Consider the following 72,089-nt stretch of genomic DNA (forward strand, 5'->3'; position numbering starts at 1 on the left):
ACCATATCATAGCTCAGAAAAGAAAATACACACTGTCATCTGAAGCTGTCAAACCAAACAAATGTGTCCCTTATTAGTTGGTTAGTAGATAACTGCCTATAACAGCTAATTTTACAATGGTGATGTGTAATGTCGTTCTTATGGCGTCAGGTTATAATTACACAATGACTTTTCAATCAAATTATCGTTTAAACAATTTCAAAGACAACCAAAATGATGTTCAGGTATCCTTACACTCTGTCTCTGTTGTTTGGAGGCAAATCGTGTTTGTAATATATTGACTAAACTGGTTTGGTGTGGGGACAGAAGGGCTAAAAGTTACGAAAACAATAATTACTACAAAATCAAAATTGTACATAATTTAATTGGTATATTAAAAGACTGTATCTGATTAGCACATTACGTATTAGGCGTCGGATTTTGTAAGGTTGAGTTATCTCGAAATTTGCTGCTACATCCTTATTTCTGTTTTAGTTAATTAATAATGACTAAAACATCTTCATTTAGATTAATCAGATCACTTCCATCACGGCATTTTGACCTCACAGTTTGATCAATCTATCTCATATGCTTAAAAACTATATTTAACAAAAGTACCAAAAAGCAAAGTGAAACACACTTTCGTATCAGAGTTAGTGGGATTAGTCCATAGAAGCCATCCTCCACACACACAATGTTACTGTGGGTGGTTCTGATTTCCACTAAGTGTTAGTAATTCTGATGATAGTTTCTAAATAAGAAAACTTAAATTACAAAGTGAAAGCTGATAAAGTAAATATAAGTGAAAAGATTTATATGAAAAGACACAATAACTTGATAGCATTTTTATGTTGTATTAGGGACTGTTTCTTATGCTATGAGTGACTGAAATCAGGAAGTACCACAGTGTGTGACTGGCATTTGCATGAAATCAAACTGTGACATGATGTCTTTCTCCCACAGTGTAATGTGCTCTTTGTCTTGACTACCACATTTATGAAAGCGCTGCTAAAGATTCGATCATAACTAAATATTTATGACAAAACGTTCAAATATGTGTGAAATCTTATGGGACTCAACTGCTAACATCATCAGTCCCTAAGCTTACACACTACTTAACTTAAATTATCCTAAGGACAAACACACACACCCATGCCCGAGGGAGGACTCGAACCTCCGCCGGGATCAGCCGCACAGTCCATGACTGCAGCGCCTTAGACCGCTCGGCCAATCCCAAGCAGCATTTATGACAAGCAAAACTATAAATATGGTTCTGCTCATTTCATTTGCACCAATTTAAGCTGTGCTCTTTGGTTTGTGTATAACCACACTCTCAAAAATCGTGGCTTATTTCAAAGAAACCACAAAGTATTGGTAACAAGCAAGACTATACATGTGATTGCTGCTCGTTTCACTCGCAGTAACTTAAGCTTTACTTGTAGGTTCCCATCTAACCACACCCTCAGGAATCATGACATATTAAAAAAAGGTCAAGTATTTGTGATAAGAAAAAATATAAATTTCATATGATGTAAATGTCTTTACTGCTTGTTTCACTAGCAGCAGTTTCATCGTTCATTTTTTAAGCTTGAAGCCATGAAAGAGAAGAAACTCATTTCATGTAAATAACATCGAATATTGTGGGACATGCTTCTAGTACATAAATAAGAAGACCCAGAATGTGTTACAAAAGCAAAGCTGGAGAGAAAAGGTATTAGTGTGTTCTAGGATATTATCCTACTTCTTTCAGTTCTGTAACAATACGTCTCTAACCACAGTGAATGCATTTCATCTTGAAATCTCTTAAGGACTGATGTGTCTAAGAGATATTTAATTATAACAAATCGTGTATAGAGTGATGTGTTTGTGATAAATCTTCTATTTGACGTTGCCTTCAAATTGCATACTGTCAAAAAATCCAAGTTATAACATGGAAACAACGAAATATGATGGATACAATACTATGTCTCAAAATTAGTGAGTGAGGAATGTCACATGACCGATTTCTGATTTCAACCAAACACTAGCCACTAATTTCTGATTTCAGCCAAATGCCAGCCACATAACATAATACTTCCTAATTTTAGTGACTAACGATATGTTATGTCATAACCAGTGATTAGTATGTGAAAATTTATGTTATGATGGTACCACTGTTGTTCCAGCTGGTAAAAATTGAGGAGCATTAAAGCAGTAAAGTTGGGATCATTTCAGTGGAGCCAGTAAGTGGTTCCATCTCACTGAATTTTGTATTAATACTGACAAACTGTAAATATTCTCTTTACCTTATCAATTAAAGAGGATGGCAATAACTGCTTCAGCTAAACTTCTTGACTTCTGTCTTCACATGAAATTAACATGGAAGAATTATACCAAATATATCTCTACTAACTTAGTATGTGTTACATATTTGTTAGGTAAACTAAGGTTATGTGTTAATGATAAGCTATTGCTAAATGCATACTATACCTTTTTCCAAGCACAATTGACATGCCATTGTGTTATTGAGGAATTTCCCTGGAGCAAAAAAAGATCACATTTGGCAAAAATAAGGAGTTCAGATGCATCTGTGGGGCTATAAATAATGAGTCTTGGAAACCCTATTTAAAAAAAAATAAAAATACTAACAGCTACATTCCTCTTCATATTAAGTTGTCTAATACATACAAAAGAAAACTAGCATTATTACAAACTAAAACACTCTACCCATTGATGTTATTTTGGAAATTTGTGGTACGTTCCTATTGGGACAAACTGCTGAGGTCGTGACGTCATTGGTTTACACACTACTTAATCTAAAACTATCTCACGCTAAGGATAACACACCCATCCATGCCCGAGGGAGGATCCGAACCTCTGATGGGGGGGGGGGGGGGGGAGCTGCAGGAACTGTGGCAAGGTGCCTCGACCCCGCGGTGGTGTAGCCACGTGGCCCGTCAATATAATACACACCTAAAACAGAAGACAGACATCACAGTCGCTAGACTTAAGGAATCTCTAGACAGTTACAAATACATGAGGGTAAAACAGTTTAATATGTTGTCACTACAGGTACACAATGTGTCACCAATATGTTTAAAGACATCGCACAGATGTGGCTTTGAGAGAAAAAGCATTTTATACAATAGAAGAGTTCGAAATAGGCTTTAAAAATTATCTCAGACGGTAATATAGTTTCATTACATTAAACTTATGTATGTGATTCTACAGAATACATCATGCGCAGTATGATGGACAATTTAATGTCGAATAGTAATTACGTAAAATATTTTTTAGTCTGTGCTTGTTATTTATGTAATTGTATTGCTATGTCTGTGTACACAAAAGATTATGTTGGTTGCATTTTTAAAGGTGTATAATAAATAAATAAATGAAACATCCTTCATCTGAAGCACTTGATTAGATAGAAAGTGTGTATTTGTAATTGACCTTGATCTTTTTTCCTTTCAGATGATTTTGCAGTTACAGTCATCTCGAATACAGGCTGCTGTGGCAGACTTATATCCATTTATGGAATTTACCAAACTATTCTATTCGTTATGTTCGGCTGACGTAGAGACCCATAAATCTTCCTGTCTATTCCAGAAATTGGGAATCTAGCACTTTCTGCAGTGTTTGCTTATTTTTACATGACATCCATCTTCTCACTGTCGTTTCTTGGGGTGGTAGGTTTCATATTTCCACAATATTATTTTCCAACTAATGAGAACTAATCAAGTAGATATATATGCAAAACAGAACTAACAGCCCCTTGGTTTCCAGAGCTCTTACTTCCATAACATAAGGTGTGCAAAGTAAACGTATCTATAGAAATACCAGTAACTTGATGTTTTTAATTTCTGGATCTGCGTCGTTTACCAGTCATGATTGGACGGTCTGTGTGAAGATTAAATATGCAAGAGTTATTTATCATTTTTCATATATATAAGGAAATATATATGATACACACACTGAAGAGCCAAAGAAACTGGTACACCTGCCTAATATCGGGTAGGGCCCCCACGAGTATGCAGAAGTTTTGCAGCATGACGTGGCATGGACTCAACTAATGTCTAAAGTAGTCATGGAAGGAATGACACCATGAATCCTGCAGTGCTGCCCATAAGTCTGCTAGAGTAGAAGGGGGTCGAATCTGTTCTGAACAGCTTGTTGCAAGGCATCCCAGGTATGCCCAAACATGTTCATGTCTGGAGAGTTTGGAGGCCAGCGGAAGTGCTGGACGTGTGGGGTGTCGGATTGACCTGCTGGATTTTTCCAAGTCCGTCGGAATGCACAATGGACATGAATGGAGGCAGGTAGACATGATGTTTACATATATGTCACCTGTCAGAATCGTATCTAGAAGTATAAGGGGTCCCATTTAATTCCAACTGCACACGTCCCACACCATTACAGAGCCTCCACCAGGTCGAACAGTCGCCTGCTGACATGCAGGGTCCATGAATTCATGAGGTTGTCTCCATACTCATACATGTCCATCCGTTCGATACAATTTGAAAAGAGGCAACATGGTATCAGTCATTGTTGACGGGCCCTGGCGAGGTGTAAATCTTTGTGTTGTGCAGTTGTCAATGATACACAAGTGGGCCTTCGACTGCGAAAGCCCATATTGATGCTGTTTCATTGAATGGTTTGCACACTGATGGCCCAGCATTGAAATCTGCAGCAATTTGCAGAAGGGTTACACTTCTGTCACACTGAATGCTTCTCTTCAGTCGTCGTTTCTCCCATTCTTGTAAGATTTTTTCCAGCTACAGCGATGTCGTAAATTTGATGTTTTACTGGATTTCTTATATTCACCATATGCTCGAGAAATGGTCATATGGGGAAATCACTACTTCATCGCTACCTCAGATCTGCTGTATTCCATCTCTCTTGCACTGACTATAACACCATGTTCAAACTCACTTAAATCTTGATAAGCTGCCATTGTAGCAGTAGGTACCGATCTGATAACTGCTCCAGACACTTCTTGTCTTACATAGGCATTGCCATATTCTGTCTGTTTATATATCTCTGTATTTGAAATCACATGCCTATGCCAGTTTCCTTGGCGCTTCGGTGTGTGTGTGTGTGTGTGTGTGTGTGTGTGTGAGAGAGAGAGAGAGAGAGAGAGAAGATTACTCTTTCATATCTTGTGCAGTTGTCCTTTTGAATGGTCCTGGTGACAGGAACTGCAATTCTGGGGCAATGAGTTGAATATTTTTAAAGCAACCATTGTATCAATGTTCCTTTCATGATTATGCATGTCTTGTCTCGTGCAGATAACACCTTGGTTTTCTTTTACTCTGATGTGGTATAAAAACACGTAATGGATGTAGATTTCATTATTCCTAATTGGGTGAACATAGGCTTGCAGTGCTGCAGTCTTTAGCTTGATGCAAAGATTCTGACTACTTTTTTATGTAAGCACTGCCACATTCTTGCAGCCTTCAGAATATCCCCATAACAGTAGGCCATGATTGATGTGGCTATTAAATATTGCATAATGCACTGTTATAAGGTATGGGTCAGCTAATACACCTGTTCTCCTCAGAAGGTATATTACTGTACACACAAACTAAGTTGACACTCGGCGCGGTGGCTGAAACGAGTGACAGTGGAGGCATCTCCCATTTACAGTCATTCCCATAAGCCACGGCGCCGAGTGTCAACTTACTTTCTGCAGACAGTACATCGGAGAGCTGGGAGCACACATACACTGTTTGTTCATTCATTATTAATTTGCTGTCAACCAGGAATCCCAGCAGTTTGATAGCCACCATATTATCGGGGTATGCAACATTTGTAAGGCTACATGTAAGATTTTGTTGTGTTATTTCTTCATTTGTTTTCATTTTATTGTCGAAGAACCATTGTTTGATGTTTTGTAAGATCACATTTGTTGTTTGCAGAGCTTGTGCAGCAGTTTTTGTTTTCGCAGATACTAACAGTGCACTGGCAAAAAAATAAGTTAAAATCTATGTGAATGATTGGTGCTGTACAAACAAAACACAGAAGGAAACGTATACTGGAGACTGCCCAACCGAATGAACTGCTGGACAAGGAAATATGCATGTGTGGTTGAACATTTAAAAAAGTAAAATTCGTGATGTCCTGTCGGTGGCGAATTCACTGAAGACATGATACATGCACGGATTGGAGAAGGATAGAACTGTCTCTGTTATTTTCCTTGAGTTATTTAGTGAGATTACAGAATGCATAAATCTGGCAAATGAGTCGAGGATTATACACTTCAGAAAAGTTGCAGTAATATTTTCAGTGATCAGATCACCGCTACGATCGCAAGTTCGAATCCTGCCTCGAGCACGGGTGTGTGTGATGTCCTTAGGTTAGTTAGGTTTAAGTAGTTCTAGGGGACTGATGACCTCAGAAGTTAAGTCCCATAGTGCTCAGAGCCTTTTGAACCATTTTTTGAAACTAGTAAAGAGTATAGGAAGGTGTCTTGTACTGAGTGACTAAAACAGTCAAACAACACTTCGAAAATGTGCCTCTGTTTAATGGTTTTGTTCAAATTTAAATAAGAAACTCTCGTGTTACAATTAGCCAATAATAGCAACCAAAGCATTAAGCCGTAAAAATCATATGCAAAATTTACTATAAAGATAGTGACATTTATAATAAGTATCCTTTACTTCCAAAGCAATTCGTATTTTCTCCTTGAATTTCATTCTTCTACACATTTTTCTAACGCACACTGTGGACATTTTGATAAGCGGAGGTAAGTTTCTGGAAATTTCTTGTTTAGTTATTAGTGTAAGATCTACGGTCTCTATTGGAAGTCCCCCTTAAACATCCCAACAACCACCACCACCTCTATTGGATTGGATTGGCTTTGTCAATAATGATTTTTAATTCTGTCATCAAATGCCCCCACTTTCGAAGTCAGTACTTTAATCTAAAAAGCCATGGATTCATGTCAGCAAATAACAACTCTGCTTTTTCCTTCACATTTTAAATTAATCAAATAAACTGGCTTGTTCTAGTGCGTAGTTCCGTTGCTTTGTTGTCTTTGGTTGTCGGTATTATTAAAATCCAACGCTCCGGTATGTCTACATTTATTAAAATACAATCTCTGAAAAGCAGTTTGTTTGGAGGCGTACGAAATCCAGTGCTGTGTTTGTCTAGGTTTGTTATTTTGAGTATGCGTATGGTGTCCATTGTCACGTAATCGTATCGGGTTAAGAAGTTATTTGCGTGTTCGAAGTTTGGTTGCGCGTTGCGCGATTACTTGCTAGTTGCAAGCAGTTATTTTTATCGGTGTACTGCTACAAATTATTCGATTGTTGTAAAAGACGTCTCCAGGGCTATTACGAGTCATAACATATCAAAATTGATGAAAATACGTCCTAAAATAATCTCCCTTCGTTGTCTCATACCATTATTATATATACTGTCTGATGTTTTGGAGCATTAGTAACATCCAGTACTGGTATGTAATTTCACTGATAAAATAAAACCATTACCGTCGCACCCCTCCAGTTCTGTAGGACTACGGTTTTGTTGAATACAGATTTTTTAATATTGAACTGTATTAATCATCCCTTTTATGTGTAATCATGCTTATTTCTAGACCTCGGTATATTTATTTTATTATGCATTGTATCGCAGTCATGTTTTACGTGAAGTTTCATTGCTCACATCGAAATAATTGTGACGCATTGGCATTATTTCACCTAAACCAAGTATGTAAAGATCTGTATTTACGAATACCGGTACATGAAATGTGTAGCTATTGTAATTGGAATTGTGAATAAGTTTTGTTTTAATTGTAGCGTAAATCATTGGTAAGGTCTTGGTAGCGTAACTATGACTGTGTAGCTAATATCTAAACCCCAGAAAGCACCAAGCTGGTATTCTGAAGGGGGTGTGGAATCTGAGAAACAACCAGTATTCAAGAATATTGCTACCAAAAAGATGTTTTTGGGAGTTAATTTGACAAACTTAACCATGATAGCGTCATGATACTTATTCAAGAAACTGGACTAAGCAATAAATGCTTGTGTGTGAAAAAATAAACGTGTTTGGAGTCCAGTGAACAACATGAGCCATAGGTAGCCTATATGAACTGTGATGTCATATGGCATCTATGATATTTTGTTTGTTTCAGTGAAATATTTTGAGTGTGTGTTTTGATCATAATATGAAGTTTATTTTTTGTGGCTGGTAGCTTAGACTGTATTGTTTGCTAGGTGTACTTTAAGTCTAGGCCTACTGGAGATGGTGTTCGACTGGGGGAATGCTTGTGGCATACAAGATGTATATATGTGTTCATTTACATTGACAGGCTGATCTGTAGACTAGTGTAAACATATATCTAGGATAGGTTGGGTTGGTAGGTCATTCCACAGATACATTTAAGGTAGGTCATTCCATAGATACATTTAAGTACCTATGTGAGGCTCCATTTTCGAATTGTGGTCTGGTATTTTCAAGTTTTTAATATATTTGAAGGACTAATAGAAAGAATATCATGGGCCCAAAACTACCTTTTCTTACAGAGATCCTGTTAGTCTCTAGCATTTTATTTCGCTAATGTTTTCGTGTTATTAGTTATGTGAGCAGTTGATCAGTTCTGTGTCTTATATCTCCACCACGTTAAGGGTGTTGTCGTTCATAAGCTTGGTATCACATTTTTAACTAATCCTGTTGTTGGCATTTCAAAGATTGATTTGGACACAACAGTTCATAACCAGTTCTTTGTCTTGCCTTTCTCCAACCAGTCAGTTATAGAGAGGTCTGTGGTTTAACATGAACTCTAAAAACAGTGCAGTTTTTATATTAACAGATTGTTGCCAGAGGTTAAAGAGTGATAAATGACAGAAGAAAGGGGTTGTGACATTTTGAAAACTTAAAGTAAGTGCAATTTTAGGGTATGCCTTCTTAGTCACTGTCCACGTTCTCAGACTAACATGTAAAAATCTTTTTATGTACCGTGATATCATGTCTTAGAGTTGAAGTTTGCTGTCTAGATAACAATAGGGGGAACAATCTTACACGTGAGGTGACATCAGTGCAAGAATCCAAATATTAAACAATGAAGTTATTAAGGAATTGTTTTATAAAGAAACAGTATGGCTGGTCACTACTGATAGTCAAGGAAGCAAGATCCCAGGAGGACCAACTGCTGATTAACACTTTTAAAAGTGAAACACTAATCTTATTTTTCAGAACTATTCATTCTTGTCCTCACATCCTGTCTGTCTGCGTGAGGTAGGAACTAAGTTAAGGGGCCATTGGAAGTGTTCTATTCCACCTGTCTCCTTTGACCCATGAGATAATGGTGTTGTGTGTATGTTTTTGAATTGGTTTGTGTTTGTTGAGTTTAACATGTGATATTGGGTTCATTATCACTATGATAACATGGGTTTATTTGAGTCTGGGTAGCCAGTGCTGCAATGTGGATTTGGAAATCTTCATTTTTCAGTGATGGTTATTTATGTGTGTGGCATTTTGTTAGGTTTGATTAGTTTTGTGTGTGTGTGTGTGTGTGTGTGTGTGTGTGTGTGTGTGTGTGTGTGACTGGTAGCGGCGGTCAACCTAGGTGATTTTGTTGCATGCTTTTGTTGGTAATAAACTTTTATTTTTGTTTTAATCTGTAGTAATTCTGATGTTCTGTCTGTTTTACATTTATCGTACTTTGGTTGGTTTTAATTGATCTGGTGTATATACAAGTTTTTGCGTTTTCGAGTTGTTGAAGGTTTTCGTTTTTGTGGTGTTTTTTGAGTTATGTTGGTGTGTGAAGTTTACATTGTTTTCATTTTTATTATTATTATTATTATTGCTGGTAGGTATTGAGAGCTGCATTTGAGCTACATAGGTCAAGGGAAATGTCTGATTCCACTCTTCGGGTTGTAGCTATTGGTTCCTTGGTATCTGGGCTTCCTTTCAGCTGTATTGGTTCCTTGCTATCTGGGCTTCCTTTCAGCTGTATAGGTCAAGGGAAACATCTGATTCTGCTTTTCGTGGCACTTATGCAGTCTAGGGAGTACATGCGCTGATCACGAGAAAAGTACCTATTTTTGAAGGAAACACGTGTTTCTGAAGATATAAGCATATATATGCGCTGAATACCAAAAATTTTTTTATTTCAAAACTTGAGTGTTACAGTCATATCTGACGCGCTCTTCACCAAAAAAGTACTTATTTTTCATTTGGATGCAAAAAAAAAATCAGTTAACTGTCTCAAAATTTTTTTTTGTATCAAAAATGACATATTGCATATGTATGCACGGAATTTAATTTTTTTTTTTTCCTCTCTCTCTCTCTCTTCAAGAAAGGTGGAATTAATAACAAAATTGTGGAATGGATTTTCCCAAAACATTGACGCCAGAGAAATTCCGCCAGGTAGTTATTCAGCATAGCACAGTGAGTTCTGAAAGGCCTTATAGGATTTTTTTCTTTTGCTTTTTGCCAGACTGACTTCATGTGATTTGTGGTTGCGTTTGTAAAGGGATCGAGAAAATAAAGCGAATGATTAACAGCCAGATTATTGTAGCCCAAGTTACCTATGGTGTTGTAAGTTGCCACAAATCAGAAACTGCTGTGGTTCCAGTAGCAAAACATACTGTTGCAAAATTGGCAGCAAATGGGTAGCATCACGTTGTGGCACAGCAACCATAAAGCTTTGCTTTGTCTCAACGTCATAAGCACCAAAGACCCATTGCTCTCGCACCTATGACTTTGATGATGCTGACGAAGCAGCTCTCGTCTATTTCAACAGTATGGCCAGGGCTGCCCAAAACTATTGGCTCAATTAAGAAATATTCATGGCAGATATCTCTACAAAATTGGCACCAATCGACCACAGTGTGCTCACTGCCAATTTTGAGCTCCCTCATTAAAAACTTTTGCCTATTGAGTTCGAAAACCCACATGTAAGACAGTTGCAAAATTTTAGAAATGTCTAAATGACTGCCAGCAAAAAATGACATTTTCCTGATTGAACATTTCTTTCTACAGTCCCTGCCAATGGAGCAGCTCCAAATTTCGCCATCTTTCCCTGTAGTTTTCTCCAGCTTCATCTCGTTGTATCCAACACAATACCCATTTTCACACACCATATTGTTCTTCATAAGATCTTGTTGCCTAGCCCATTGTATTGAGCTTCGGGTGTTCTCCATAACATGGTATAAATCTTCCATTACAAAGTCGCTCAAATCTGGAAAATTTCTCGCCATTTTGGCACACGCAGTAATATACGATACTTCAAAACAGACAGCCTCAACAGAAAAATATAGGTTGTTGGGCGCACTGATCAAGATGCATAACTGTGAGCAACAGGGACATATATCATATGCAACAATATGCAAAGCCAACAATAGCTATCATAGTTAGGATGTATGAAACTGTAAGCATTACCTATGGCTAAAGAACTCTGTGAAGAAATATATTAAAGTGTCTGCAGCATATTGGCATAGCAACATGAATAAGCTGGTGAAAGCAGACAGTTAATTAATCTTTTTTTTCCCCCACCTCCATATGAAAATAAGTACTTTTTTGGTATTCCGCGCATATATATGCTTATATCTTCAGAAATATGTTTGCTTCAAAAATAGGTATTTTTCTCATGATCAGCGCATGTATCCCCTAAACTGCGTAAGTGCCATTTTCGTTATTGCAGATGTTGGTTTTTTGGTATTGTGGGCTTGGTTTGAGCTATATAGGTCGAGTGAACTGTATGATTCCTGCTGGCTTTGTGGCTGTAGCATTATGTCGTAGGTTGAGACTTTTTTAGGGGTGATGTGATGTGATGTTTTGTATTGTTAAAATTAGGTTGTCCTTGCCCTAGACCCCCTATTTCCCGCGGTTGTTCTGTAGTTTCATTTTATCATTGAAGTAAGATTACTTTCACTGTTTCTGTTTTCCTGCAGGTTTGTTGGCATGTGTACATAGTGACAATATTGACGACATTTTGTATACTCTGGACGTGGGCGTTTCTGTCATATGGATGACGTCATGGGTCAAAGCAGATGGATTAAATCGGATGCTTCCCTAATGCCGAGTTCCGAAGGTTTGATTGGATCTACTGACACTGCCTTTGCCTGGTAGCATGCTACTGATGATGTGGTGTGTGTGATATCCATGCACAAAACTTCCACACAAACACATGGGTCGTTTCACAATGCCGTAATTAGTTTCAACCAGTCAGTGGTAGTCTTCAGACGAAAGGCATATGCTGAAGCTGACGGTAGACAGAGATTAGTTTCTGTTGTGTTCAATGTTGTTGAGAACAGAATGGAAACCAGTATGTGCCTTTACCCTAAAGGCGCTAGCTGGCTTGTCAAAATTGGATACAGCGTTGTGAAATGCTTGTGAGATTATGTCAAAAAATATATAAAAGAATTTTAGATCCCTTATCTCTAAAACAGTATGTCATTTTTTTCCATATTTATATTGCTTCTGCATTATTTTTAAATGCAAGTTGGGGAGCCTATGATTGTTTCGTTATGAGAATAGATAAAATTGTCGTTGCAGTGTGTGGCTGATTTTGATGAGTGATTTATGTCCAGCATTTTGATTATGTGATAGGTGAAAGCAGACGGTTGGTATTGATAAAAATCAAAATTTCTGTTATGTAAGCTAGGACTAGTGGGCCAGGGAAAAAACTAACTAGTCGCTCGGTCATTTCAGAAAAAAATTGATATTTGCTGGATGAATTCCCGAATGTTTAATGGGTTTAAAGACATTTTTAAAAAATTTTATTCTCAACATTTAGAAACAGTGGCTATTTTTTGCTTTTACAGGCATCTGTTTTTCTTTTTTTTTTTTCCTTTTCTTTTTTTTTTTTTAAATTATTCAGTACTGAGTTGAAGAATCATTAACTGGACTATAAATTAAAAACCATGATAACCATGCTGAATGTATTCCTTAATATAGGCCCTACTTTTAATGGCTCAAACTTGTTGATTGCAAGCTAAAAAAGCATATTCTTTAAACTATTTAATTGGATAGATAAAAATTCTACTCATCAAGCAGTGGCAGAACACATACATAAAAGACAGCTGTAATTGGCAAGCTTTTGGAGCCAGTGGCTCCTTCTTCAGGCAGAAGGGTGGAAGGGGAAGTAATCGAGTGAAGGAGAAAGACTGGAGAGGTCTAGGAAAAGGGGTAGATATTGGTTAAGTCACCCAGAACCGCGGGTCAGAGGAGACTTACCGTACGGGATGAGAAGGAAAGACATTACTTACGGTAAGTCTCCTCTGAGCCGCTGTTCTGGGTGACTTTCCCGATATCTACCAATTTTCCTAGACCTCTCCAGTTCTCTTCCTTCACCCCTCTTCCGTCTTTTATGTGCGAGTTCTGCTGCCACTTGGTGAGTAGATTTTTTATCAATCCTAATTGTATTTTTCCAAAGTAAGAGTAATTTCTCAGCCTTAATATTTATTGTGCTATTACACTATACAGTATAACTACTTCTTATAGTGAGAAGCTTACACAAAATGTACACTATTTTAAAAAATTGATTTTTTGAATTTTTTCGTTCTTTGACCTACAATATCTTTGTAAGGAGAGCAGATAAAAGTCTGAAAATTACACACTTAATAGATCTTCATGATATCAAACTTAAATTGGAAGTAACAAACAGAAAATATTGTGGGGAAGGCTAACCAAAGACTGCAATTTATTGGCAGTACTAAGGAGATTGCCTACACTACGCTTGTCCGTCCTCTTTTAGAATTCTGTTGCGCGGTGTGGGATCCTTGCCACATAGGACTGACAGAAGTACATTGAAAAAGTTCAAAGAAGGGCAGCACATTTTGTATTATTGCGAAATATGAGAGAGTGTCACAGAAATGATAATGGATTTGGGCTGGACATCATTAAAAGGAAGGCATTTTTTGTTGCAACAGAATCTTCTCATAAAATTCCAATCACCAACTTTCTCCTCTGAATGTGAAAATATTTTGTTGACACTGACCTACATAGGGAGAAACGATCACCACAATAGAATAAGGGAAATCAGAGCTCGAATGGAAAGATATAGGTGTTCCTTCTTTCTGCGCTCTATACGAGATTGGAATAATAGAGAACTGCGAAGGTGGTTCGATGAACCCTCTGCTAGGCACTTAAATGTGATTTGCAGAGTATCCATGTAGATGTAGACAAGCCTGTACAAATCTGTGTGTTGTCATCCCCCTTCCACCAACATCTGTTCACTCACACTTGGTTAATAATGAGCCCTTGAAGTGTGCAGTTGAACAATGGAGTCTCAAAATAACGAGAATAGTTTTTCTAAGTGTTGGTTACTAACCTTGAAAACTCAATAGTGTGTCATTTAATTGCCAAAGTCAGGATAAATTTCTGAAGGGCAAAAGCAAACCTTGGCAGTTGATGAATGTATAGTTCTTGCTGACTTTTCTGAAAACTATTCCTTTGTTGTTCAAGTGAAATACAAGGGCGCCACTGGGTAAACAAACAGGCCACAGTTTGTCCATTTGTGTTCTGTTATAAAGATCCAGATAGACTAGAGTCATAGTTTTTGTGTTGCAAATGATTACTTTGAGCACAAAGCTGCAGCAGTGCATGCTTTTCACCTGCAGTTAACAAACTACGTAAAACAGCACGACAGTTCTGTAAACAAACTGATGAACTTCTCTGATGGTGCTGCAAGCCAATATAAAAGCAAACAAATATTAATATCTCCTTTCTCAAAGAAAAAAGACTGTTGGCTCGGTGCAGAATAGCACTTTTTTGCATCATGTCCTGGGAAGAATGAGTGTGATGGCATAAAGGGTACAACAAAGCGAGCTGTCACAAAAGCTAGTCTGCAACGGACCTATGAGAACCAAATCTGGACACGTCAAGAAATGTTCAAATTCTGTAAAGAATAGGTAAAAGGGATTACGTATGTTTCATTAAATGTGAGGAAATATGAGAACTCTATGCCAATGTCTTGGAGGAAAGATTCAAAACTTGTCAGAAGATTAAAGGCACCCGATCTTTTCATTGTTTTATACCTCAGTCATACAACTTGCTCAACTGTAAGTTCACATCAACATCCTCTGATAGTGAATGTCATCACTGTGGAAAACTTGTACCACTGACACTTCAAAGTAAGGACATAGTGGCTTGTGTCTATGACGAACAGTGGTGGATTGCCAAAGTTGGTAACATTGCTCGTCAAAACCAAGATGTGGATGTTACGTTTTACCAGCACCAAGAACCCCATTAAAAAAATTTGAAAAGGATCAACACGAGAGGCCCGTTAAAAATGCATTAAAGGAGTTGTCTTCTCCCCTGGAATTTATGACTGTGACTAGGCGAACATTTAACTCTGTGCCCAACATGAGTGAAGAAATATCTCTGTTGTTCAATAAACAACGTAGCAAAAACAAACAAGTTGAGAACGGGATAATGTAATGAATTGTCTCATTTTTTAAAGAGTTATCCTAGATATTTTTAAATTATGTAATTTATACACTGTTTCCATCAGCCCAGATATTGCAAACAGTAAGAAACATATTTTTGACTCATATTTGAAATTTTTTTGTCCATGGAATCTCAAGGTTGAAATTTATACAGAAGTTTGATATCATAAAGGTCTATTAAATGCGTAATTTTCAGATTTATATCTGGTCCATTAACAAAGATTTGCAGACCAAAGAATGAAAAAATTCAAAAGATTTGTTTTTAAAGTGTTTCTAAGTATAAGCTTGTCATAATTGTTTCTCTAAAAAAAAAAAAAAAAAAAAAAAAGGTATCTGTACTGAGTATTGTAATACCACAAAATGTATTAAGGCTAAGAAACTACTCTTTGGAAAGATAGTATTAAAAATGGGTTTTTTAAATTTATAACCAACAACTTTGAGACATTAAAAGTGTATTCCCTAATACATTCAGCAGGGTGATCATGGTTTTAATTTATAGTCCAGTGTCTGCTGAAATAAATACCTCTTATATGAAAGGTCTGGGGCAATCCATTACTGAATAATTTAAAAAACCACAGACGCTTATAAAAGTGTAAGAAAGCCTGAAACAAAAATGGCTGCTCTTTCTAAACGATAACCAATAAATGTTTTTAAAAAATATTTTTGAGTCCACCAAACATGAAGGAATTCACCCAACGAATTCTTTCTACGAGAATGCAGTTGTCTCTCTTTGTAATTTTATGGCTTTCTCAAGTATGTTTCCCTTTGGATGCAATTAATTGATAGTTTTATGGTTTGGATGGTGTACGATCTTCCACGGAATGCTTGTATTTACTTAATAGGCACACGTTTAAAAATCCAAATATTAGATCATTATTTCTCTGAAGGAAACATTGTTTCCAGTATAAATCCTAGATGCAGAATTGTATTGTTTACATTGTGACTGCAGCACTATTCTTCTCTCACCTGTTGTATATAAATATTTCTGGAATAATTTTAACATCTGTTTAACAGGACACTAATGACAGCAGCAGAGAAGCTTGCCGCTGTTCCTGATGTGGATATCGACCCAGAAGGAACATTTAAGTATGTTCTAATACGTGTCTTTGGTCCAGAGGGTCCTGATGGCAAAGAACCGAACAAATTAGTGGTCAGTAACTGGTAAACTAATATTTGGTCAACTTTGTGATACATTATTATTTGAGAGACAGTCGTTAGCATCATTTTTCAATTTTCTCAGTTGAATTTTTCTTCTGATGTCGGTGACTTGCAATGGGGAATTGTAGCCTAAGGTTGGTTGTTATCTGCATAACATAGTGTTTCAGTGTTTACTGTTAAATTGGAAGTGAGATGGTGGATGGCGATACAACTGAAAACGCACAAAAGATTTTCACTGAAACACTGTTGAACTACAGTTATGGCCCTGTGCGCTATGGTATCTTTGCCAGATAGTGTTGACAGAGGACATAAAAAAGCATTCAAAGAAGAGCAACGTATGTTGTTTTATAGCTAAGAAGGGGGAGTGCGCCATGGACATGCAGGGTGTATACGACCCGGAAGATCCGGGGAAAAACCCGGGAAATTTTTCATTGTTTTTGTTTTCAGTTAAATTTTTGTAATTTTGATTGGTAAGAACCGATACTCTAACAAAGGATATTACTGTGTCTCAATACTGCAGCAATAAAACATGAACAAGAGAAAAAACGAAAATAAAACTTAAATTTCAAGGGAAATGCACCATATACAGCAACAAAACACTGCTCATACAAGTGTCCGCCAACAGTAAAATGTGTCAAAGGCTTTAGGAAGACTGTGCAATGCTTCGTAACAGCAAATTGCCTCCGCTGAGCGTGACGTCACAACTGTTTACATTAAATTCATTTTAGCAGTTACGAGCTCGATCATGCGCAAGCACAGTTGAGTAGTACCTTCTCCCGCTTCTGGCTACAGAAATTGTTGGCTGTGTAAGCAGTCGCAGCAAGCAGCTAGATGCTACCGGGAAAAATTTTACTGGAGCGCCCAAGCTGCCAGATTTATACATGCGCAGGAGGTCCAAATCTAGAGGGGGGGGGCAAATTCATATTCTTGAGGGGGGGCGGGGGAGGAAACCTTGTTTCACAAAGCGACTCGCATCCAGCGCACGTTAGTTTATCGATTATTCATATTACTTTGAAACTCATCCCTGTCGGTTTTTGAACATTTTTAACACATTCTAAGTTGATTTTGAATGAATCGTAAGTTGATTTGTGAATGCGTGCGTAGTGTACATGTTTCCTCTGTCAGTGGAATCTGACAGAGCTGAGCGAAGTAAGGCTGAACGGATGAATACCAACCGCTGTCTGATTGTGTGGTTGATTGTGTTTGCAAATGATGAGCGTTGTTGTAATTACTAGCGGAATCCATAGATTCAGACTACAGGAGTGGAAATAAACGAATAACACGTAAGAATGATTACGTATTACCTTTGCGGTGTATACAAGAAAATGAAATTTTGACAAAAAATTTTTGGGCAGATCGCTATACTAGTAAGGGCGAGTTGTACAGTCCCCAGCTAGCAGCTACTTTAAGTTCTGTTCTGGAAGAAGCACGGAAAATGTGTTGTACGACCATGTAACAACGCCTAACCGGAGAATAATCACGGGATAGCTAAACCGGTGATTCTGGTAGAGTTAATGAAGTTAACCTGCAAATAAGCTTTGGCATTGGCAGGAATAGTTACAGAATTAGCGATAACAAGACTGTTTGTTAGAATGATGAAGGAGAAGAAATGGGGGCATCACACAAATTATGGAACAATATGACGATTCCAAGTTCGTATAAAAATTTCATACTACTACTTTTCGATCTCGTGCTTGAGGAACTGGAGTGTATGAATGAAGTGTGAAACTATTTCCTAATGTAAAGCTTTTTGCTTGTAGTTGGCCTAATAGGCATTTGATATTGGTACTTTGTGAATTATTTTCTGTCCTTACAAAACAGACCGTTTGTGCCAAAACAGTCTCATTTATTTTGTGTGTATTACAATTGTTGTAGTATTAGAAAGGCCTATTTTGTTTTATCTAGCAGACAGTGACAAAATAGGTGTAATCAGATCGGGAAATAACACCAGTCTTGGTTCCTATTTGTATTAACAGCTTTTTCAATATTAGACGACGACATTTCGACTTTTCGTGTAGCAAAATGTTTGACAAACTTTGATGAGGTAATAGATTCTTTCACAGAAGGAAAGCACTCCATGTAAAGCTGTACCAAGATTATAGAGGGTAAAAAATTCTAGGAGCTAAGGATTGAAGAAACATGTATTGTCTTGCTTGTCTCATGTCTTTACTGGGTTTATATATCCTATATTTAATTTTATGTCACACAAAGCAGCAAGTTGTTAGCTGATAGGGAACAAAGAGTGCACATTTTCTGAAGAGTTCTTTTTTTTAAAAAAGAGGGACAGAATGTCAAACCGGCCAACTGTAAACAGGAGAGGCACCACAGGACATTTTAATTTCCACTGTCCTGAATATGGTTTGATGGCATCCATTACAAAATGTACACATTTCAATTCCACAGAGCGAAGTACAGTGACGTGCGATAGGAGAATACTGTGTGAGGAGATGAGACACTGCACTTTGGCACACTTATGACATGTCTTACATTTCCTCAAACACACATGTTGCATGCATCAGACCCTTCAGAAAGACGTGCACTACAAAATGAACATATTTTTGTATATATATAAAAAAAAACAAAGATGATGTGACTTACTAAATGAAAGTGCTGGCAGGTCGACAGACACACAAACATACACACAAAATTCAAGCTTTCGCAACAAACTGTTGCTTCATCAGGAAAGAGGGAAAGACGAAAGGATGTGGGTTTTAAGGGAGAGGGTAAGGAGTCATTCCAATCCCGGGAGCGGCAAGACTTACCTTAGGGGGAAAAAAGGACGGGTATACACTCGCGCGCACACACACACACACACACACACACACACACACATATCCATCCACACATATACAGACACAAGCAGACACATTACACGTTTTTTCGAAATTTTCCCGAATTTCTCCGTCCTTTAACGTGTTTTAGCGGCAACACAACCACCTAACCTTGATGCACATCGCTGTCTACCAACCCAAGTTCACCACAGGATCAACTTAACCAACACTTTTTCGCCTTTTTTCATACCAGATCTCCAGTTGCTTTCTAGTTCACCTTTATCTCTCCCCATATATTTTTATCTTTCATTTTCATTTCAACCTCATGTTACACTTTCCACCTTCTAATACCATGTCACCCTCACAACACCCCCACAAAATAGGTCTTTAAATATGTCTGCTTGTGTCTGTATATGTGTGGATGGATATGTGTGTGTGTGTGTGTGTGTGCGCGAGTGTATACCCATCCCTTTTTACCCCTAGATCCGGGACTGATGCGCAGAGCAGTCTGAATTACAGTTGGGAAGTGGGTAGTCTACACGTGACCCATTTTTACATTTAGTGTTTTTGCTGTTTCCTCTTCATTTACTGCTCCCACATCAAATGAAGGCAAAACAGATTTCTGTGGCCGGGAGCTATCAAGTGAATTAAAATACATTCACATAATAATGGAAGGCTAAACTGTGTTATTAGTTGCAGATTTTATTTTATTTCCATCTTTCTGACAGTCAAGCGTTAATTGCCTTTTAGAACAATGAAGTTATTTTTGTTGGTTTGCCAAAGAAATTTTCTTTCATTAATCTTTTCCACTAAGGCAGACAATATATTTGAGACAAAGTGTTTAATTCCACACACTGTGTTTGCTGCATTTCAAGTGCACATTTTCAACTTCTAGCACATTTGGCATTACGCCATAATAAAGAACCAAACATGAGACAGGACAGTACTGGTACTCCAAGAAAATTTACATCCCAAAAAGAAAAGCTTAATAACAGGTCGTGGGATTCTGGACATACAAATTTGCACTTTAAATGTGAACATTTTAGTATGGGTCACGAAATTCCGATTCTCTTGGAGTATCCTCTGATGTCTTGTTTCTTACATAATGTAAGATCTTTTAATGTTTCACACGTACGAACATGCAGGCTCCCTACGACATCGTAGCTGCGCTTGCGCGGTGACGCCTGTCATCTGGCACTCTCTGGCAACTGCAGAAACGAACCTATTTCTAACAGGTCGTGGGAAAATATTTCGAATGGTGGGTTGAAAATCGTTACCATCAAAGTACCATTCTAGCAGTTACACCAGAACTATGTGAGATAATGTACGATGAATTTCTTAAATCACAAAGTGTTTGACTCTCATTTAAAAATCAACTCTTTGATGATGAGCCATTTAGATGAATTTTGAGCCTGGAAGATCAGACATTTATGTCGTTATTAAAAATTTTACTGGCACCTTTGTGTGATACATCTTAAATTGTAATACGCGCATGAAAGACCAACATTTTATGAGAAAGCTTAGCTTCTCTTGCAGCGTATTAATCTGATAGACCAATATTATATGTGAAGGCTTTGCGTTTCGTTTAGCAACACTATTTACATTAATTTGAGCCATTAACTTTTTCTGTTTGTGTGTTCGCGCTACTTAACAGTGATGTTGCTGTTGGTTGACTACATCACGTGTCCTAAGCTCTGAATACCTGCTGTGATCGGCTGGCGAAATCGCATGAAATGAGCTATGACTAACTTACAAAAGCGCATCCCAATCTCAATTTCAATGCTTTGGAAAGTAACATGCGGTGTTTGGTGGAATTCGAGTTTATACTTTCCTAATACAAAAATATGCAGCATACATGTTGCTGCACATCAAAGATCTTTCCAAAATGCGTGTTTTTTTTTTCTTAAAGCGCCAGGAAATTCTACGCCCTTGTATAAAACCATAATCAAAGGACTTATAAGTTATACAGTTCCAAGAGAAAATATACCGTCAGTTAACAGGGAAAAAGTATGTTTTCACTTGGGGGAAAGTGTATTTTTGACTGAGAAATCTGGGAATTTTTTTTCCTTGTCCGCATATACCCTGACATGATATACAAGTTGGGGTGACAGTCATTAAAACAAAGGTGTTTTTTGTTATGATGAGATGTTTTCAGGAAATTTCCTCTGAATGGCAAAATATTTTGTTGGCACCCACCTACATAAGGAGAAATTATTATCGTGATAAAGTAAGAGAAATCAGAGCTCCCACAAAAGCTGTTGAAGAGTGGAATGTTACAGAAATAGTCTGAAGGCTTTTCGATGCATCCTCTGCCGAACACTTAAGGATACAGGATACTTATAAATGGTGGAAAAATCAAAATTTTTTAAATGACTTTAATAAATTCTATAGTCTTTCCTGGTTACATTGATATATACACTGTAGGGTTTGAAATGAAAAATGACCTATACATACCAAATTTTAAAGTTACGGTCATGTACGAGGTGCGACAATAAAGTAATGAGACTGATTTTCTTTGCAAGATGTGGCACCCCTGCAGGCTTGCGTAGGCACAATATCTGTGACCTTGGTCTATAAGCCACTTCTAGTTCAAGCGGCATGTTGAAGCAACTGCTCAGTCATTAGTTGTGCTGTAATAAGTTAACACGTGTTAGTGTCTCTCATCACGGGAATGGAACTGCATAATATTGCGCAACAGTATGCCATTTCTTTTTGCGTTAAATTGAGTGAAAACGCGATGACAACTTACGGTAAGCTTAAGAAGGCTTTTGGAGAGGAGGTTATGTCAAAAGCTCAAGTTTTTGATTGGCATAAAATGTTTAGTGAAGGCAGAACAAATGTTGAAGATGAAGACTGCAGTGGACGACTGTCAACCTCACGGACGGATGTCAACTTGGCCAGGGTGCATGAACTCATAAAATCTGATAGAAGGTTATCCATGAAAATGATTGCAGGAGAACTGCACATCAATCGAGGAACGGTTTGTCTAATAATAACATTGCTGATAATTGGATTCTGCATCATGATAATGCACCATCCCATACTGCTCTGTCAGTACAGTAATTTTTTACCTCAAAACAAATTTCGGTACTGCCAGAGCCACGTTATTCACCAAATATTGCTCCGTGCAACTTTTTTCTCTGTCCAAGAATCAAAATGGCGGTCAAGGACACCATTTTCAAACAACGCAAGATGTCCCAAAAGCTGTGACGAAGGTCTTGGAGGATATTACAGAAGATGAGTTCCAGAAATGTTACCATCAATGGCAGAAGTGCTAAAAAAAGTGTGCAATCAGAAGGGAACTTTGAAGGAGACAACACGAAAATTGACTAAAACTGTAAGCAACATTTTTTTTCACATCAGTGTCATTACTTTACATTCGCACCTTGTATACTGCCATGCCCCCTTTATTTCTGTTACAGAAACCAGTATTATTTTGAAAAGAACTGTGCACTTTCTTTCTGTTTCCAGCGATTATATGTATGATACATTGTATATGTTGGTAACAGTGCAGGTTTCTAGCGTCTGTAAATGATTATCTTTGCAAGTATTTACTTTTGTGTTCTGAAGCAGTTTGTTCACATGTTAATAAACGTTTGTTTCCCAAGCGCTACATATATTTGTGAAAATACATATTTTTTAGTGTGCCACACATCAAGAAATTCAATAAAAGGAAATTCTGTGGTAACCAGTTCACAAACAAAACAAGCCACACTGTTGAAAGTAAACTACGTGTCAGTTCTTCAGTGAAGAAATTCGCACATGGCACGCCTCCTGGTGATTCAAATTTTTGTGTTAAAAATGACACTGTTTGTAGTGGATTTGTTGTTGTTGGTGTGGGTATCTTATCTTCTTTGATAAAGGAAGTGGAAAAATGTAAACAATGTGATGGTGTAGGCTGTCTGGAAATAACTGAACAACAAAGTAGCAGGAAGGGTTTAGCGTCAAAATTAGTTGGTCTGTGTAGATCCTGCAATAAATCTACCTCGAAAATGACTTTGAACATTGTGCATAATTCATATGATGTGAATTTGAGGTTAGTGTACGCAATGCGTGCAATAGGGAAAGGAAAAAAAGGCTGCACAAACGTTTTGTCATTTGATTGACCTTCCTCCTCCCAGTAGGTTCAGCAAGTACATAAGAATACTTTTAGATGCCTTGACGGTTGTGTCTAAAGCATCTATGAAATGTGCAGTAGAAAAAACTGTTAATATTAGTGAAACAAGGGACATTGCTGTTGCACTTGATGGGACATGGCAACATCGAGGACATCGTTCCTTGAATGGTGTTTTAAGTGCTACTTCTGTGGAGAATGGAAAAGTTGTTGATGTTGAGTGCTTATCTAATTATTGTCACATCTGACACAGTAACACTGAAGGACATATTGAACATCAGTGTTATAATAATTATGATGGTTACAGTAGAGGTATGGAGTGTGATGGAGCTCTAAAATTATTTCAGAGGTCAGTGCCCGTTTATAACGTTAGATATACAAAGTACCTAGGTGATGGGTACTCTAAAGCTTTCAATAAAATTAATGAGTTCAATGTTTATGGTGATAGCTTCGTAACAAAACTGGAGTGTTGTGGACATGTGCAAAAGAGGATGGGTGCTAGATTGAGGAAGCTAAGAAGTGAAATGAAAGGAAAATTGCTGTCTGATTGAAAATCTCTGTCTGGCTGAGACAGATTGACAGAAACTGAAATAGACCTCCTTCAGAGGTATTAAGGACTGGCCATTAGACAAAATGCACCTCTGAATGATGATACAGCAATGAGGAAAGCTGTATGGGCCACCTACTTTCATAAGTTGTCCACAGATGACCACACTGTTCATGGACTTTGCCCTAAAGGAGCAGATTCTTAGGTGTGGTTACCAAAAAGCAAAGGAAAGTGGTCAAATATACTATCAAAATATCATAAGCATTATCTTCTTGAGCCTGTTATGAATGAAATAAAACCAATTTTTAGAGATCTGAGTGGACCCCGTTTTGCTTAGTACCACATTTACTCGAATCTAAGACGCACCTGAAAAATGAGACTCGAAGTCCAGGAAAAAAAAATTTCCCGAATCTAAGCCGCACCTGAAATTTGAGACTTGAAATTCAAGGGGAGAGAAAAGTTTTAGGCCGCACCTCCAAATCGAAACAAACTTGGTCCATTGTAATATGAGACACAATTTAGGTCAAATGAATGACGATACAGCTACAGTAGTTTGGTTCGAGTCGTAAGCTCAGTAGTTAAGCTTTACCAGGTAGCCATTGCTATGCGTCAGGTGCTCCGTCCGTATTATACGGGTACCCTTCCTCTTTCGCGTACTTCGTTAGCGAAACAATGGCAAGAGACTGCTATTTGCTGTTACCTACACTCCTGCTTTCTTTGAGAATGATCAACAAGAACCAAATAATAGACAGCGTATGATAGAAGATATTCTGAACGGGAGTTTAGCGAAAATTTTTCTCCGTTTGAAAATCTTTGCAGGCACCTCTTTAGTACATTACATTCTGCACTGAAATTAGTCATCTTAGATTTAAAAATCTAGTCAATTGCCGTGCTTCATTTCTGACTGTATCACTATTAGGCATAAGAATAATACAAATATAAACATGGGATGATATCTATATTTTTCCGCGTTTGCTGTTGTCTCACTCTAGTTTCGTAGTTTATTAGGCAGACAGGATTTAACTGAGTTAGCAGCAAACACGAAAGAATACATGGCAAAATGTTTATATTCTAATTATTCTTATGTGAAGAGAATACTGCATGCTATTCATAATTCATAAAAGTTCCTATAAGGAACCATCTCTTCTCACAGTTAGGAAAAAATTCAGAACGTAGAGTTGGCCATATTGACAAACATCCCAAACAGTCTTGCCAGTCGGATTTTCGTAGTGCATTGAAATGCTGCTACATTCAAAGGTGCACAATACGGAATTTGTATTTACTTCGTTGGATAATGCATGAAAATGCAGTGGTCGAAACTCGAGACGGAGGAAAAACTTGTCTGCCACCCCCCCCCCCCCCCCCCCTTTTTTTTTTTTTTTTTTTTTTTTTTTAATGCACTCATGCAGAGGGTTTGGCGCCAGTATTTATCTTTGTGCCTGCAAAGCATGCCTGTGTAGTGCTACATATATTCGACAGCAGAAGTTACTTGTGGCGGCACCTACCAACATTTTCCAGAACTTCCGCTTACTTTGCACTCGATTCTAAGCCGCAGGCTGTTTTTTGGATTACAAAAACCGGAAAATAAGTGCGGCTCAGATTCGAGTAAATACGGTAAATGTCTTCATGGGGGCACTCAGAATACAAATGAAAGTTTCAACCATTCCATACGGGAAAGATTACTCAAGAATGTTTTTGTAGGACTAAATACATTAAAAGTTGGTGTACTAGATGGTGTGCTATGTTTCAATGACGGAGTGATAGGAAGGTAGGAAGTCCTGAGAAATTTAGGCATAAAATGTGGCTCTAATATGAAAGATCAATTTCTTCTGCGTGACAGACAACGGGTGCATGAAGCTGAAAGATTCGCTCTTCAAGTTACCAAAGAAGCAAGAAGTGCTAAAAGGAATGCCAAGAGGAAGCTTGAAGATGAAGAAAGGCTGCAGGATGTAGACTATGCTTCAGGAATGTTCTGAGGCACAGTTTAATTGGACTCATATGTTCATTCGCAATTTCCCGCTAGTTGTTTTCTTCAGAATTCAGGTACAAATATTTCCTAAAGTTTATAAAACATTGCTCTAATTTTTTCTGTAACTTTTGGTAGTCCATACTTATGTAGTAGACCTAAGCTTTATTGCAGAATCAGCTAAATCATAGAAAAAATAACATTTTTATTTGGAAAAAATTATAAATATTAAAATGTAAGATGTGATACTTTTTTATCCTTGTAATATACGTAATAGGTGGAATTAAATAGGTCTAGTATCTCAGCCATGTCATGCATGTCTGGTAAAAATTTGGTCTCCTTCAAATGTATAACATTGGATTAAATGGTACCTCAGTTTGAGGAAGAATTTCCTTGTTACTTTTTTTAAATAACTCTAAGCAGGTTCAAAAATATTCAAAATACTTCTAATTTGTTTAGAAAGTGTGCTCTATTACCTGATATCAACAAAAAATCTTAAAACATATACATTATAAACAGTGCCTGAAAGAAATATAATATTGAGCTGGAAAAATGCCCTGTATCCTTAAGTGTGAACTGCCAGATAGCCGTGTAGATTTACACGAGAAATATCGTCTGGTTTGCACTGATGATGTAATGATGTGAGGGGGCTGAATGCAAATTTTTTTTTTTTTTTTTTTTTACGTCTGCTTTGGTGACGGAAGCAATGCATTCAACTTCCAGAAAGACATTATCTCACAAAACAGGCCTTTGACTAAACTTCATAAAGTGCCGTACTGTGCTGGTTTATGGTATAGAGCAGATGTTACCAACAAGTATTCCATTGGTTCTCCATCATTTGAAAAAACGTCGTTTTCACTAAAACACAGCTACATTTACAACTCCATTTTTCCTGTACAGTGTTCTATAATACATACAATTGTGACTTTAAATGACAGCTTTGAATTATCAAGGGCATCAGTTTTTTTTTTCCAAATTTAATGTGCCATTATCAACAGAATGATTGCATGCAGATCATTATATTGGCGTGTGAGGTTTTGGGATTGACATTTATTTTTTTTATCGCGTATCTTGAGACTTTGAGCCAAAGCTCGTGGGATGAGGTGGTACCTAGTTTACAGAAAGCTGAATATAAAATTTATAAACAAAAAATTACAGAATTAATAAAATATGAAATTAAGAGAAATTAGGATAAATTACATGTTGCATAGAGAAGTTCTCATGTATTGTGAGGGTCTCTTGTGCAGAATTGTAGCATACCACAAGGTAACCTTTGTGTGTGGATTTGAATACTTACGTGTATCACTCTTTTTTTCTGCCCTGCTGGGAAATTTGGAAAAAAAAACCTGGAGAAATCTTGTTTTTTTGTCTCAGTAGATGAAACAGTTTGTTTACTGGGATTTCCTGCATCGTCGCTGGCTGGATGCAGCTTAATACATGCACCGCTTCCCTACTCCCTCATTCTTACTGCTTCTCCACTTCCTACCACTCCCCTCAGCTTGCAGTCAGTGCTGCCACCACTTCTTGCCACTAGCCTAGTAGCTGCCGATGGGAGGTGTGAGGGGTGGTTTGTTTTGATATGATTCTTGGAGATTGTTGACCCAGTGGCTGGAGACAACGGTCATATGTGCACGAGTTGTGTCTGAGTGATTGTGTGAATGTGGTGTGTGTGTGTGTGTGTGTGTGTGTGTGTGTGTGTGTGTGTGTGTGTGTGTTATTTTCTAAGAAAGGCTATGGCCGAAAATTTAGTTGTGAGAGTGTGATTGTCTTTTCTACGTGTCTGTCCATGGTTCAGCAATCATCTTTACGGTGAGTTGCTACCTATCTTCATTAGCATTAATTCTCAGAGTATTTGCACAAATTGATGGATTTATCACCACCATCTCATTTCGTCAACATAATGTCAGTGACTTGTGTAAAGCTGGCCACATGAATGGACTTCCATGATGGGCCAAAACCACAGGCCATTTCTGTGGGTCTCTCTAACGGATTGGGGCTGCCGATTTGAAGCCCATCGTTTCCCAATAATGTGCAGGCCCTGCCCATCGGATCTAGTCTCGCCGATCTGCTCCCAGGCCGGCTCTGTTTGTGTGTGGTATAATGCAGTGGGTTTTCGTGATTTATCCGAGGACTCAGGACTGTGGTGCTCCTCGGCAGGCCAGAGGCCACAGGCGATGGAGTTCAGGAATTGTGACTTTCTCACTGCAAGTACATTGTGCGGTACATTGTTTTATAAACATTTTATTTATTCTAGTACATTTTGGGGCTTAGAAAATAATTTATACAGGATGTACATATCTTTTTTTTTTTTTTTTTTTTTTTTTTTTTTTTTTTTTTTTTTTTTTTTTTACGAACATTCAGTACGCGAAACATGAGTGTCCCGGCAGACATCAATACAGTAATCGAATTCGTGTCATACCTGTCCCAGCATGGCATCGTCAATTGCGATATTTGTTTCTCGTATTCTCTCCCGGAGCTCCGCTACATCACGTGGTAGAGACCATACATACACCGGATCTTTAATGTGTCCCCACAGAAAAAAAGTCACACGGAGTGAGATCTGGTGATCAGGGAGGCCATTTCATGAAACAGCTGTTCCCTTCTGTAGCACGGCCAGTTCATCGATGCGGCAGCTCCGTATTCAGGTACCCACAAACTTCACGATGAAAATGGGGTGGAGCCCCATCCTGCTAAAAGATGAACGGAGAGCCCAATTGCATCTGAGGCATCAGCCATTGCTGCAACATATCCGAGTAGGAATATCCAGTGACAATGCTCTTGGCGAAGAAGAATGGCCTGTACAGTTTTCGACACGACAAAGCACAAAAAAACATTTACATTTAGCGAATCACACCCAAATTCAATGCATTCGTGTGGATGCTTTGTACCCCAGATTCGACAATTATGCCTGTACACTTTCCCATTAGTGTCAAAAGTGGCTTCATTGCTAAAACTTAAGCGATCAAAATTCCATCCCCGTCCTTATTCAATTGTTGCAACTGTGAACAAAACTCAAAACACTTGTCTTTGTCGTCGTTATTGACCTTCTACCCTAGCTCCAATTTGAATGGTTTCATAGACAACTTCTGTCGCATGACTTGCCACAGTCAGTGGAGCCATTTCGAGTTCATGGGATGCACGACGCACCAATTTCTTTGGACTCCTTATGAATGTCTCTCGTATGCAATCCAAATTCACTTCACTCACACTGGGATGTCTGGTTCTCTGTGCTGGGCACAAGCAACCCGTCATAATAAATTTGTTGTGCCTTCCTTGTTGGTGGTTTCTTACCGTACTTTGTTCTAAACATCCATTGAACAGCTGTAGCACACACTTTTTTTGTCGAACTCCAACACACAGAAAGTTCGCTCCGCACCTGAACTTGCCATATTTATGACTGGTGCTATCGGCAAATCACCAAAGTATGCTGTGGTGGTATACATGAAAAAGAACTTTCAGGGTTTCTCTTCAAAATGACATATGTGTGATATCTGTGCTATGTTTGGTTCTTGTGCAACAAATAATTGAAAGTGTTCCCAGATGTAATGTACACCCTGTATATTAGAAAGTATGAGCGATAGGAAGAACAACTTGTGGCAGTCACAGGCGGTTTGTATGCTATGTACCTGTATATTTTGGCCTGCCTTATATACTTCTTTCAATAGGCCTACTTTTTTCTGAGGTTATTTCTGAAATCAGTGTAGGTATTTTAAATCTGTCTTGTGACGCCAAGGAAATGCGTATTTGTGTCACCAAATATGTTTAGTTTTATTGAAATAAAATAACATCAGTGGTCTTAATGGAATATTATATACCATTGTCTTTCTTTCTCCATCTAAAAACTGTTCATTACAAAAGATGCTGAAATTAGTACTTAAGATTTTTGCTCATGAGGGGAAGAAATACAGAAGTCCTTACATTTTTTTTTTTTTTTTTTTTTTTTTTTTTTTTTTTTTTTTTTTTTTTTTTTTTTTTTTTTTTGTCTTTACTTGCCCTTGAGACCTCGAAATTTGTCAGGGAAAAATGCTAAAACTTGCTGGAAATCGGGGAATGTCACTTGGGGAAACTTGCAGCAACCCTGAATGTTCACAAGCTGGCACTGCAGAGCTTGCTGACTGCATTTTTCAGGGATGAGAATATTCTTGCCAAGTGCTCAGAATTGGCCCAAACTATAACACCATATGAGATAACAGAGCAAAAGTAAACAAGCTTTTGTGTTTGTGTCCAAGACATAGTGTATAGTGAAGACAGAAGTGTTCATTTTCTGCTTAAGGTGTTGAACATGATACTTCTGAGAGAGCTTTTCATCTATCTTCAGTCTTAAGAATTTAAAATGTCTGTTCGACCAGCTCAGGACAAGACTATTTCTATTTTACAAGAGTTCAGTTGTTGGCAGTGAAGTATTAATCCGTTCTCCAAAAGCCATGTGCTGATGTTGCCAACTACCTTGTCAGCTAGATGATTTACGTTATGTTCAGTGTTTTCCGAGAGAACACGTGTCCGAATATACAAAAGCTTTCATTTGCATTTGCAGTAGGTATGGGAAAAAAAAAGAAAAAAAAAAGAAACAGAAGCTCCTGTGTGTGTTTCCTATAGATAGTGGATATAACAACAGCTCCTTTAAGTTACGTTTTCAGATTATTTTTGATGCCACAATTTCCACTCACGTTGCTACTTTTGTGTTTTCTTCTTGCTTAGTACTCTTGATACATTTTGTTCAAAGTTTGACTATGGTTCCTGTTACTAGGTGCGAGGATACAAGTGAGTTGGCTTCCATTCGGATGTCTAAGATGAGACGATGGACAGGGTGAAAGGCCTCGGCGTTGATGCAGAGTGCACTGGTGGTGGCAGAATACAGCACGACCCCAGTGCCAAGCTCATCAAAGTGTACAGCTACTCACAGGTAGTACCAAAAGCAGTGAGTTGTAGAAATGACAGTATGTGTCATCTTGAGCTGTTATTCAACTTAATTTTTTACTGTGTGACTGGTTTCAGTTGAAGACCATAATGGTTTCAGTTGAAGACCATTTTCAGGCACCTGTTGTATATACATCGCGGATACGGGAAAATTTGGGATGAAAAGAATGTTTGAAAATTATAGTAACAATACAAGCAACACTTACAGAATTTGATTACCAGCAAAAACTATATATATCAAAAGAATACAATGTCAGAAATATAAATTAAATATCCACAAGCATTGTATGTATTGTTACTACAATTTTGAAATATCCTTTTTGCCTGAATTTTTCCTGTTTCTATGCTGTGGGAACAACAGGTGCTCGAAAATGGTCTTGACCAAAACTGGTTGCATCGTAAAAAAAAATTATCAACAGCTTAAAGTGTTACATGATGTCATTTCTACAATTCGTATAAGCTGCAGACCACAGTTAACAAAAGATATTTTAAGAACAGTGAAGTTTCTGTTCATACGTTGTGTGCCCTATAATTCAAGTATTTTTAAAACTTTTAAGAATGTTATACGCCAAGCTCCTCCATGGGATAGCAGTTTCTGCTTTGGTTACATGGCACAAATTATAGAATACCTTGTTAGATGGTCAGAAGTAAATGTCACCAGATGTTAATACCTGTAAATCATCATCATGCTTCTTACAACCGTGTACAATAATTTGGGTGTGGTGTTGTGGACAAGTGTTATGATTGAAATGGCTACTGTTGTTCTGGGTAGCAGCCATGATTATGAAACTACCTGACAAATTAAAACTATGTGCTGGGCCAGGACTACATCCTGAAACCTTGCCTTCCGTGGACAATGCTGATACCAACTGTGCTGTTCAATCTGATTCAGGATTTTTTCTTACACCTTTCAGATTACTTTTGAGGCCACAATCCTTGCTTCCACTTGTATATTTAGCGAGAGAGAGTTGTATATGTAGCGAGAGAGAGAGAGAGAGAGAGAGAGAGAGAGAGAGAGGGGATCTTCTGTCCCATAATTTTATGACATTATTATTATTATTATTATTATTATTATTATTATTACCAGCTTCTGTATCTTTTGATTGAGTATAGTTACGGCAGCACATGAATTGTGGTGAGCCTGGTGTTTTTACAAGACTTTTTCCAGTTGCCAGGACAGTTGTCATAATTACTCAAATCAACAATTCCTTGCACTTGGAGCAGACCAAATGATTCCTCTGTACCCCTCGCACCTATTTTATACTTTTCAGACTGTGTTTCACACATTTTGTGACCTACCTGTTTCATTTAACACAGTTAATACAGTTGCAGATTGTGGGTACGTGTTTAATTTTTTTTGCACGGTTACTGCTGCTTGTGTTTCAGTGTTGTGTACAATGCCAGACCCATCAATAGAAAAATTAATTCTGATGCTGCATCTTGCACATCTGTTCTGATGGTCTTTACACACTCCCTTTTTCTGCTGCTTTTGTGTTGTGATGTGTGGTGTAGAAAATTTCAGATTGCTTTACGGTTTCATGTGCTCTGTATTAGACGCAGTTTTAGTGTACGTACAAGCACATGGTTTACTTATGATGTAGTTGTAGTTAAGAGTTCTCGTTTTAGTGTTTAATTATTATTGTGATATGTAGCACACTGTTTAATTGTACTTTAGTTTTAAAATACCCAAGGACTGCTTCATTTCAGGGGTTTGGGAAGGCAGACCACAGCAAGACTGTAGAAATTCTGAAGACTGCATATCCTGTTTACAACATTACTTGGAGTGATGAAGGATACTGATCTGCTCAGGTAATTAAATTTACATATGTGTGATACATTCAAAATGTCTCTGACATTACGACAACCTTCATAATGAATGAAGGTGATATTTTTTCCATTTAAGCTGTTGTATTTTAATAAGACCTCTCCTTAATTATACAGGGTGATTCAAAAAGAATACCACAACTTTAGGAATTTAAAACTCTGCAACGACAAAAGGCAGAGCTAAGCACTATCTGTCGGCGAATTAAGGGAGCTATAAAGTTTAATTTAATTGTACATTTGTTCGCTTGAGGCGCTGTTGACTAGGCGTCAGCGTCAGTTGATGCTAAGATGGCGACCGCTCAACAGAAAGCTTTTTGTGTTATTGAGTACGGCAGAAGTGAATCGACGACAGTTGTTCAGCATGCATTTTGAACGAAGTATGGTGTTAAACCTCCTGATAGGTGGTGTATTAAACGTTGGTATAAACAGTTTACAGAGAATGGGTGTTTGTACAAAGGGAAAAGTTCTGGACGGCCGAGAACGAGTGATGAAAATGTAGCACGCATCCAGCAAGCATTTGTTCGCAGCCCAGGAAAATCGACTTGCAGCGCTAGCAGAGAGCTGCAAATTCCATATTCAACTGTATGGAGAGTCCTACGAAAAAGGTTAGTTATGAGACCTTATCGTCTGAAATTGGTTCAAGCACTGTCTGCAGCTGATAAGATTAAAAGAATCGATTTCTGTGATTTTATCCTTGCTCAAATGGAAACAGATGAATCTTTAGTTTCAAAGATTGTGTTTAGTGATGAAGCAACTTTCCACACTAACGGGAAAGTCAACCGTCACAATGTCTGTATATGGGGCACTGAGAATCCGCGGGAAACAACTCAGTATGAACGTGACTCGCCTAAGGTGAACGTTTTCTGTGCCATTTCAGCCAATAAAGATTTTGGTCCCTTTTTCTTCGAAGGTGCTACTGTAACTGGACTACAGTATCTGGAGATGTTAGAGAATTGGCTGTTCCCTCAGCTCGAACAAGAAGCACAATAATTCGTATTTCAGCAGGATGGAGCGCCACCACATTGGCACTTATCTGTCCGTAACTACCTGAATGTCAACTACCCGAGGCAATGGATCGGCCGCCAGGCAGCCCGTGACGGAGCACTTCATCACTGGCCTCCAAGAAGCGCTGATCTTACCCCCTGCGATTTTTTTTTTTCATGGGGGTATTTTAAAGATATGGTGTTTCGGCCACCTCTCCCAGCCACCATTGATGATTTGAAACGAGAAATAACAGCAGCTATCCAAACTGTTACGCCTGATATGCTACAGAGAGTGTGGAACGAGTTGGAGTATCGGGTTGATATTGCTCGAGTGTCTGGAGGGGGCCATATTGAACATCTCTGAACTCGTTTTTGAGTGAAAAAAAACCTTTTTAAATACTCTTTGTAATGATGTATAACAGAAGGTTATATTATGTTTCTTTCATTAAATACACATTTTTAAAGTTGTGGTATTCTTTTTGAATCACCCTGTACAGTTAGTTCTGGCCCAAAAAGCCATTTTAAATGTTTTTAAAGTACAACAAACAGTAGCATTTCTACTGTAATTTGTAAGCCATGATGAACAGTAGCACATAGTGTGAGTTTGCTGCCTTTTTATTTCTGTGAGACCTCGCTATGTGTGTAAACCGAAAAATGGCTTTTCGAGCTGAAACTAGTTGCTTAACTAAAAATATTTTTAGTAACTATATTATCTTAAGTTGAAAAGTATCGTTTTCATCCAATGACATTAATAATTTTTGTGTCCTCTTTTTCACTTTTGCCATATGGGTGTGTTCTGAGAAGGTCTATCACATGTTTGTTTCTAAGATTGGTACAGTTGTTTTCTGTCATTAGTTATTGTATGCTGCTTTTGACCACTGAGAATCAAATTTTTCAACTGTTTAATATCAGGATTTAGCAGCAAGTTTTTTTACTCAAGTGTTAAAAGGTGTTGTATCTAACAACTATTTTTCTGATCCTCACAACTATTTTTCTGATCTGAAGATTGCCATGCAGGAACTCAACAAACTAGTTCTGATCTGATTCAAAGATTGCATTCATTTTGTTGGGAGAGACAGTGGGGAGCTGTCCTCTTCAGTCATCATTATCCAGAGGTGAAGCTAGTTTCCTTCAGTAGTGGCTGTCATTATTGACTTCAGTCTTCAAGAGTGTGTCTCAGAAATCATTAAATCAGCAGCAGACTGTTGGTTTATTGCATGAAGAGATTCCAAATACTGCTTTAAATTCACTTCTATCTTAAATTCAGTGCCATGTATGAATGTCTTCTTTTAAACTCCATTGCTACCTCAGTCTAACAGATGTGTGTACAAAAGGAGTGAACAAGTGGCCCGTGTAATATGCCTAGTGTGTTAACAGTGTACACCACTACACTGTCTATTTTAGAAAATGAATCACTCTGCAGCAACCCAGAATGTCTCAGAATTCCCACACTATGCAGTACAGTATCCAAAGATTGTTATTCTGTGAAAAGAAATCCATTGGTGTTAATTAGATGTGTACTGTACTCTCCATTTAATGTACAAAAGCAGTTGTCCAGTAGCAATCCATTGCAAGAGGAGGGACAATTTCCAGTTTTGTTATTTATTTTATTTACCCATTTAAATAAAGCTGACTTAGGAATTTTCCCTTATGTGGGGACTGTTTGTACTAGATAATGTGTCTATTTGAAGTTCTATATTAGTATATTTTGCTGTTCATGTCACTTCTGCGTAATTTTTCATTGATTGTATCGATACTTGTTTGAATTCTGATATGTTGTGAAATTTCAAACATTTGGGAATCCCGTGATAAACTAGTACTATTAGCGTCAATTGTAGGCTTAAACTAAATTGTGCTCTTTCAAAAATTTTTAGAACAGTATGCCTATTATCCTCATTCAATATAGTCTGTCTCTTATTTTGTTGTCCAATTATGTGAGAAATAGTTTAGTTTCAGAATTTTGAGATGCCTGCAAAACTATACTTTGTAAGTTAGTGCTACCAGTGTTTTGTATACGTAATTTACGTAGCAAATCAATGCTTTGTGGTTCACAGCTCAGCCAAAGTATACATCACCCCTAAATTTCATTGTATATCAATGCAAATAAATGTGTATTTTTGAGAATTTTCGGAAGTTACCATTGTCCTTTGCATAATCTGTGAGCAGTCGGGGTTTGTGATGTAGTTCCTGTAGCAGATTTTGTGCCAGACATTTTGTGTTACATCTGGTTTTCCCTTAACGCTCTACCGGCCAGAACTCTATTGGATCTTTTTTTTGCAAACTTTTATAAATAAATATGTTACATTGAGTGATAAATTGAATAAAAAGTTGTTTTGAAAAGTTTCAGTTTATTAGAACAAAAACTACAGACGTCCCATTTTTGGGACATTGGCCAAATGCGCTATCCAAATTCACAATCTTATTCTCCATGCATAATATTGTAAGAAGCAACACAAACATTAAATAAAGAATATTTTAATATTATGGAATGTATATTCAGTATGAAATGAAGCAAAACACTTGTCATGTACACCAACATTGCACCTATCACAAATTTTTCTTGTTTTTTTCTTGCAGTAAGCACATCTCTTCTGTGTTTTACTTGGCACAAAGAAATGATTTCCTGGATCTAGTCGTACATCTGTGCTCACCCGTCCTCCCATCAATTTGCTTCCTTGTGGTCCTCTTTGTTTTGGTACTGATCCTTTTTTCTTTGATAGAAAAAACATCACTATTCTCTGTCGGACATCCAAAAGTAAGAGCTTCTCATTAGAGTTAGCAATTTGGTATGCACGCCATGTGTTTACTATGCAGATATATATCATCTGTGTGAATAATGGCCACCACCATTTCTTTGACCTTATACTCGTCCTATAAAGTGATATCTGCTTGTCCAGTAGATATATGCCACCCATATGGGCATTGTATTCTTCAATGATATGTGGCAGTGTAACAGATATTTCCTTTTTCTTTGCCCGTGAGTATCTTTTAGTAGAACTCGAGGAATAATAGTACTGTTATTTGTCACTACACATACTGGTTTGTTGTCACTCCATTTCACAACCAGAACTTCATTCTCTTTGTCAAATATGTAGTCATAGAATCCTCGTTCCTTCCTTTTGCCATTCTTTTTGAGTCAATCAAAGGACATGCATTAGTTCGGATCTCTGTTATTGTTCCTGCAACTTTCGTTTTACTCTTTCCGAGTGTGATCAGTGTGTCAACACTGGTGAAAAAGTCGTCAAAGAAAAGCTTATAATTCGGATACTCTGATTCTGGAATCATGCTGGTTAGTTCATTTAGTACCCTTGCACCTAAAGGCTCCTGTTTGTTGTCAGTCTTGCCACAGTATGGTGAAAAATTATAAAGAAAGCCATTGGAACTTGTAAGACACCAAATTTTATATCCAAATTTGATAGGCTTTCCCCTCAGAAACATTTTAGCTGAATGTTTGCCATAATAATGTACCATTATTTCATCAGTTGAGAGTTCTGAATGAAATACGCCAAATTTACCAAATTCCTATTTCAGCATTTCAAATTATAACCTCAGTTTGTACATCTTGTCGTTTCTGTCTATTTTGGAGTTGTCATTGAGATGAATGAATCTCTTTATTTCCCAAAACCTATTTCTTGACCCGGAGTTGAAGACTAAAGGAACACCGACATCAGGAACCTGTTCCCAGTACTTATTCTTGTGGGGAAGCTTATGATAACCACTCAGTTAGTTCTTCTTTGGTTAACAGAAAATTTATTCTGTTATGTTGGCAAGCATAAATTTCGCTTTGTTCAATAATAGTATCCATTAGTTTCTCAGAAAAAAGAAAATCCTCAAACACCTGGGGCACTGTGTTATTTGCTAGACATTCCGCATCATAATGTTTGTTGCTCTTCCCTGGTTCACTATTGTTTGTGTACGTTGTTGACATTTATACCACTTACATATATATTTTTTTGTAGATAACATACCACTTTCTCCTCCACCTCCCAATGCTTTCCTTCTTTTGGCTTCTGGATGTACAACTGTAGCATTAACTTCATCTCAGCTGGTTGTGAGCTCTAAAGTACCGGCGTCATCTTGTACAACAGTACATTTTCGTCAGTGTCTTCTTCATCTGTTATTACATCTGCATCGGGTGGAATAATCGCCAATTCTATATATCATCTTCATCGTCACTCTCTTGATGGTTCTCTAGTTCTGCTAGTATTTCTTCAAATGTAAGTTCACACGGCATGTTTTTATCCTGTTGGAATCGTAAAATTCGACGCAACAAACTGTTGCGTCATCAGGAAAGAGGGAAGGAGAGGGAAAGACGAAAGGATGTGGGTTTTAAGGGAGAGGGTAAGGAGTCATTCCAATCCCGGGAGCGGAAAGACTTACCTTAGGGGGAAAAAAGAACAGGTATACACTTGCACACACACCCATATCCAACCACACATACACAGACACAAACAGACATATTTAAAGACAAAGAGTTTGGGCAGAGATGTCAGTCGAGGCAGAAGTACAGAGGCAAAAATGATGTTGAAAGACAGGTGAGGTACGAGTGGCGGCAACTTGAAATTAGCGGAGGTTGAGGCCTGGCGGATAACGAGAAGAGAGGATATACTGAAGGGCAAGTTCCCATCTCCGGAGTTCTGACAGGTTGGTGTTAGTGGGAAGTATCCAGATAACCCGGACGGTGTAACACTGTGCCAAGATGTGCTGGCCGTGCACCAAGGCATGTTTAGCCACAGGGTGATCCTCATTACCAACAATCACTGTCTGCCTGTGTCCATTTCCCCCATGCGGGTTCAGGGGTTAGAATAGGCCCGCGGTATTCCTGCCTGTCGTAAGAGGCGACTAAAAGGAGTCTCAACTGTTTCGGCCTTTAATGTGATGGTCCTCATTAGGGTTTGACCTCCATAACAGAAGTAAGAGCCTTTTGGGGAAGGACCCCTTACGTGGTGCACCATCAGTCCTCTGTGCCCTAAGACCTTGGCACTCTTTATCGTCTGGGTGTCGTAACTGCACCCTCTATCCCTCAATTTGGGCATACACACCTGATGGATTGTGTAAGTTACGCCCTTAGTGCATCATAATCCGCACCCACGATCACTATGGACTACCCATGGCACCCAAAATCCAGCACGGTAGCCAGCCCGTTGTGGTGGGGTCGTCATGTACCCTCTAGGTTGTAGCCCCTGACAACACAGGGATCTTACTGCCGATGCCTGCGCTGCCGCCTCCCCAAGTAAGCCAAGGAGTAGATGCCCGTCTCTCCGGGGCATCAGGACTCCCGGCAACGGCCATCCTGCTAGGTGGCCTTTGCTGTGGCTGGATGGCACCCGTGGGGAGAGCCCCTGGTCGGAGTGGGTGGCATCGGGGCGGATACCCCGCAATGAAGCGGGTACAATCTCAATCCGGTGGTCGCACGACCACCAACGTCTCTAAGCGCGGTAAAGTAGACTTTAACGCTGTGGCATATAACCCCAAATCGTTCCCTTCCCTAGCCACGCCCTGGGAGGGACGCAGGGCTGCGGACAGACAGGAACCATATTCACCGCGATATCTTGTGTGCAGCAGAACTGATGGGGATTCATTTTTGGGGACTAAGCCTCTGTTCTTTGTGACCCATCTTGAAGATAAGTTCGGGGAAGTGGCCTCTCTTTCCAAAATGCGGAGCGGTGCCATTTTGATACAAGCACCTTCCTCTGCACAGTCAAGGGCGTTGCTCGCCTGTGAGAAGCTTGGTGACATACCTGTTAACGTCACTCCCCATAAGTCACTAAATTTGGTCCAGGGGATTATCTTTCATAAAGATCTTCTGCTACCGTCTGATGACGAGCTACGGGAGAACCTGGCACGACGAGGTGCACACTTCGTTCGTCGTGTCTTTAGGGGACCCAAGGATAATCGGATCGCTACCGGTGCTTTCATCCTGGCCTTCGAGGGCGACTGCTTGCCTGAGAAGGTCAAGGTCATGATCTACCGGTGCGATTTCAAGCCCTATGTCCCGCCCCCTATGCGATGCTTCCAGTGCTGGAAATTCGGACACGTGTCCTCCAGATGCACTGCCAGCCCCCACGTGTCGCGATTGTGGACGACCTTCGAATCCAAATGCTCCGTGTGCTCCACCTCCCACCTGCGTTAACTGTGGGGAGCATCATTCTCCCTGCTCGCCAGACTGTGCAGCCTACCAACGAGAGCGGAAGATACAAGAAATTAAGACCCTGGACCGTTTAACTTACCAAGAGGCGAGGAAGAAATTAGAATGGCTCAACCCCACACCTATGTTGAAGAGTTATGCTGCTGTAACACTGCAGCCACCAGTTCCTGCAAAGACTCCTTTCACAGTTGGCCCACTGAACAGTCACGTTTCGCCTGCCCCACCACCGGTGGGGGCCACTCTCTCTTCCACTGCTCCCAAAACACCCAGTTTGGGAGCAGTGCGCCCCAAGCAACCGGGGACATCGGTCCCCACCTCTCAGCCGGAGTGGCGACAGCCCTCTCCGGCTCCTCAGCCGGGGAAGCGACAGCTCTCTCCGGCTGCTCAGCCGGAGACGCAACAGCCTCCTCCGGCCTCACTTGTTCGGAAGGGATCCCTTGGGGGAGTCCCTTCCAAGGACTTCCCCAGTGTCTCACAAGACACTAGCCAGTGGCTGAAGAAGCCACCAGCTGCTGGTCGAAGGGCTTCACGCTCTTCCTCTGTTCCTGATAATGTGTCAGGAAAGCCCTCCCAGCATGCCAACCCTCCTCCCAAAGACAAGAGAGAGAAGAGGAAGCTCTCCAAGAAGGATAAGGACCCAGTGGTTCCCGCACCAACGCTTACTGTCAGCTCAGCCTCTGAGGATGAGGTCGAGCTCTTTGCGTCCCCTGATGACCTGGGTCTCGCCGTCTCCTCAGAAATGATGGCCGTAGCGACGTCCGTCACTCAGTCGGTGGCAGCATGTGACCCTGCCCAGTAATTTGCATTTTCAGTGCCTGAATGCTTCTACAGGACACGCTTTATACAATCCTCCAGTGTAATTGTGGTGGTTATTTTAGCCATCTACCTGAGCTACGTCAGCTTGTAAGCATGACACCTGCTTTATGCATTGCTCTCCAGGAAACCTGGTTCCCGGCAATGCGGACCCCTGTCCTCTGTGGATACAGGGGTTATTACTGCAACCGTAGCACTTACAATAGTGTGTCAGGTGGAGCCTGCGTGTATGTCCTTACCTCTGTATATAGTGCTCCTGTGCCCCTTCAAACATCTTTGGAAGCTGTGGCTGTCCGCATAAGGACTACCCAGGACATAACCGTCTGCAGTGTCTATCTCCCTCCAGGTGGTACAGTCTCCCTGACCGAATTGGCTGCACTTGTCGCCCAACTTCCCACGCCTTTTCTTTTCCTTGGGGATTTTAACGCCCACAATCCCCTGTGGGGTGGATCGAAGATTATTGGCAGAGGCAGAGATGTCGAGAATCTCATCTCCCAACTCGACCTCTGCCTCTTAAACACTGGCGCTGCCACGCATTTCAGTGTGGCGCATGGCACGTTCTAGGCCATAGATCTGTCGTTGGGCAGCCCAGGGCTTGTACCATCGGTCCACTGGAGAGTCCATGACGACTTGTGTGGTAGTGACCATTTTCCCATCTTCCTTTCACCACCCCAGTGTCGATCCCATGAACGCCTGCCTAGATGGCATTTAGCAAGGCAAACTGGGAAACATTCTCCTCTGCTGCCACTGTTGCATCTCTCCCCCACGGTACCATCGATGTGGCGGTTGAGACACTGACTGCAGCGATTGTTTCCGCTGCGGAACGTACCATTCGTCGTTTGTTAGGGTGCCCCCGGCGAAAGGCAGTGCCTTGGTGGTCTCCGGAGGTCGCTGAAGCCATTAGTGAACGTCGGCGGGCTCTTCAGCGACATAAGCGGCACCCGTCTTTGGAGAACCTCATTTTCTTCAAACGTCTCTGTGCTCAGGCACGGCGGCTCATCAAGAGGCGGAAACAGGAGTGCTGGGAGAGGTACGTGTCCACCATTGGTTCCCGTACTTCACCCTCCCAGGTGTGGATGAAGATTCGGTGCACCTTTGGAGTGCAGCACTCTACAGGTGTCCCAGGGCTTACCATCAACGGGGCGGTATCCACCGATGCTGATGCAATCGCCAAGCATTTCGCACAGCACTATGTTCGGGCCTCTGCGTCGGGGAATTACCCACCTGCGTTTCGCGCGCTTAAACGCCGGGAGGAAGGCAAACGGCTTTCTTTTGCTTCTCGCCACCCTGAGACGTATAACGCCCCATTTAGTTTCTGGGAACTCCAAAGTGCCCTGGCACAGTGCCCCGATACAGCCTCTGGGCCAGATGGCGTCAACAATCAGATGCTCAAACACCTGTCCCCGGACTGTCAGCGATGTGTTCTTGTCATCTTCAACCGCATATGGAGCGATTGTGTCTTTCCGTCGCAGTGGCGAGAAAGTACCATCATTCCGGTGCTGAAGCCTGGTAAGGACCCGCTTACTGTGGATAGCTATCGGCCCATCAGCTTGACAAATACTCTGTGCAAGCTACTGGAACGTATGGTGAGTCGACGGCTGTGTTGGCTGCTCGAGTCTCGGGTCTTCTGGCTCAGTGCCAGAGCGGCTTCCGTCAGGGCCGTTCCACCGCCGATACTTTGGTCTTACCATATACTCGCCACGTTGCACGGGTGGGGTCTCCGGGGCTCTCTTTCCATTTTTATTCAGAATTTATTATCTGTTCGGACATTCCGCGTTTTAATTGGCACATACCATAGTTCACTTCATATCCAGGAGAACGGCGTTCCACAGGGCTCAGTATTGAGTGTGCCCCTTTTCCTTGTGGCCATTAATGGCCTTGCAGCAGCAGTAGGGTCGTCTGTATCACCCACGTTATATGCTGACGATTTCTGCATCTTGTTCAGCTCCTCCACCATTAGTGTTGCAGAACGTAGGTTGCAGGGAGCCATACGCAAGGCGCAGGCATGGGCCCTAGCTCATGGGTTTCAATTTTCTCCTGCGAAGACTTGTTTTATGCACTTTTGTCGGTGTCGAACTGTCCATCCCCACCCTGAGCTCTATCTTCAGGATGCCATGCTCAGGGTTGTTGACACTTACCATTTTCTGGGATTGCTGTTTGATGCCCGGCTTACTTGGCTTCCACATATTCGTCAGCTCAAGCGTCAGTGCTGGCAGCATCTGAATGCCCTTCGCTGCCTCAGCAACACAACTTGAGGTGCCGATCGTAATACGCTGCTGCAGCTCTACAAAGCACCCACGTGACTTACCAACTGACCTGCCCACACTGTGAAGCTTTCTATGTGGGAATGACCAGCAACAAACTGTCCATTCGCATGAATGGACACAGGCAGACAGTGTTTGTTGGTAATGAGGATCACCCTGTGGCTAAACATGCGTTGGTGCACGGCCAGCACATCTTGGCACAGTGTTACACCCTCCGGGTGAAACAAATACTAACAAAGAGATAGAGGGGCTGGCCAGTACATCCAATAGATACACAAAATTTAACAGAAAATTTACGTATCCTAGCTTTTGGAACTTTGTTCCTTCATCAGGGAGGAGAGAGGGGAAAGAAGGGGAAGAAGAGAAAGTGGATTCAGTTACTCACAACCCAGGTTATGAAGCAACAGGGTAGAGGTAAACAGGGAGGGTAGCAAAGATGGAGGCATGGGTGTATACTCTACAGTATGTCAACATGTTGCCTTGACCTGTTTGATCACCAGGTCTGGCTCCAATTCGGTGCACACGGGACATCATCGAACAACTCCAGTGTCTCCCAAAAACAGCATTAACCATCCCTGTTTTGATGACAATGTGAAACAGGCATGGAACTTCATCCCACAAACTCATATCCAGCACAATGCATGTACGTTTCCATGCTTACATTCGGGCAGTTACACTGGATTTCAATGTATTAGTGTATCACATTTGCAATGGTGTATCTCGCACTTATATTATCCTGTGATCTTGCAACGTTAATCACGTAAATAAGTTACTTAGACATATATGTTCCTGAAATTTCATTACTCTACGTTAATTACTTTTTGGTGTTGCAATTTTTTTTTTTTTTTTTTTTTTTTTTTTTTTTCAGTGTACATGATGACTACAATAATACATTATAATGTTTCTCCAGTGGTTCCAACATTAACTTTTTAACAGAAAAGATTTTGCTTACAGTTCATTTTTAAGTTAACATTCTAAACTTTTTAACAATCCATATTAAAGCTAGCAATAGTAACTATATTAATAATTGCTACTGTAAACAGTTACACATATGGACATCAGTTTTGAATAATGGGTTTTGAGTGTAAATAATGTTTTATGTAAGTGTTTGTATTGATACTTAAAATTAAATGTCATGTAATGAATGTCCAGATACTCATATGAAAAGTTTTGTTGGATCAAGTTATTTACGAACGCGATGTACTGTGTTCTTCCATTAGAGAATGAGACTGTATTGTTTATCGGTTTGATTACAAAATGCTAAGAAGCTTTTAGTTAGAAAACCTTCTATAACTAGAATTATTAATATGAGAAAAATAGGAACACTGAAAGAACGGAAGATCAGTTGCAGAAACAAGAGTAGCTCTGAGTTGCAAGAGTGGTTGCTTTTCCCACACATGTCATTAACTGGCATTATTGCCACTATTAACTTACTGTGGTTTCACATCTCATCTGTTCATTGTTCCCCATGTCCTGCCCTTCTGTTCCCCCTTCCTATTAGACCATATATGCCTCTGTTACTGTAATCGATATGTAAACAATATTTATCACATGACCTTTTTTTGTTACAGGTTGTAATATTTGACATTGCAGCTTTTGAAAATGGAGCAGGATGTTGTGCCCTCTTTCCTATTGGAGTGTTTCTCTGTGATCAGAATTGGAGGCAGACAATTCACTTGAACTTCCAATGCTGTTGTTGATGTCTTTGAATCATGTTGTTTCTTTGTGATTAATAAAAAAATTATACAATCCAATGGTTTCTTCATCTTGTCTTTAAAAATTCCAGACCTATTGTTCAAACACATATTTTGAGAGTTATGCATCTGAGCATTTTTGTGGAAAGTGCGTTTCACACATACTTTAAAGATAAATTGAATAATGACCCCCATTTTGTGTGTTGGGGAAGATAATTTGATACAGCTAAACGCATATACGGGTACACACATTTGCTCGCACCTGAGACAAAGTGAGAGTGATTCAAAGGAAGAATTCACTACTTTTTACCTACTTTCTGAATAACTCGTACTTTCGTCAGAAATGTCACACTGCAAAGTTGATTAGATAAAGGGACAAAAATGAGAGTAAAATATAATTTGAATATCAGAAAAAATAACCACTTAGTGTTTGTGTAATACTTTACGGCTAGCCTAAAATTAATTTTTAAGCATTGGGAAATCTGGGATGGAATAACAATAATATGAAATAGGATAGCTTTCTGCTCCCCACCTAGAGGAGACACTGAGTGGCAGACTGGCGCATTGAAGGAAGATTTTTAGATATTAGAAAGTATGGGACAGTCCTCATCAAGCAGGTGTGGTGGTGTGAGGCTGGGGTGGGAGCAGGTAAAGGCCTAGATATGTGAGACAGAGAGACTAGCAAAGGTTTAGGTAACGGGGGTTTACAGGAGTGAAGAATATGTCGCAGCTAGAGTTTCTAGGCTTCGTTCCTGTGGTCCCACACCTCAATGCCCTCACCTGCTCCCATTCCATCCTCACACACTGTTACTGTCCCCCTAGTACACCTCTCTCTGTCTGTCCACCTCCACACTCCCAACCAGCAGAGACTCCCTATGCTGAGGTGGGCTCTGTCCATTAGATTACACTCGTAAGATAAAAATAAACATTATGCAGCATGAAAGAATTATCTGTGTGGGATGGAAATATGTAGATGTGATGTATGTGCACAGACAAAAAAAAAAAAAAAAAAAAAAAAAAAAATTACAATGTCAGAAAAATTGAATCATTTATTCAAGAGAAAGAGCTTCACAAATTGAGCAAGTTGGTCCACCTCTGACTCTTGAACAAGCTTGGCATTGATAGATTTGTTGGATGTCCTACTGAGGGACATCAAGCCAAATTCTATCCAAGTGGCGCATTGTATTGTCTAAATCATGAGCTGGTTGGGTGGCCCTGCCCATAATGCCCCAGACATACTCAGTTGGGGAGAGATCCCGTGACCTTGCTGGCAAAGATAACGTGTGGCAAGTATGAAGACGAATTGTGTGTGGGCAGGCATTATCTTGCTGAAATGTAAGCAAATGATGGCTTGTCATGAAGAGAAACAAAATGGGGTTTATAATATCGTCAACAGATATCTGTGTTGTAATGGTGACACAGATGACAACCAAAGGGGTCCTGTTATGAAAAGAAATGGCACAGTAGACCATCAGTCCTCGTTTGGCTGTATGGCAGCCAGCACCCGGGTTGGTATTGCACTGCTATCTGGTGTGTCCCCAGGCACGTCCCTGGTCTGGAATTGCATTGACTGGAATATAATTGGCTTCAGTGATGAATCCCACTATGAACTGAGCCCCAATGATCAGCACAGATGTGTCTGAAGACGCCCCAGACGGTGGGATACCACTGTGAATGTCACATCCCATACGGTCCAACTACCAGGACTGATGATCTGGGGTGCGATTTCTTTTCGTAACAGATCCCTTTTGGTCAACAGACGACTATGCTGTAGGGGTGACATGGATGTCACCCCTACAGCATAGTCGTCTGTTGACAATACTGTACATCCTATTTTGTTTCCCTTCTTGGCAAGCCATACATTGCTTACATTTCAGCAAGATAATGCCTGTCCGCACACAGCTTGTCCTTGTGCTTGCCAAACCCTACCTTGGCCAGCAAAGTTGCTGGATCTCTCCCCAATTGAGAATGTAAGGAGCATTATGGGCAGGGCCGTTAGACCACCTAGAGATTTTGACTGTCTACCGTGACATTTGAATAGAATTTGGCGTGATGTCCCTCTGTTGGACATCCAACAACTCAATCAGCCAGAGCCAAGCTTGTATAAGGGCCAGAGGTGGACCATCTCATCCAATTTGTGATGCTCTTTCTCTTGAATAAATCGTCCAGTTTTTTCTGAAACTGTAATTATTTTTCTGTCTTCACATGTATGTCACATTTACTGATTTCAGCCCTATTTGGTATTTGGATAATTTCTTCAGTACCTAAGTGTTTTTTGAGTATATAGTATCTGACAGTTTCTTTTTTTTCAGTATGCTTGTCTGCTGCCCATTGCCTGCTCTAACTGGTGAGTAGCAATCTGTCCTATTTCATATTGTTAGAATTAACTTTTGACACTCAATATTTATGATGCAAGCAAACTGTTATTGCCACTTGACATGATTGTTAATGGTACTCCGTTAGCCCTTGGCACAAATGGATTGACATGATAAAACAAGAGTCCACAGCTTTTACAAACTTTTTGAATGTGATAAATACAGCTTACTGCTGTCAATACTTTTGTTAATTACAATATTGATCGTTTGTTATTTTCAAGCATACATGTCAGGTGCCACGACACCTTTGAATTACTGCAAATGGACAAAGATGACCAGACTCATTTCTCTTCAGTAGAAACAACTATCGACAAGAGAAGAAACTTGATGTCATTCAAATCTACTTTTTCATTGGTAGAGATCTTTCACTCATGGGATTAGCAGCAGAGATTAAAAAGAAGCAGCAGCAAACAGATCCAAGGCATCCATTGTTTGGAACTCATGTTCTTCCATCACAACTCCTTATAATAGTATCAGCTCTGGAGAACTAAGTCCCGATTCATTTTCTTGTAACAAAATAGACTGGCATTACCTTGCAGTTAAAAATGGGAAGCTTTACATGAATGTCCTACATGCAGTTTTTTTATACTTGTGCTCTTTGAGTTCCTGTCCTAGAATACATTAAAATATTAAAAACTGTGTAAATTAATGTTTGAAACAATCCAAACCTTTCAATGGAAACCAGGAAAGACTTAGAAATATTATCATTTTTTTTTAAAAAAAATCAAGGAAAGGTAATGTAAGGAACTATCAGGGAAAGTCTGCTGTACCCTTCCTGTTGTGTACTGTGTTATTGTTATTCTTAATTTTTTAAAATTTGATAATGGCCATTAAAGACCATGCAGAATAGCAATTGCACATTACTAGAAGCTGCCTTTGCATTCTTCCTCCAACAGCCCGTTGTATTTGCTCAGCGTAGAAGCCTTTAAAGTTGTAACTCTGGTCGGTCTGAGATGCTGCCTAGATTTAATCCAGCCTGTCAAAGATCCCTTTGTCATTCCCCTGAACTACGTCAGAAACTTTAGGGTTGTTTCCAAGAGTATTAAAAATCTGTTTTGTCAACCTGACCTTAAAACTTTCGTCTTCCTGACTCGACAGGTGCAGGCAGTATTTCTCGATTTCTGAACAGCTTTTGACTTAGTGCCAGATCGATGCTTATTATCAAAATTGCTACCGTGAGGGGTATCGAGTGAAATTTGTCACTGGAATTGAGGATACTTTGGTAGGAATGACTTACATGTTATCTTGGCTGGGGAGTCATCATCTGATGTAGAAGTAACCTCAGATGCGTCATAGAGAGGTATGTTGTGACCATTGCTGTTCGTGTTCATGTAATTTAATGACTTTGCAGACAATATTAATAGTAAAGCACTCTTTTCACAGATAGTGCATTTATCTAGAATAAAGTACAGTCTGAAAGAAATTGTACAAACATTCGTCAGATCTTGATAATTTCAAACTTTCTTTTAAATGTTCAGACATGTGAAATCGTGCATTTTGCAAAATGAAGAAAACGCAGTGTGGTATGACTACAGTATCAGGGTGCCTTGCTTGGATTAAGTCTATTCACACAATTACCTGGGTGAAGCACTTTGTAGGGATATGAAATGGAACAGTCATATGGGCCCACTCAGGGGTAAGGCAGGCGAAAGAGTTAGATTTTTTTTTGGTAGAATACCATAGAAATGCAGTCATTCTACAAATCGTTTGTATGATCCATCCTAGAATATTGCTCAAATGTGTGGGACCTGTATCAAAATGGATTAATGGGGGATTTAAACGCATGCAGAGAAGGGCAGATCAAATAGTCACAGGTTTGTTTGACCCAAGGGAGAGTGTCACAGAGATGCTGAAATAACTGAATTGGCAGACGCTTCAAGATAAGATGTACACTATCCTAAGAAAGTATGCTTACCAAAAGACGACTCTAGGAATATGCTACAACCTTGTAACTATTGCTCCCATAGGAACCGTGAGGACAATATTAGATTAATTACAGCATGCAGAGAAAGAGTTAAATGGTCTTGAAACATGAACAAGCTTTAATATCTGGTACAGTGAGATGTACCCTCTGTCATACTCTTCATAGTGGTTTGCAGAGTGTGGATGAACATGTAGATAGCATCATCAAGAACGCAATCAACGTGTATCTGAAACTTGAGCTTCTTCTGGTGTGTAGTGTCACAAACGTTTTGACATTATTATACATACTTCTGCCACTGGGGCAATCATAGGTAATGACTAATTTGGCAGTAATATGCAGTGCTAGATTTGTTAAAAGAAAAAAAAAATAGACTTCTTAACGTGTATTTATGGTAAGTAGCACTCTATCATTTCCTATATTTCTAAGTTCCTACTGAGAGTTTCCATAGTTTGATTTAGACTTCTGAAAAAGTTATAACACTTTTCTGAGCTTTTTAAAAGTGTGAATACAACATTTGCATCTTACCGCTTCAACTAGAGCAAAAGTTCTATTGTACCACATCTCAAAATCTTTGGGTCCAATTTTTTTCGTCATCAGCGGTATACTGTCACAAATCAAGCCTTGGTTATGTGTATTGTTAGATTTTGTTTATTATTATTTATGTGGGGTGCATGAGCAATGCAGCTGACTGGGATTCACCTACTGCAAGTCATAGACTGACCGCTGCTGTGATCACTGCCTGGGTCAAAGGCGCTGAAAGGATGTGCTCATTGATGCTATGGAGACACTGTTCTGTGTTTCATTTTAATGACAATTATTGTCCTTTTTTTTCTTGTTTTGTTTATAAGAAAGGAATGAGGACATCATTAGATCTTTTGAAGAGTACACAACATAAATCACAAAATGTTATTTCTGTATTAGCAAAAAATTGGACTACATTGTATGATAGAGATGAAAAAGAAACTGTGATTAAATTCTTTCTGTGTTAGATTCCTGAACCTGCCGATCTTTGAGAGAGAGAGAGAGAGAGAGGGAGAGAGAGAGAGAGAGAGAGAGAGGGGGGGGGGATGGGATTTAATTGTATCTCCCCATGCAGCCGTAGCATTTTGGCATGTCGTACATTGGTCCAATCATCAGTAGCTTGAAGGACTCGTATGTAGGGCATAAGCAACACACACAAACACACACACTTAATAATAGTCAAGAAAATTTGCAACGGTACAGGTCATAGAATCTAATATACAACACAGATATTTCAATATGCATATCCAGTTACTGGAATAGTGTTATTAAGAAAGCTGTTGAGAGACAAGTTTTTGCTTAAATTCTTATAATTTACACCAGATGATGTACAAAATAAACTCCAAATTACTGTAACAACATAGTGCACAAGGCACACATTCATTTTCTAATTACAACAATCATACTCCAAAGTATAACGATTAAAGTATTGAAGACCAGCATTTAATTTTAGCTGCTACAAAATTATGTCACAGGTTACAATTATTTAATTCACTTCTTAAACATAACAATTTAATTTAAAAAAGACAACAAATAACATTTTTAAGTACAATATTCAAGTTTAGCTGCTGCAAAGATGCATAACAATCATCTATATTTCAACATTCTTATAAAAAATACAACATAAAAAGGAAGACCTGATTGTAGATCATGGGTGGGCTACGTAAAATAAATGACAAAAATCAGCAGCTGTAAAAGGCAGATTTTTTTCCAACAAGAACCAATTCCTCCATTTTACAACAGCATAAATGAATGCAGCTCTTTTTCCCCAAATTTGCTGCTCCAGAGTATTAGTGTCATAATGAAGTCTTTTAAGAATTAGGGGCACAAACAGATTAATAAATACAAACAAAAGCAGGAATATTCAATTTGCTCGAGGCTACCAAATGAAAGAAGAAAGGGGGCTAGGGAGGAGAAAAAAGATCGCGTAAGAAAGAAATAAACTGCTGATTGTTTGCATCATTCCTAGACTCAAAACCTTAAGCAAAAGAAACAGTGATGATAGCATTGATTTAAAATCATGTCAGAAAAGACGGCAGCCAATTCTAGGTGGTGCTCCATAAAGCCATGGTCTCACGTTGTCAAACCCCTGCAGGATTGTTTGAGGGACAATGATTTGACACTGATTGTTAAGTCAAAAAGGCAATTGCATTGGGATTGAATACAACATGACAATGCCGACTTAAGTACAAGAAGAGTGAATCTTCTAAGAGTTTGTGGTTTGAGCGGCTCCTGGGAGACCAGTATTAGATTCCGATGCACCAATGCAGGATCACTGTATCCCTTGGACCTTCACATTGACCATGAAACACAGAAATTGCATCGGGATTGAATACAAAAGGGACAATGCCGAATTAAGTACAAGACGAGTGAATCTTCTAAGAGTTTGTGCTTTGAGCGGCTCCTGGGAGACCAGTATTAGATTCCGGTGTACCAGTGCAGGTTTACTGTATGCCTTGGACCTTCACATTGACCATGAAACACAGAAAAAGCATCGGGATTGAAAACAAAAGGGACAATGCCAACTTAAGTACAAGAAGCGTGAATCTCCCAAGAGTTTGTGCTTTGATCGGCTCCTGGGAGACCATTATTAGTTTCCGATGCACCAGTGCAATTTAACTGTATCCCTTGGACTTTCACATTGACCATGAAACACAGAAATTGCATCGGGATTGAATACAAAAGGGACAATGCCGACTTAAGTACAAGAAGAGTGAATCTTGTAATAGATTGTGCTTTGAGCGGCCTCTGGGAAACCACTATTAGACTCCGATGCCCCAGTGCAGAATTACTGTATCACTTGGACCTTCACATTGACCATTAAACCGAGAAATTGCTTCGGGATTGAATACAAGTGGGACACTGCCGATTTAAGTACAAGAAGAGTGAATCTTCTAAGAGTTTGTGTTTTGATCGTCTCCTGGGAGACCAGTACTAGATTCCGATGCACCAGGGCAGGTCTACTGTACCCCTACGACCTTCACATTGACCATGAATTACGGAAAACGCATTGGGATTGAATAGAAGAGGCACAATGCCGACTTATGTACAAGAAGAGTGAACCTTCTAAGATTATCTGCTTTAAGCGGCTCCTGGGTGACCAGTATTAGATTCCGATGCACCAGTTCAGGTTTACGGTATCCCTTGGACCTTCACATAGACCGTGAGACACAGAAATTGCATCGAGATTGAATACAAAAGGGACAATGCCGACTTTAGTACAAGAAGAGTGAATCTTCTAAGAGTTGCGGCTTGAGTGGCTCCTGGGACACCAGTGTTATATTCCGATGCACCGGTGCAGGTTTACTGTATCCCTTGGACCTTCCCATTTAACATGAAACACAGAAATTGATTCGGGATTGAATACAAAAGGGACACTGCCGATTTATGTAAAAGAAAAGTGAATCTTCTAAGAGTTTGTGGTTGGAGCGGCTCATGGGAGACCAGTATTTGATTCTGATGCAGCAGTGCAGGTATACTGTATCCCTTGGACCTTCACATTGACCATGAAACACAGAAATTGATGCGCGATTAAATATAAAAGGGACAATGAACGAGTTAAGTACAAGAAGAGTGATTCTTTTAAGAGTATGTTTTTTGAGCGGCTCCTGGGAGACCAGTATCTGATTCCGATGCACCAGTGCATGTTTACTGTATCCCTTGGACCTTCACATACACCATGAAACACAGAAATTGCATCGGCATGGAATACAAAAGGGACAATGCCGACTTAAGTACAAGAAGAGTGAATCTTCTAAGCGTTTGTGTTTTGAGCGGCTCCTGGGAGACCAGTATTAGATTCCGATGCACCAGTGCAGGATCACTGTATCCCTTGGACATTCACATTGACCATGATACACAGAAATTGCATCGGGATTGAATACAAAAGGGACAATGCCGAATTAAGTACAAGACGAGTGAATCTTCTAAGAGTTTGTGCTTTGAGCGGCTCCTGGGAGACCAGGATTAGATTCCGGTGTACCAGTGCAGGTTTACTGTATGCCTTGGACCTTCACATTGACCATGAAACACAGAAAAAGCATCGGGATTGAAAACAAAAGGGACAATGCCAACTTAAGTACAAGAAGCTTGAATCTCCCAAGAGTTTGTGGTTTGAGCGGCTCCTGGGAGACCAGTATTAGATACCGATGCACCAGTCCAGGTTTACTGTATCCCTTGGACCTTCACATTGACCATGAAAGACAGAAATTGCATTGTGATTGATTACAAAAGGCACTATGCCGGCATCAGTACAAGAAGAGTGAATCTTCCAAGAGTATGTGTTTGAGCGGCACTTGGGAGACCTGAATGAGATTCCGATGCACCAGTGCAGGTTTACTGTATCCCTAGGACCTTCACATTGACCATTAAACACAAAAATTACATCGGGGTTGAATACAAAAGGGACAATGCCGACTTAAGTACAAGAAGAGTGAATCTCCTAAGAGTTTATGATTTGAGCGGCTCCTGAGAGACCAGTATTAGATTCCGATGCACCAGCGCGGTTTTACTGTATCCCCTGGACCTTCACATTGACAATGAAACACAGAAATCGCAACGGGATAGAATACGAAAGGCACAATGCCGACTTAAGTACAAGAAGAGTGAATTTTCTAAGAGTTCGTGATTTAAGCGGCTCCTGGGAGACCAGAATTAGATTTCGATGCACCGGTGCAGGTTTACTGCATCCCTTGGACCTTCACATTGACCATGAAACACAGAAATTGCGTCAGCATTGAAAACAAAATGGACAATGCCGACTTAATTACAAGAAGGGTGAATCTTCTAAGAGTTTGCGGTTTGATCGGCTTCTGGGAGACCAATATTAGATTCCGATGCACCAGTGCAGGTTTACTGTATCTCTAGGACCTTCACATTGACCATAAAATACCGAAATCGCATCGGGATTGAATACAAGAAGCACAAAGTCGACTTAAGTACAAGTAGATATAATCTTCTAAGATTTTCTGCTTTGAGCTGCTCCTGGGAGACTAGTATTAGATTCTGATGAACCAGTGCAGGTGTACTGTATCCGTTGGAATTTCACATTGACCATGAAACACAGAAATTGCATCGGGAGTGAATACAAAATGGTCAATGCCAACTTTAGTACTAGATGAGTGAATCTTCTAAGAGTTTGTGCTTTGATCGGCTCCTGGGAGACCATTATTAGTTTCCGATGCACCAGTGCAGGTTAACTGTATCCCTTGGACTTTCACATTGACCATGAAACACAGAAATTGCATCGGGATTGAATACAAATGGGACAATGCCGACTTAAGTACAAGAAGAGTGAATCTTCTAAGAGTTTGTTTTTTGAGCGGCCCATGGGAGACCAGTATTAGACTCCGATGCACCAGTGCAGGTTTGCAGTATCCCTTGGACCCTACCATTGACCACGAAACACAGAAATTGCATCGGGATTGAATATAAAATTGACAATGCCGACGTAAGTACAAAAGAGTGAATCTTCTAAGAGTTTGTGCTTTGAGCGGCTCCTGGGAGACCAGTATTAGATTCTGATGCTTCAGCGCAGGTCTACTGTATCCCCTGGACCTTCACATTGACCATGAAACACAGAAATTACATTGGGTTTGAATACAAAACGGACAGTGACGACTTAAGTACAAAAAGGGTGAATCTTCTAAGAGTTTGTGGTTTGAGCGACTCCTGGGAGACCAGTTTTAGATTCCCCTACACCAGTACAGGTTCACTGTATCCCTTAGATCTTCACATTGACCATGTAACACAGAAATTGCATCGGGATTGATTACAAAAGCCAAAATGCCGACATAAGCACAAGAAGAGTGAATCTTCTAAGAGTTTGTGCTTTGAGCGGCTTCTGGGAAACCACTATTAGACTCCGATGCACCAGTGCAGGTTTACTGTATACCTTGGACCTTCACATTGACCATGAAATACAGAAATCGCATTGGTATTGAATACAACAGGTAAAATGCCGACTTATGTACAAGAAGAGTGATTCTTCTAAGAGTTTGTGCTTTGAGCGGCTCCTGGGAGACCAGTATTAGATTCTGATGCTTCAGCGCAGGTCTACTGTATCCCCTGGACCTTCACATTGACCATGAAAGACAGAAATTGCATTGTGATAGAATACAAAAGGGTCAATTCCAACTTAAGTACAAGAGGAGTGAATCTTCTAAGAATTTGTGCTTTGATCGGCTCTTGGGAGACCAGTATTAGATTCCAATGCATCAGTGCAGGAATACTGTATCCCGTGTACCTTCACATTGACCATTAAACACAAAAATTACATCGGGGTTGAATACAAAAGGGACAATGCCGACTTAAGTACAAGAAGAGTGAATCTTCTAAGAGTTTATAATTTGAGCGGCTCCTGGGAGACCAGTATTAGATTCCGATGCACCAGCGCGGATTTACTGTATCCCCTGGACCTTCACATTGACAATGAATCACAGAAATCGCAACGGGATAGAATGCGAAAGGCACAATGCCGACTTAAGTACAAGAAGAGTGAATTTTCTAAGAGTTCGTGATTTAAGCGGCTCCTGGGAGACCAGAATTAGATTTCGATGCACCGGTGCAGGTTTACTGTATCCCTTGGTCCTTCACATTGACCATGAAACACAGAAATTGCATCGGCATTGAAAACAAAATGGACAATGCCGACTTAATTACAAGAAGGGTGAATCTTCTAAGAGTTTGTGGTTTGATCGGCTCTTGGGAGACCAATATTAGATTCCGATGCACCAGTGCAGGTTTACAGTATCTCTAGGACCTTCACATTGACCATAAAATACCGAAATCGCATCGGGATTGAATACAAGAGGCACAAAGTCGACTTAAGTACAAGTAGATAGAATCTTCTAAGATTTTCTGCTTTGAGCGGCTCCTGGGAGACTAGTATTAGATTCTGATGAACCAGTGCAGGTGTACTGTATCCGTTGGAATTTCACATTGACCATGAAACACAGAAATTGCATCGGGAGTGAATACAAAATGGTCAATGCCAACTTTAGTACTAGAGGAGTGAATCTTCTAAGAGTTTGTGCTTTGATCGTCTCCTGGGAGACCAGTACTAGATTCCGATGCACCAGGGCAGGTCTACTGTACCACTACGACCTTCACATTGACCATGAATTACGGAAAACGCTTTGGGATTGAATAGAAGAGGCACAATGCCGACTTATGTACAAGAAGAGTGAACCTTCTAAGATTATCTGCTTTAAGCGGCTCCTGGGTGACCAGTATTAGATTCCGATGCACCAGGTCAGGTTTACGGTATCCCTTGGACCTTCACATAGACCGTGAAACACAGAAATTGCATCGGGATTGAATACAAAAGGGACAACGCCGACTTTAGTACAAGAAAAGTGAATCTTCTAAGAGTTTGTGGTTTGAGCGGCTCCTGGGAGACCAGTATTAGATACCGATGCACCAGTCCAGGTTTACTGTATCCCTTGGACCTTCACATTGACCATGAAAGACAGAAATTGCATTGTGATTGATTACAAAAGGCACTATGCCGGCATCAGTACAAGAAGAGTGAATCTTCCAAGAGTATGTGTTTGAGCGGCACTTGGGAGACCTGAATGAGATTCCGATGCACCAGTGCAGGTTTACTGTATCCCTAGGACCTTCACATTGACCATGAAACACAGAATTTGTATGGGGATTGAATACAAAAGGGACAATTCCAACTTAAGTACAAGAGGAGTGAATCTTCTAAGAATTTGTGCTTTGATCGGGTCTTGGGAGACCACTATTAGATCATCAGTGCAGGAATACTGTATCCCTTGTACCTTCACATTGACCATTAAACACAAAAATTACATCGGGGTTGAATACAAAAGGGACAATGCCGACTTAAGTACAAGAAGAGTGAATCTCCTAAGAGTTTATGATTTGAGCGGCTCCTGAGAGACCAGTATTAGATTCCGATGCACCAGCGCGGTTTTACTGTATCCCCTGGACCTTCACATTGACAATGTAACACAGAAATCGCAACGGGATAGAATACGAAAGGCACAATGCCGACTTAAGTACAAGAAGAGTGAATTTTCTAAGAGTTCGTGATTTAAGCGGCTCCTGGGAGACCAGAATTAGATTTCGATGCACCGGTGCAGGTTTACTGCATCCCTTGGACCTTCACATTGACCATGAAACACAGAAATTGCGTCGGCATTGAAAACAAAATGGACAATGCCGACTTAATTACAAGAAGGGTGAATCTTCTAAGAGTTTGCGGTTTGATCGGCTTCTGGGAGACCAATATTAGATTCCGATGCACCAGTGCAGGTTTACTGTATCTCTAGGACCTTCACATTGACCATAAAATACCGAAATCGCATCGGGATTGAATACAAGAAGCACAAAGTCGACTTAAGTACAAGTAGATAGAATCTTCTAAGATTTTCTGCTTTGAGCTGCTCCTGGGAGACTAGTATTAGATTCTGATGAACCAGTGCAGGTGTACTGTATCCGTTGGAATTTCACATTGACCATGAAACACAGAAATTGCATCGGAAGTGAATACAAAATGGTCAATGCCAACTTTAGTACTAGATGAGTGAATCTTCTAAGAGTTTGTGCTTTGATCGGCTCCTGGGAGACCATTATTAGTTTCCGATGCACCAGTGCAGGTTAACTGTATCCCTTGGACTTTCACATTGACCATGAAACACAGAAATTGCATCGGGATTGAATACAAATGGGAAAATGCCGACTTAAGTACAAGAAGAGTGAATCTTCTAAGAGTTTGTGCTTTGAGCGGCTCCTGGGAGACCAGTATTAGATTCTGATGCTTCAGCGCAGGTCTACTGTATCCCCTGGACCTTCACATTGACCATGAAACACAGAAATTACATTGGGTTTGAATACAAAACGGACAGTGACGACTTAAGTACAAAAAGGGTGAATCTTCTAAGAGTTTGTGGTTTGAGCGACTCCTGGGAGACCAGTTTTAGATTCCCCTACACCAGTACAGGTTCACTGTATCCCTTAGATCTTCACATTGACCATGTAACACAGAAATTGCATCGGGATTGATTACAAAAGCCAAAATGCCGACATAAGCACAAGAAGAGTGAATCTTCTAAGAGTTTGTGCTTTGAGCGGCTTCTGGGAAACCACTATTAGACTCCGATGCACCAGTGCAGGTTTACTGTATACCTTGGACCTTCACATTGACCATGAAATACAGAAATCGCATTGGTATTGAATACAACAGGTAAAATGCCGACTTATGTACAAGAAGAGTGATTCTTCTAAGAGTTTGTGCTTTGAGCGGCTCCTGGGAGACCAGTATTAGATTCTGATGCTTCAGCGCAGGTCTACTGTATCCCCTGGACCTTCACATTGACCATGAAAGACAGAAATTGCATTGTGATAGAATACAAAAGGGTCAATTCCAACTTAAGTACAAGAGGAGTGAATCTTCTAAGAATTTGTGCTTTGATCGGCTCTTAGGAGACCAGTATTAGATTCCAATGCATCAGTGCAGGAATACTGTATCCCCTGTACCTTCACATTGACCATTAAACACAAAAATTACATCGGGGTTGAATACAAAAGGGACAATGCCGACTTAAGTACAAGAAGAGTGAATCTTCTAAGAGTTTATAATTTGAGCGGCTCCTGGGAGACCAGTATTAGATTCCGATGCACCAGCGCGGATTTACTGTATCCCCTGGACCTTCACATTGACAATGAAACACAGAAATCGCAACGGGATAGAATACGAAAGGCACAATGCCGACTTAAGTACAAGAAGAGTGAATTTTCTAAGAGTTCGTGATTTAAGCGGCTCCTGGGAGACCAGAATTAGATTTCGATGCACCAGTGCAGGTTTACTGTATCCCTTGGTCCTTCACATTGACCATGAAACACAGAAATTGCATCGGCATTGAAAACAAAATGGACAATGCCGACTTAATTACAAGAAGGGTGAATCTTCTAAGAGTTTGTGGTTTGATCGGCTCTTGGGAGACCAATATTAGATTCCGATGCACCAGTGCAGGTTTACTGTATCTCTAGGACCTTCACATTAACCATAAAATACCGAAATCGCATCGGGATTGAATACAAGAGGCACAAAGTCGACTTAAGTACAAGTAGATAGAATCTTCTAAGATTTTCTGCTTTGAGCGGCTCCTGGGAGACTAGTATTAGATTCTGATGAACCAGTGCAGGTGTACTGTATCCGTTGGAATTTCACATTGACCATGAAACACAGAAATTGCATCGGGAGTGAATACAAAATGGTCAATGCCAACTTTAGTACTAGAGGAGTGAATCTTCTAAGAGTTTGTGCTTTGATCGTCTCCTGGGAGACCAGTACTAGATTCCGATGCACCAGGGCAGGTCTACTGTACCACTACGACCTTCACATTGACCATGAATTACGGAAAACGCTTTGGGATTGAATAGAAGAGGCACAATGCCGAATTATGTACAAGAAGAGTGAACCTTCTAAGATTATCTGCTTTAAGCGGCTCCTGGGTGACCAGTATTAGATTCCGATGCACCAGGTCAGGTTTACGGTATCCCTTGGACCTTCACATAGACCGTGAAACACAGAAATTGCATCGAGATTGAATACAAAAGGGACAACGCCGACTTTAGTACAAGAAGAGTGAATCTTCTAAGAGTTGCGGCTTGAGTGGCTCCTGGGACACCAGTGTTATATTCCGATCCACCGGTGCAGGTTTACTGTATCCCTTGGACCTTCACATTGACCATGAAACACAGAAATCGCATCGGGATTGATTACAAAAGGCACTATGCCGGCATCAGTACATGAGGAGTGAATCTTCCAAGAGTATGTGTTTGAGCGGCACTTGGGAGACCTGAATGAGATTCCGATGCACCAGTGCAGGTTTACTGTATCCCTAGGACCTTCAGATTGACCATGAAACACAGAATTTGTATGGGGATTGAATACAAAAGGGACAATCCCAACTTAAGTACAAGAAGAGTGAATCTTCTATGAGTTTGTGGTATGAGCGGCTCCTGGGAGAGCTGTATTGGATTCCGTTGCACCAGTGCCGGTATACTGTATCCCTTGGACCTTCCCATTTAACATGAAACACAGAAATTGATTCGGGATTGAATACAAAAGGGACACTGCCGATTTATGTAAAAGAAAAGTGAATCTTCTAAGAGTTTGTGGTTGGAGCGGCTCATGGGAGACCAGTATTTGATTCTGATGCACCAGTGCAGGTATACTGTATCCCTTGGACCTTCACATTGACCATGAAACACAGAAATTGATGCGCGATTAAATATAAAAGGGACAATGTACGAGTTAAGTACAAGAAGAGTGATTCTTTTAAGAGTATGTTTTTTGAGCGGCTCCTGGGAGACCAGTATCTGATTCCGATGCACCAGTGCATATTTACTGTATCCCTTGGACCTTCACATACACCATGAAACACAGAAATTGGATCGGCATGGAATACAAAAGGGACAATGCCGACTTAAGTGCAAGAAGAGTGAATCTTCTAAGCGTTTGTGTTTTGAGCGGCTCCTGGGAGACCAGTATTAGATTCCGATGCACCAGTGCAGGATCACTGTATCCCTTGGACCTTCACATTGACCATGATACACAGAAATTGCATCGGGATTGAATACAAAAGGGACAATGCCGAATTAAGTACAAGACGAGTGAATCTTCTAAGAGTTTGTGCTTTGAGCGGCTCCTGGGAGACCAGTACTAGATTCCGGTGTACCAGTGCAGGTTTACTGTATGCCTTGGACCTTCACATTGACCATGAAACACAGAAAAAGCATCGGGATTGAAAACAAAAGGGACAATGCCAACTTAAGTACAAGAAGCTTGAATCTCCCAAGAGTTTGTGGTTTGAGCGGCTCCTGGGAGACCAGTATTAGATACCGATGCACCAGTCCAGGTTTACTGTATCCCTTGGACCTTCACATTGACCATGAAAGACAGAAATTTCATTGTGATTGATTACAAAAGGCACTGTGCCGGCATCAGTACTAGAAGAGTGAATCTTCCAAGAGTATGTGTTTGAGCGGCACTTGGGAGACCTGAATGAGATTCCGATGCACCAGTGCAGGTTTACTGTATCCCTAGGACCTTCACATTGACCATGAAACACAGAATTTGTATGGGGATTGAATACAAAAGGGACAATTCCAATTTAAGTACAAGAGGAGTGAATCTTCTAAGAATTTGTGCTTTGATCGGGTCTTGGGAGACCAGTATTAGATCATCAGTGCAGGAATACTGTATACCTTGTACCTTCACATTGACCATTAAACACAAAAAATACATCGGGGTTGAATACAAAAGGGACAATGCCGACTTAAGTACAAGAAGAGTGAATTTCCTAAGAGTTTATGATTTGAGCGGCTCCTGGGAGACCAGTATTAGATTCCGATGCACCGGTGCAGGTTTACTGCATCCCTTGGACCTTCGCATTGACCATGAAACACAGAAATTGCGTCGGCATTGAAAACAAAATGGACAATGCCGACTTAATTACAAGAAGGGTGAATCTTCTAAGAGTTTGCGGTTTGATCGGCTTCTGGGAGACCAATATTAGATTCCGATGCACCAGTGCAGGTTTACTGTATCTCTAGGACCTTCACATTGACCATAAAATACCGAAATCGCATCGGGATTGAACACAAGAGGCACAAAGTCGACTTAAGTACAAGTAGATAGAATCTTCTAAGATTTTCTGCTTTGAGCTGCTCCTGGGAGACTAGTATTAGATTCTGATGAACCAGTGCAGGTGTACTGTATCCGTTAGAATTTCACATTGACCATGAAACACAGAAATTGCATCGGGAGTGAATACAAAATGGTCAATGCCAACTTTAGTACTAGATGAGTGAATCTTCTAAGAGTTTGTGCTTTGATCGGCTCCTGGGAGACCATTATTAGTTTCCGATGCACCAGTGCAGGTTAACTGTATCCCTTGGACTTTCACATTGACCATGAAACACAGAAATTGCGTCGGGATTGAATACAAAGGGGACAATGCCGACTTAAGTACAAAAGAGTGAATCTTCTAAGAGTTTGTGCTTTGAGCGGCTCCTGGGAGACCAGTATTGGCTTCCGATGCACCAGTGCAGGTCTACTATATCCCCTGGCCCTTCACATTGACCATGAAACACAGAAATTACATTGGGTTTGAATACAAAACGGACAGTGACGACTTAAGTACAAAAAGGGTGAATCTTCTAAGAGTTTGTGGTTTGAACGATCCTGGGAGACCAGTTTTAGATTCCCCTACACCAGTACAGGTTCACTGTATCCCTTGGATCTTCACATTGACCATGTAACACAGAAATTGCATCGGGATTGATTACAAAAGCCAAAATGCCGACATAAGCACAAGAAGAGTGAATCTTCTAAGAGTTTGTGCTTTGAGCGGCTTCTGGGAAACCACTATTAGACTCCGATGCTCCAGTGCAGGTTTACTGTATACCTTGGACCTTCACATTGACCATGAAATACAGAAATCGCATTGGGATTGAATACAACAGGTAAAATGCCGACTTATGTACAAGAAGAGTGATTCTTCTAAGAGTTTGTGCTTTGAGCGGCTCCTGGGAGACCAGTATTAGATTCCGATGCTTCAGCGCAGATCTACTGTATCCCCTGGACCTTCTCATTGACCATGAAATACAGAAACTACATCGGGATTGAATACAAAACGGACAGTGACGACTTAAGTACAACAAGAGTGAATCTTCTAAGAGTTTGTGCTTTGAGCGGCTCCTGGGAGACCAGTATTAGATTCCGCTACACCAGCGCAGGTTTACTGTATCCCTTGGACCTTCCCATTGACCATGAAACACAGAAATTTTATCGGGATTGAATACAAAAGCGAAAATGCCGACATAAGTACAAGAAGAGTGAATCTTCTAATAGATCGTGCTTTGAGCGGCCTCTGGGAAACCACTATTAGACTCCGATGTCCCAGTGCAGAATTACTGTATCACTTGGACCTTCACATTGACCATTAAACCGAGAAATTGCTTCGGGATTGAATACAAGTGGGACACTGCCGATTTAAGTACAAGAAGAGTGAATCTTCTAAGAGTTTGTGTATTGATCGTCTCCTGGGAGACCAGTACTAGATTCCGATGCACCAGGGCAGGTCTACTGTACCCCTACGACCTTCACATTGACCATGAATTACAGAAAACGCATTGGGATTGAATAGAAGAGGCACAATGCCGACTTATGTACAAGAAGAGTGAACCTTCTAAGATTATCTGCTTTAAGCGGCTCCTGGGTGACCAGTATTAGATTCCGATGCACCAGTTCAGGTTTACTGTATCCCGTGGACCTTCACATAGACCGTGAAACACAGAAATTGCATCGAGATTGAATACAAAAGGGACAATGCCGACTTTAGTACAAGAAGAGTGTATCTTCTAAGAGTTGCGGCTTGAGTGGCTCCTGGGACACCAGTATTATATTCCGATGCAACGGTGCAGGTTTACTGTATGCCTTGGACCTTCACATTGACCATGAAACACAGAATTTGTATGGGGATTGAATACAAAAGGGACAATCCCAACTTAAGTACAAGAAGAGTGAATCTTCTAAGAGTTTGAGGTATGAGCGGCTCCTGGGAGAGCTGTATTGGATTCCGTTGCACCAGTGCCGGTATACAGTATCCCTTGGACCTTCCCATTGACCATGAAACACAGAAATTGATTCGGGATTGAATACAAAAGGGACACTGCCGATTTATGTAAAAGAAGAGTGAATCTTCTAAGAGTTTGTGGTTTGAGCGGCCCATGGGAGACCAGTATTAGATTCTGATGGACCAGTACAGGATCACAGTATTCCTTGGACCTTCACATTGACCTTGAAACAAAGAAATTTCATCGGGATAGAAAGCAAAAGTGAAAATGCCGACTTAAGTACAAGAAGAGTGAGTCATTTAAGAGTTTATATTTTGAGCGTCTCCTGGGAGACCAGTATTAGATTCCGATGCACCAGTGCAGGTTTACTGTATCCCTTGGACCTTCACATTGACCATGAAACACAGAAATTACATGGGGATTGAATACAAAAGGGACAGTGACGACTGAAGTACAAAAAGAGTAAATCATCTATGAGTTTGTGGTTTGAGCGACTCCTGGGAGACCAGTATTAGATTCCGATACACCTGTGCAGGTTTAGTTTATCCCTTGGACCTTCAGATTGACCATGAAACACAGAATTTGCATCGGGATTTAATACAAAAGGGACAATCCCGACTTAAGTACAAGAAGAGTGAATCTTCTAAGATTTTGTGTTTTGGGCGGCTCCTGGGAGACCAGTATTAGATTCCGATGCACCAGTGCAGGTCTACTGTATCCCTTGGTCCTTCACGTTGACCATTAAACACCAATATTACATCGGGGTTGGATATAAAAGGGACAATGCCGACTTAAGTACAAGAAGAGTGAATCTTCTAAGAGTTAATGGTTTGAGCGGCTCCTGGGAGACCAGTATTCCAGTATTAGATTCCGTTGCACCAGTGCAGTTATACTGTATCCCTTGGACCTTCCCATTGACCATGAAACACAGAATTTGCATCGGGATTGAATACAAAAAGGACAATCCCGACTTAAGTACAAGAAGAGTAAATCTTCTAAGAGATTGTGCTTTGAGCGGCTCCTGGGAGACCAGTATTAGATTCCGATGCACCAGTGCAAGTTTACTGTACCCCTTAGATCTTCACATTCAACATGAAACACAGAAATTGCTTCGGGATTGAAAACAAAAGGGACAATGCCGAGTTAAGTGCAAGAAGAGTGAATCTTCTAAGAGTTTGTGATTTGAGCGGCTCCTGGGAGACCAGTATTAGATTCCGATGCACCAGTGCAGGTTTACTGTATCCCTTGGACCTTCACATTGGCCATTAAACCAAAAACTACATCGGGGTTGAATACAAAAGGGACAATGCCAACTTAGGTACAAGAAGTGTGAATTTTCAAAGAGTTTGTGGTATGAGCGACTCCTGGGGGACCATTGTTAGATTGCGATGCACCAGTGCAGGTTTACAGTATCGCTTGTACCATCACATTGACCATGAAACACATAAATTGCTTCGGGAAAAAAAAAATTGACATTGCCCTCGTAAGTACAAGAAGAGTGAATCTTGTAAGAGTTTGTGGTTTTATCGGCTCCTGGTTGACCAGTATTAGATTCCAATGCACCAGTGCAGGTTTACTGTAACCCTAGGACCTTCGCATTGGCCATTAAACACAGAAATCGCATCGGGATTGAATACAAGAGGCACAGTGTCGACTTAAGTACAAGAAGATAGCGTCTTCTAAGAATTTCAGCTTTGTGCGGCACCTGGGAGACTAGTATTAGATTCTGATGCAGCAGTGCAGGTTTACTGTATCCCTTGGAATTTCACATTGACCATGAAACACAGAAGCTGCATCGGGATTGAATACAAAAGGGTAAATGACAACTTAAGTACTAGAGCAGTGACTCTTCTAAGAGTTTGTGCTTTGATCGTCTCCTGGGAGACCAGTATTAGATTCCGATGCACCAGGGCAGGTTTACTGTATCCCTTGGACCTTCACAATGACCATGAAACACAGAAATTGCATCGGGATCGAATACAAAAGGGACAATGACGACTTAAGTACAAGAAGAGTGAATCTTCTAAGATATTGTGCTTTGAGCGTCTCCTGGGAGACTAGTATTAGATTCAAATGCACCAGTGCAGGTTCACTGTATCCCTCGGACATTCACATTGACCATGAAACACATAAATTGCATCGGGATAGAATACAAAAGGTACAATGCCGACTTAAGTACAAGAAGAGTGAATCTTCTAAGATATTGTGCTTTGAGCGTCTCCTGGGAGACTAGTATTAGATTCAAATGCACCAGTGCAGGTTCACTGTATCCCTTGGACCTTCACATTGACCACTAAACAGAGATATTCCTTCGGAATTGAATATAAGAGGGACACTGCCGATTTAAGTACACGAAGAGTGAATCTTCTAAAAGTTTGCGGTTTGATCGTCTCCTGGGAGACCAGTACTAGATTCCGATGCACCAGGGCAGGTTTACTGTATATCTAGGACCTCCACACTGCCATGAAACACAGAAATCGTATCGAGATTGAATACAAGAGGCACAATGCCGACGTAAGTACAAGAAGAGTGAATCTTCTAAGATAATCTGCTTTACGCGGCTCCTGGGAGACCAGTATTAAATTCCGAAGCACCAGTTCAGGTTTACTGTATCCCTTGGACCTTCACATTGACCATGAAACACAGAAATTGCATCGGCATTGAATTGAAAAGGGACAATGGCGACTTAAGTACACGAAGAGTGAATCTTCTAAGATTTTCTGCTTTGAGCGGCTCCTGGATGACCTGAATTAGATTCCGATGCACCAGTGCAGGTTTACTGTATCCCTTGGACCTTCACATTGATCATGAAACACAGAAATTGCAACGGGATAGAATACTAAAGGCACAATGCCGACTTAAGTACAAGAAGAGTGAATCTACTAAGAGTTCGTGGTTTGAGCGGCACCTGGGATACGAGTATTAGAATCCGATGCAGCAGTGCAGGTATACCGTATATCTTGGACCTTCACATTGACCATGAAACACAGAAAATGCATCGGCATTGAATACAAAATGGACAACGCCGACTTAATTACAAGAAGAGTAAATCTTCTAAGAGTTTTTGGTTTGAGTGGCTCCTGGGATACGAGTATTAGAATCCGATGCAGCAGTGCAGGTTTACCGTATCTCTTGGACCTTCACATTGATCATGAAACACAGAAATTGCAACGGGATAGAATACTAAAGGCACAATGCCGTCTTAAATAGAAGAAGAGTGAATTTTCACAGATTTCGTGGTTTGAGCGGCTCATGGGATACGAGTACTAGAATCCGATGCAGCAGTGCAGGTTTACCGTATCCCTTGGACCTTCACATTGACTATGAAAAACAGAAATTGCATCGCGATTGAATATAAAAGGGACAATGAACGACTTAAGAAACAAGAAGAGTGAATCTTTTAAGAGCTTGTGGTTTGAGCGGCTCCTGGGAGAACAGTATTAGATTCCGATGCACCAGTGCAGGTGTACTGTATCCCTTGGACGTTCACATTCACCATGAAACACAGAATTTGCATCGGGATTGAAAACAAAGGGGACAATGCCGACATAAGTACAAGAAGAGTGAATCTTCAAAGAGTATGTGATTTGAGCCTCTCCTGGGAGACCAGTATTAGATTCCGATGCACCGGTGCAGGTTTACTGTATCCCTAGGACCTTCACATTGACCATTAAACCAAAAACTACATCGGGGGTGAATACAAAAGGGACAATGCCGACTTACGTACAAGAAGAGTGAATCTTCAAAGAGTTTGTGATTTGAGCGGCTCCTGGGAGACCATTATTAGATAGCGATGCACCAGTGCAGGTTTACTGTATCCCTTGGAATTTCACATTGACCATGAAACACAGAAGCTGCATCGGGATTGAATACAAAAGGGTAAATGCCAACTTAAGTACTAGAGGAGTGAATCTTCTCAGAGTTTGTGCTTTGATCGGCTCCTGGGAGACCAGTATTAGATTCCGATGCACCAGTGTAGGTTTATTGTATCGCTTGGACCTTCACATTGACCATGAAACACAGAAATTGCATCGGGATCGAATACAAAAGTGACAATGACGACTTAAGTACAAGAAGAGTGAATCTTCTAAGATATTGTGCTTTGAGCGTCTCCTGGGAGACTAATATTAGATTCAAATGCACCAGTGGAGGTTCACTGTATCCCTCGGACATTCACATTGACCATGAAACACATAAATTGCATCGGGATAGAATACAAAAGGTACAATGCCAACTTAAGTACAAGAAGGGTGTATCTTCTAAAAGTTAGTGCTTAGAGCGGCTCCTGGGAGACCAGTATTAGATTCCGATGCACCAGTGCAGGTTTACTGTATCCCTTGGACTTTCACCTTGACCATTAAACAGAGATATTGCTTCGGAATTGAATGTAAGAGGGACACTGCCGATTTAAGTACACGAAGAGTGAATCTTCTAAGAGTTTGTGGTTTGATCGTCTCCTGGGAGACCAGTACTAGATTCCGATGCACCAGGGCAGGTTTACTGTATCCCTAGGACCTCCACATATCCATGAAACTCAGAAATCGTGTCGGGATTGAATACAAGAGGCACAATGCCGACGTAAGTACAAGAAGAGTGAATCTTCTAAGATAATCTGCTTTACGCGGCTCCTGGGAGACCAGTATTAGATTCCGATGCACCAGTTCAGGTTTACTGTATCCCTTGGACCTTCACATTGACCATGAAACACAGAAATTGCATCGGCATTGAATTGAAAAGGGACAATGGCGACTTAAGTACACGAAGAGTGAATCTTCTAAGATTTTGTGCTTTGAGCATCTCCTGGGTGACCTGAATTAGATTACGATGCACCAGTGCAGGTTTACTGTATCCCTTGGACCTTCACATTCACCATGAAACACAGAATTTGCATCGTGATTGGAAACAAAAGGGACAATGCCGACTTAAGTACAAGAAGAGTGAATCTTCTAAGAGTTTGTGATTTGAGGGTCTCCTGGGAGACCAGTATTAGATTCCGATGCACCAGTGCAGGTTTACTGTATCCCTAGGACCTTCACATTGACCATTAAACCAAAAACTACATCGGGGGTGAATACAAAAGGGACAATGCCGACTTACGTACAAGAAGAGTGAATCTTCAAAGAGTTTGTGGTTTGCGCGGCTCCTGGGAGACCATTATTAGATTGCGATGCACCAGTGCAGGTTTACTGTATCCCTTAGACCATCACATTGGCCATGAAACACATAAATTGCTTCGGGATTGAATACAAAAGGGACATTGCCGACTTAAGTACAAGAAGAGTGAAGCTTCTAAGAGTTTGTGTTTTTATCGGCTCCTGGGTGACCAGTATTAGATTCCGTTGCACCAGTGCAGGTTTACTGTAACCCTAGGACCTTTGCATTGGCCATGAAACACAGAAATCGCATCGGGATTGAATAGAAGAGGCACAATGTCGACATAAGTACAAGAAGACAGAATCTTCTAAGAGTTTGTGGTTTGAGCGGCTCCTGGGAGACCAGTAATAGATTCCGATGCACCAGAGTAGGTTTACCGTATCCCGTTGACCTTCACATTCACCATGAAACAGAGATATTGCACCGGCATTGAATACAAAAGGGACAATGCCGACTTAAGTACAAGAAGAGTGAATCTTCTAAGAGTTTAAGATTTGAGCGGCTCCTAGGAGACCAATATTAGATTCCGATGCACCAGTGCAGGTTTACTGTATCCCTTGGACCTTCACAATGTCCATGAAACACAGAAATCGCATTGGGATTGATTACAAAAGGAACTATGCCGGCATAAGTACAAGAAGAGTGAATCTTCTAAGAGTTAGAGCTTTGAGCGGCTCCTGGGAGCCCTGAATTAGATTCCGATGCACCAGTGCAGGTTTACTGTATCCCTTGGTCCTTCACATTGACCATGAAAAACTGAAATTGCATCGGCATTGAATACAAAAGGGATAATGCCGACTTAAGTACAAGAAGAGAAAATCCTCTAAGAGTTTGTGCTTTGAGCGGCTACTGGGAGACGTGAATTAGATACCGATGCACCAGTTCTGGTTTACTGTATCCCTTGGACGTTCACATTGACCATGAAACACAGAAAATGCATCGGCATTGAATACAAAAGGCACAATGCCAACTTAAGTACCAGAAACGCAAATTTTCTAAGAATTTGTGCTTAGAGCGGCCGCTGGGATATCAGTATTTGATTCCAGGCACCAGTCCAGGTTTACTGTATCCCTTGGACCTTCACATTGACCATGGAATATAGAATTTGCATATGGGTTGAATACAAAAGGGACAATGACGACTTAAGTAAAAGAAGAGTGAATCATCTAATGGTTTGCGCTGTTAGCCGATCACAGGAGACCAGTATTGGATTCCGATGCACCAGTGCAGGTGTACTATACCCCTTGGACCTTCACATTGACCATTACACAAAAAACTACATCGGGGTTGAAAAAAAAAGGGACAATGCCGAATTAGGTACAAGAGGAGTGAATCTTCTAAGAGTTTGTGGTTTGAGCGGCTCCTGGGACACTAGCATTAGACTCCGACGCACCGGTGCAGGTTTACTGTATCCCTTGGACCTTCACATTGACCATGATACACGGCAATCGCATTGCGATTGATTGCAAAAGGCACTATGCCGGCATAAGTACAAGAAGAGTGAATCTTCTAAGATTATCTTTTTTGAGCGGCTCCTGGGAGACCAGTATTAGATTCCGATGCACCAGTTCAGGTTTACTGTATCCCTTGGACCTTCACATTGACCATAAAACACAGAAATTGCATCGGGATTGAATACAAAAGGGACAATGCCGACTTAAGTACAAGAAGAGTGTATCTTCTAAGAGCTTGCGGCTTGAGCGGCTCCTGGGACACCAGTATTAGACTCCGATGCACCGGTGCAGGTTTACTGTATCCCCTGGACCTTGAGATTGACCGTGAAACACAGAATTTGTATGGGGATTGAATACAAAGGGACAATCCCAACTTAAGTAGAAGAAGAGTGATTCTTCTAAGAGTTTGTGCTATGAGCGGTTCCTGGGAGAGCTGTATTAGATTCCGTTGCACCAGTGCAGGTATACTGCATCCCTTGGACCTTCCCATTGACCATGAAACACAGAAATTGCTTCGTGATTGAATGCAAAACGGACACTGCCGATTTATGTAAAAGAAGAGTGAATCTTCTAAGAGTTTGTGGTTTGAGCGGCTCATGGGAGACCAGTATTTGATTCTGATGGACCAGTGCAGCTATACTGTATCCCTTGGACCTTCACATTGACCATGAAACACAGAACTTGCTTTGGGATTGAATACAAAAGGGACATTGCCGACTTAAGTACAAGAAGAGTGAGTCTTCTAAGAGTTTGTGTTTCGAGCGGCTCCTGGGAGTCCAGTATTAGATTCCCATGCACCAGTGCGGGTTTATTGTTTCCCTTGGACATTCACATTGACCATGAAACACAGAAAACGCAACGGGATAGAAAACAAAATGCACAATGCCGACTTAAGTACAAGAAGAGTGTGTCTTCTAAGAGCTTGCGGCTTGAGTGGCTCCTGGGAGACCAGTAGTAGATTCCGATGCACCAGAGCAGGTTTACTGTATCCCGTGAACCTTCACATTCACCATGAAACACAGATATTGCACCGGCATTCAATACAAAACGGACAATGCCGACTTAAGGACAAGTGTAGTGAATCTTCTAAGAGTTTGTGTTTTGAGCGGCTCCTGGGAGGACAGTATTAGATTCCGATGCACCAGTGCAGGTTTACTGTATCCCTTGGACCTTCAGATTGACCATGAAACACAGAATTTGCATCGGGATTGAATACAAAAGGGACAATGCCGACTTAAGTACAAGAAGAGTGAATCATCTAATGGTTTGCGCTTTGAGCGGATCACGGGAGACCAGTATTGGATTCCGTTGCACCAGTGCAGGTGTACTATACCCCTTCTTATTGACCATTTAACAAAAAACTACATCGGGGTTGAAAGAAAAGGGGACAATGCCGACTTTGGTACAAGAGGAGTGAATCTTCTAAGAGTTTGTGGTTTGAGCGGCTCCTGGGAGACCATTATTAGATTGCGATGCACCAGTGCAGGTTCACTGTATCCCTTGGACCTTCACATTGACCATGAAACACAGAAATTGCTTTGGGATTGAATACAAAAGAGACATTGCCGACTTAAGTACAAGAACAGTGAATCTTCTATGAGCTTGTGTTTTGAGCGACTCCTGAGAGACCATTATTTGATTCCGATGCACCAGTGCGGGTTAACTGTTTCCCTTGGACATTCACTTTGACCATGAATCACAGAAATCGCAACGGGATAGAAAACAAAATGCACAATGCCGACTTAAGTACGAGAAGACTTAATCTTCTAAGAGTTTGTCTTTGATCGTCTCCTGGGAGACCAGTACTAGATTCCGATGCACCAAGGCAGGTTTACTGTACCCCTAGGACATTCACATTGACCATGAAACACAGAAATCGCATTGGGATTGAATACAAGAGGCACAATGCCGACTTAAGTACAAGAAGAGTGAATCTTCTAAGATTATGTTTTTTAAGCGGCTCCTGGGAGACCAGTATTAGATTTCGATACACCAGTGC

The 72,089-nt window shown here is 40.4% G+C and overlaps 2 long non-coding RNA genes across 6 annotated transcripts; both read left to right on the forward strand.

Annotated features, from left to right (window-relative positions):
- Positions 1-7,045: 7,045 nt before the first annotated feature.
- LOC124789298 lies at positions 7,046-16,425 on the forward strand. Of its 5 annotated transcripts, none has more exons than XR_007016102.1 (3): positions 7,046-7,107; positions 11,853-11,992; positions 16,365-16,425. It is a non-coding gene; the product is annotated as an uncharacterized LOC124789298 (long non-coding RNA). The 5 variants fall into 5 exon arrangements; XR_007016103.1 differs by lacking the exons at positions 7,046-7,107; positions 11,853-11,992 and adding exons at positions 7,116-7,411; positions 7,782-8,033; XR_007016101.1 differs by lacking the exon at positions 7,046-7,107 and adding an exon at positions 7,116-7,411.
- A 16-nt stretch (positions 16,426-16,441) lies between these two features.
- LOC124789299 lies at positions 16,442-32,591 on the forward strand. Its single transcript, XR_007016106.1, has 3 exons — positions 16,442-16,500; positions 30,654-30,809; positions 32,531-32,591. It is a non-coding gene; the product is annotated as an uncharacterized LOC124789299 (long non-coding RNA).
- The last annotated feature ends 39,498 nt before the right edge of the window (positions 32,592-72,089 follow it).

The sequence above is a fragment of the Schistocerca piceifrons genome, chromosome 3 (assembly GCF_021461385.2).
Source record: "Schistocerca piceifrons isolate TAMUIC-IGC-003096 chromosome 3, iqSchPice1.1, whole genome shotgun sequence".
Classification (NCBI taxonomy): Eukaryota; Metazoa; Arthropoda; class Insecta; order Orthoptera; family Acrididae; genus Schistocerca; species Schistocerca piceifrons.